This window comes from Suncus etruscus, chromosome 9, assembly GCF_024139225.1.
Source record: "Suncus etruscus isolate mSunEtr1 chromosome 9, mSunEtr1.pri.cur, whole genome shotgun sequence".
In the NCBI taxonomy this organism is placed as follows: domain Eukaryota; kingdom Metazoa; phylum Chordata; class Mammalia; order Eulipotyphla; family Soricidae; genus Suncus; species Suncus etruscus.
This window is the reverse complement of record NC_064856.1, coordinates 57,245,086-57,317,174: the sequence shown is the minus strand read 5'-3', so window position 1 is coordinate 57,317,174 and position 72,089 is coordinate 57,245,086. Positions and strand designations below refer to the sequence as shown.

At 35.9% G+C, this 72,089-nt stretch overlaps 6 protein-coding genes and 1 pseudogene across 6 annotated transcripts; 4 read left to right on the top strand and 3 right to left on the bottom strand.

The window, feature by feature from the left end:
• The first annotated feature begins 7,383 nt into the window (after window positions 1-7,383).
• Window positions 7,384-8,331, top strand: LOC126018528 (olfactory receptor 508-like). Its single transcript, XM_049780656.1, has one exon. It carries the CDS (start codon window positions 7,384-7,386, stop codon window positions 8,329-8,331), a length of 948 nt encoding a protein of 315 aa, XP_049636613.1.
• An 18,091-nt stretch (window positions 8,332-26,422) lies between these two features.
• Window positions 26,423-26,955, top strand: LOC126018527 (olfactory receptor 5P3-like; annotated as a pseudogene).
• Window position 26,956: 1 nt separating this feature from the next.
• On the top strand, window positions 26,957-27,633 carry LOC126018995 (olfactory receptor 502-like). Its single transcript, XM_049781115.1, is given in 2 exon segments — window positions 26,957-27,176; window positions 27,179-27,633. Coding segments are annotated over 2 exon segments (666 nt in total). The 5' UTR covers window positions 26,957-26,965.
• An 8,684-nt stretch (window positions 27,634-36,317) lies between these two features.
• On the top strand, window positions 36,318-37,262 carry LOC126018945 (olfactory receptor 502). The gene has a single exon (XM_049781065.1). The coding sequence runs from the start codon at window positions 36,318-36,320 to the stop codon at window positions 37,260-37,262; it is 945 nt and encodes a 314-aa protein (XP_049637022.1).
• Window positions 37,263-39,430: 2,168 nt separating this feature from the next.
• Window positions 39,431-40,396, bottom strand: LOC126018526 (olfactory receptor 10Z1-like). Its single transcript, XM_049780655.1, has one exon. It carries the CDS (start codon window positions 40,394-40,396, stop codon window positions 39,431-39,433), a length of 966 nt encoding a protein of 321 aa, XP_049636612.1.
• A 16,412-nt stretch (window positions 40,397-56,808) lies between these two features.
• On the bottom strand, window positions 56,809-57,750 carry LOC126018951 (olfactory receptor 491-like). The gene has a single exon (XM_049781072.1). The coding sequence runs from the start codon at window positions 57,748-57,750 to the stop codon at window positions 56,809-56,811; it is 942 nt and encodes a 313-aa protein (XP_049637029.1).
• A 12,709-nt stretch (window positions 57,751-70,459) lies between these two features.
• LOC126018524 (olfactory receptor 491-like) lies at window positions 70,460-71,392 on the bottom strand. The gene has a single exon (XM_049780654.1). The coding sequence runs from the start codon at window positions 71,390-71,392 to the stop codon at window positions 70,460-70,462; it is 933 nt and encodes a 310-aa protein (XP_049636611.1).
• Window positions 71,393-72,089: the final 697 nt, after the last annotated feature.

Genomic DNA, 72,089 nt, shown 5'->3' with positions numbered 1-72,089 from the left:
ACCTTCCCTGGAGCATACCCTGGAGGTGAGCTTACACGCCCAGAAAGGGGAAGCCACTGAACTCTGCTGGAACTCAGATGCCAGCACCCCTATCTGACTGTCTTCTGTACTGTGCTCCATTTTCGGCCTGATGTCATCCTATGTGTGGCTCATCTGAGGACGGCTCACCTTCCCTGGAGCCTTCCCTGGAGGTGAGTTTACAAGCCCAGAAAGGGTGGAGACAGAGGAGCATGGCCGCTCCGCTGCGCTTCCCGGCCGTGCAATCATTTAGCCAATGAACACAAACACAACACGTATAAAAACCCACAATACAAGTGTGACAATGGGGAAACAACACAGGCCAGCGCCAGACATAGAGAATGACAATGGCAACTCTGATGACTTGAACATGACCAACCAACTAATCAGTCTCTCAGATAAGGAGTTTAGAGTCGCAATATGAAAGATGTTAAAAAAACTCAAAGAAAGTATAGAAGAGAACACTAATAAGAATCAAGAGAATATAAAGATAGAAATCAGAAAACTCCAAATTAAAATTTCAGGTCAAATAACAGGTCTGAAAAACTCAGTAGATGAATTGAAGAAAAGCATGGTTGAGCTTTCCTATGGGTTAACAGCAGCTGAGGATAGAATTAGTACATTGGAAGATGAGATGAATAACAACCCATACAGCAGAAGAAATTGGAAAAAAGCCTTAAAGCAAATGATCAAACAATGGAAAAATTACTCAAAGAATGTGAACAGATGAAAATTACTCAAAGAATGTGAACAGATGAAAATAGAAGTCTATGATAAGTTCAACAGAAACAACTTAAGAATCATTGGAGTCCAGGAAGAAAATCTCCAGGAAGATCAACGGTCAATAACATCATTAAAGAGAAACTACCAGAGCTCATGTATGCATGTGATCAAATCCTGCATGCCCGAAGAGTACCAACTAAAAGAGACCCCAGAAAAAACACCCCAGGACACATCCTAGTCACAATGACGAATCCCACAGATAGAGACAGAATTCTGAAAGCAGCAAGATCAAAAAGAGAAATTACATTCAAGGGAACATCCTTGAGATTTACTGCAGACCTGTCACTGGAAACACTCAAGGCCAGAAGGCAGTGGTGGGACATGGTGACAAAACTCAATGAAATAAATGCTTCGCCTAGAATACTGCACCCAGCAAAACTTACTTTCAGGATTGAAGGAACAATACATGGTTTCACAGACAAACAACAGCTCAGAAACTTTACAGACTCAAAACCATTCTTAAAAGAAAAGCTGAACAGCCTACTTTAAGACAAGACTGACCAACACACACACACCAAACTTCGATAGAAAGATGGCACTAAATCTCAGGACAATTCTTTCTCTCAATGTCAATGGACTAAATGCACCAGTTAAGAGACACAGAGTGGCTAAATGAATCAAAAAACCCAATCCAACCTTCTGCTGCCTACAAGAAACACACCTGAATAGTCAGAACAAACATATACTCAAAATAAAAGGATGGAGGAAAATCATCCAAGCAAATAACACCCATAAAAACCTGGAGTGCCCATACTAATATCAGATGATGCAAACTTTATACTTAGGAAAGTTGTAAGGGACAAAAATACACATTTTGTATTAATCAAGGATTACGTACAGCAGGAAGAAATCACTCTCCTAAACATATATGCACCGAATGAGGGGCCAGCAAAATATTTAATAAAATTGTTGACAAATCTGAAAAATAATATCAATAACAGCACAATAATTGTGGGAGACCTCAACACGGCATTGTCAACACATGACAGGTCAACCAGACTGAAATCTAACAAGAATATACTAGACCTAAAAATAGAAATGGAAGAAAGAGGCCTAGTAGATATATACAGGACACTCCACCCCCAGAAACCTTATACACATTCTTCTCTAATGTACATGGGACATTCTCCAGGATAGACTACATGCTAGCACTTAAAACATACCTCCATAATATCAAGAGGATAGAAATTTCTCAGGCTACCTTCGCTGACCACAAGGCCCTGAAATTATATGTGAAGTACAAAGGGACACAGAAGAAAAACTTTAATATCTGGAAGTTAAACAGCCTCATACTGAATAATCAGTGGGTCCGAGATGAAATCAAAGAGGAAATCAAAACCTTCCTAGAAACAAATGACAATGGAGACAGAAACTATCAGAAGCTATGGGACACAACAAAAGCGGTGCTGAGAGGAAAATTTATAGCTTTGCAAGTACATCAGGAAAGAAGAAGGGGCATACCTGAATAGCTTAATGACACAGCTCATAAAATTAGAAAGTACAAAATAAAAGGACCCAAAAATAGGGAGACAGAAGGAAATAACAAAGCTGAGAGCAAAAATCAATGAAGTGGAAACCTGAAAAACAATCCAAAAGATCAATGAAAGCAGAAGTTGGTTCTTTGAAAAAATAAACAATATTGATAGACCACTGGCAAAACTAACAAAGAAAGAGAGAGAAACTTGATAACTCATATTAGGAATGAAAAAGAAGAGATCACTACTGATATGTTAGAGATTCAAAGGGTAATCAGAAACTACTTTGAGAAACCCTATGCCACTAAAAATGAAAATCTGGAAGAAAAGGATAAATATTTGGACTCTGACAATCTTCCACGGTTGAATGAAGAGAATGTATCATATCTAAACACACCCATCACTACTGAGGAAATTAAGAAAGTGATCAAATATCTGCCCAAAAACAAAAGTCCAGGCCCAGATGAATTTACTAATGAATTCTTTTCAAACCTTTCAAGAGGAACTTCTACCAAACCTGGCAAGACTCTTTCATGTAATCGAAAAAACAGGAACACTTCCAAATAGCTTTTATGAAGCCAACATCACCTTGATACCTAAACCAGACAGAGATGCTACCAAAAAAGAAAATTACAGACTAATATCTCTGATGAATACAGATGCAAAGATACTCAACAAAATCCTGGCAAATAGGATTCAATGCCTCATTAAGAAGATCATCCACTATGATCAAGTAGGTTTCATCTCAGGAATGCAAGTTTGGTTGAACATCCGTAAATCTATCAACATAATACACAACATCAACAACAAGAAAAAGAGAAATCACATGATCATATCAATAGACGCAGAGAAAGCATTTGATAAGGTCCAACACCCATTCTTGATCAAAACTCTCAGCAAGATGGAAATGGAAGGAACCTTTCTCAATATAGTTAAGGCCATCTACCACAAGCAAGAGGCAAATATTGTCCTCAATGGGGAAAATCTGAAAGCCTTTCCTCTAAATTCTGTCACAAGACAAGGCTGTCCTCTCTCACCACTCCTATTCAACATAGCACTGGAAGTACTTGCTATAGTGATTAGGCAAGAAAAAGATATCAAGGGAATCCAGACAGGAAAGGAAGAAGTCAAACTCTCGCTGTTTGTAGGTGACATAATACTCTACCTAGAAAATCCTAAAGACTCTACCAAAAAGCTTCTAGAAACAATAGACTCATATAGCAAGGTGGCAGGCTACAAAATTAACACACAAAAATCAATGACCTTTCTATACACCAATAGTAATAAGGAAGAAATGGACATTTAGAAAACAACCCCATTCACAATAGTGCCACACAAACTCAAATATCTTGGAATCAACTTGACTAAAAATGTGAAGGACCTATACAAAAAGAAAACTTTAAAACTCTGCTCCAAGAAATAAGAGAGGACACGCGGAAATGGAAGCACATACCCTGCTCATGGATTGGCAGGATTAACATAATCAAAATGGCAATACTCCCCAAAGCATTGTACAGATTTATTATGATCCCTCTAAAGATAACTATGACATTCTTCAAAGAAGTGGATCAGGCACTTTTGAAATTCATTTGGAACAATAAACACCCTAGAATAGCTAAAGCAATCATTGGGGAAAAGAATATGGGAGGAATTACTTTCCCTAACTTTAAACTGTACTATAAAGCAATAGTTATCAAAACAGCATGGTATTGGAATAAATACAGGCCCTCAGATCAGTGGAATAGGCTTGAATACTCAGAGAATGTTCCCCAGACATACAATCACTTAATTTTTTTGGGGGGGGTTTGGTTTTTGGGCCACACCCTGTGACGCTCAGGGGTTACTCCTGGCTATGCGCTCAGAAGTTGTTCCTGGCTTCTTGGGGGACCATATGGGACGCCGGGGGATCGAACCGCGGTCCGTCCTAGGCTAGCACAGGCAAGGCAGGCACCTTACCTCCAGCGCCACCGCCCGGCCCCATAATCACTTAATTTTTGATAAAGGAGCAAGAAATCCTAAATGGAGCAAAGAAAGCCTCTTCAACAAGTGGTGTTGGCACAACTGGCTACCACTTGCAAAAAATTGAACTTAGAACCCTAGCTAACATCATGTACGAAGGATAAATCCAAATGGATGAAAGAGCTCGATATCAGACCTGAAACGATAAGATATATAGAACAACACGTAGGTAAAACACTCCAGGACACTGAGACTAAAGTTATCTTCAAAGAGGAAACTGCACTCTCCAAACAAGTGAAAGCAGAGATTAACAGATGGGAATATATTAAACTGAGAAGATTCTGCACCTCAAAAGAAATAGCGCCCAGGATACAAGAGCCCCCCCACTGAGTAGGAGAAACTATTCACCCAATACCCATCAAACAAGGGGCTAATCTCCAAAATATACAAAGTACTGACAGAAATTTACAAGAAAAAAACATCTAATCCCATCCAAAAATGAGGAGAAGAAATGGACAGACTCTTTGACAAAGAAGAAATACAAATGGCCAAAAGACACATGAAAAAATGCTCCACATCACTAATCATCAAGGAGATGCAAATCAAAACAACTATGAGGTACCACCACACACCCCAGAGATTGGCACACATCACAAAGAGTGAGAACAACCAGTGTTGGCGGGGATTTGAGAGAAAGGAACTATTATCCACTGCTGGTGGGAATGCCGTCTAATTCAACCTTTATGGAAAGAAATATGGAGATTCCTCCAAAAACTGGGAATACGACCCAGCTATAACACTCCTCGGAATATACCCTAGGAACACAAAATTACAATACAAAAATCCCTTCCTTACACCTATATTCATTGCAGCACTATTTACCATAGCAAGACTCTGGAAACAGCCAAATTACCCTTCAACAGATGAATGGCTAAATAAACTGTGGTACATATACACAATGGAATATTATGCAGCTGTCAGGAGAGATGAAGTCATGAAATTTTCCTACACATGGATCTACATGGAATCTATTATGCTGAGTGAAATAAGTCCGAGAGAGAGAGAAAGACGCAGAATGGTCTCACTCATCTGTGTGTTTTAAGAAAAATGAAAGACATTCTTGCAATAATAACTTTCAGACACAATAGAGAAAAGAGCTGGAAGTTACAGCTCACCTCATAAAGCTCACCACAAACAGGGATGAGTTTAGTTAGAGAAATAACTACGTTTTGAACTATCCTAATAATGAGAATGTATGAGGGAAATAGAAAGCCTGTCTAGAGTACAGGCGGGGGTTGGGTGGGGAGGAGGGAGATTTTGAACATTGGTGATGGGAATGTTGCACTGGTGATGGGTGGTGTTCTTTACATGACTGAAACCCAAACACAATCATGTATGTAATAATGTTGTTTAAATAAAAATATTAATAAAATAAAGAATAATCTTTGTGCTAAAGTACTGTCTGATGTCATGAGTTCTGGTGTATCTTTTCTAAAAACTCTTGAAATGATAGAACTAAAATAATAAATATAAGATTAGTGATGCTAAAAAAGAAAAGTGTAGAAGTTATTATGACTATACCAAGTGTGATAAGGGCTTTGTATGTTGACTGCATCCCTATAGATATCCTGGTTGTGTGAATTGTGTTTGTCAATTGTAATTGGAGAATCTCTGTAAATGTACAGGGGATCTTATATTGTTAATTTCAGCTAAATGTGAATCTACAATTATCTCAATATAAAATTCTGAATATAAATATGAATATATATTAAAAACATAAGTACTTTCCCAGTAGGTTTTCTATTTTAAAATAAGTTTTTGACTGGCACAGTTTATTATTGTAAATCAATACAAATTTAATTTCAACAATCCATTAAGTCTTCATTAAAAATCAACCTATTGTACTCTCAAAAACTGTACACAAGTAATTACCTTGTACATAGTTACATGATCACATATACCTATGATTTTGCCTTGAGTATTTTCACAAACAAGGAGAATACTCCAGGGTTTTCATCCCCAAAGGCACCAAACCTCATAAATGCAGACTTTCATTACAGTGATGATTCTTTGGCATCATTATTGAGATATAAACATCTGAAGGTAATAATTTTCTTTGATATTTATATGAACTACCTATAAAGAAATGTTTATTTTTATTTTTGCATTAGAAATTCAAGTTTTATTATTATAAGTAAATTATCATTTGCTGGGTATCTACTTACTTCTTAAACCCTGTTGAGTGTTAGGTACATCGTCATCAAATTCAAACATGGAGTATAATTAAGCTTATTTTTAAAAAAGGATAACAAAGAGTTGAAAAGTGTCTACAGTTGTCTAAAATTTCATAGTCTATAGAAAAGCTGAAAAATAGAACCCAGGAGCTATGGATCTAAAGCATATAGCATTTTTGTCCTATACTTAGCTTCCACATGGTAGTGGAATTATAACACACTAAATTTGCAAATATATGTTTAAACATTTTAAGTTTGGGAGTATGGAAAAATTTCATTGATAGAATGCATTTGTACATGTGTTATATTCCTGCCAGTTCCCAAGCAAACAAAAATACAGTAACCCTCTCTTATCCTCTAATAAACATATATATGAGATTTCATTCAGTCTTTAACTTATACCTTGTCAAAGTTTAAAAAGACAGTTAAATAAAAGATAAAGAAGCTAGGACTTCAGGGTTCATATGTATAATCACATGTAATTATATAACCTGGTTGCTTAGTTAGTTAACATAGAATACTATCCAAAAATTAATGTAAAAAATAAGAATGTAAATGGTGTGATTCTGAGTTATTGAGATTACACATTTGAAAGAAAACGTAGTATTATAAAATTTTGTTGACTTGCACAATTTAAAGAATTACAAAATAAACTACATAGTGCAAATCTGAGTTAAGTTTATTAGATAAATAATTTTCTCAGTATTCCTACTATGACATCAATGGTCATTATACTATCAATTTTTTGTGACGTTTTGTATGAAAGATAGTTTGACTAAACTCTCATTCATTTTTTGTGACATTTATTATATAGACATTGTAAAACTAAGTACACAAGTTCTTATATTTTTTGTACTATAACATTAAATTTTATTTTTTGCTTTCAGGGAGCAGTAAAGATTTTTTCCACGTAGATGGAGACCAAAAATTACACGACTGTGACAGAATTCATTATTCTGGGGTTAACAGAAGACACTACAGTTAGTACCATTTTGTTTATTTTTTTTCTAGGAATTTATGGGGTAACTTTGGTAGGCAATGTAAGCATAATTATGTTAATCAGAAACAGCCCTCAGTTGCATACCCCTATGTACCTTTTCCTCTGCCATTTGGCTTTTGTAGACATTGGATACTCCTCTTCAGTCACCCCTGTCATGCTCATGGGTTTCCTCAGGGAAAAAACTACTGTTCCTGTTGCTGGTTGTGTATCTCAACTCTGTTCTGTTGTTACTTTTGGGACAGCTGAGTGCTTCTTCCTTGCTGCCATGGCCTATGATCGCTATGTGGCCATCTGCTCACCTCTTCTCTATTCTACTCACATGTCCCCCAGAATATGCATTCTTTTAGTGGGAACATCTTACCTAGGTGGATGTGCAAATGCTTGGACATTTACTGCTTGTTTACTAAGACTGTCTTTCTGTGGACCAAATAAAGTCAATCACTTTTTCTGTGACTATTCTCCCCTTTTGAAGCTTTCTTGTTTTCATGATTTTGCTTCTGAAATCATTCCAGCCATCACTTCTGGTTCCATCATTGTGGTCACAGTGCTCATTATTGCTCTCTCTTATGTCTACATCCTTATCTCCATCCTGAAGATGCGCTCTACTGAGGGGCGGCACAAAGCCTTCTCCACCTGCTCCTCCCACCTCACAGCAGTCACTCTGTTCTATGGAACCATCACATTCATTTATGTAATGCCCAAGTCCAGCTACTCAACTGAACAAAACAAGGTGGTGTCTGTGTTCTATACAGTTGTGATCCCCATGTTGAATCCCCTTATCTATAGTTTAAGGAACAAGGAAGTTAAAGAGGCTATGAGAAAATTGATGGCTAGACATATTGGTGATTCTAAAATTATCTGATTTTAATGATAAATTCTATAACAACCTCTCCTAGAGATGAACAAATAATGTACTAGTAAATTTCAGTATATACTGAGAAAATTCTAGGCTCATGTATTTCATTATATTGTTAAGACATTTTTAATTGAAAAATATTAATACAACAAAATTGTGAATTTCCAACAAAGATCTTGCTTACTCTTTTCAACACTTTATATTTATAAGTACAGTTTTCAATCTACAAGTACAAATGAAGTTTCATTCCTAGAACCATAGAAACCTAGTTTTGCTCTTTGGAATTAACAATTTTACACACTAGAAATTTCTTGAGTAGAAAACAAACAATAATATATCCTTCCAAGATCTTGTCATCTGAAAGAGGGTTCTGTACAAATAATCTAAGTATAGAATTCAGTGATATTGATAGTTACTGTCAACCTTTTATTGATTTGTGATTTGAACCTGACCCACAGGATTCTCTTCACTTTTCTGCAGGTGAGCATTGTTCAAAATAACTCAGAAGTTGTCTCAAAGTCACATTTATAAGCTCTTCTCTTTCAGAAATGTATTTCAAATTTTATATTCAAGATCTTCCAATGGAGAGATTATTTGGGATTATTATTGGGATAATTAGATAAATCATTATTTGGGATAATTAGATAAATTGACTACTTTATAAATGAATTAAGTTTTTGATTTTCATTTTCAAATGTTTGTCTTGTCAAATGAATGCTGCAAAGTTCTTTATATACTTAAACAATATTTTTCTGCCCCACTCCTATTGTCTTTGGTACCAAAATTCTCAGATATTTTTGTATATAATGCTACTGGCACTGCTATATAAAAGCTCTGAAAATACTCCAGAAGAACGTTGGTTCAAATCCCAGCATCCCATATTGTCTCTGGAGCCTGCTGGAGGCAATTTCTGAGCGTAGAGCCAGAAGTAGCCCCTGAGCGCTGCTGGGTGTGACCCAAAAACCAAAAAATCAAACGATCAATAAAAAAATACTCTGTCTAAAACAAATGGTTTTCATTTATATAACGTATACTTATTGTTGTTGTTCCTGACATGTTTTAGTTTGCATCCCCAATTTTTAAATTGGGAATTTAAAAAATATGACATGAAATTAAACTTGGCTGCAATAATTCTACTTTTACTACATTTAGTCCATAGTAATGTTGGTTCTTAAAAGGTGAGGTATGTACCTTCCTTTGTCCTCTTTTCAACCAATTAAGTATCCACATATGAACCTCAGTGGGAATTTAGGATTCTGTAAAATACATAAAGGAATTCAGGAGCAGTTTTTCAACCTAGGCTTCTGCTAAAAGACAATATGCTCTATGACAGCCATAGACCAGCAGGAGTCAGTGACTTAGGCTCTTGTCCTGGCTTTTTTTTTTTCCTGGGTTGAAAAGAAAAGTGGCGAGTATGATTTAGGATTGAAAGTAACGTTAGGGGCTAAATGAACAGGTATCCTCTTCTTTCAGAAAAGGAAACAGTATGGGATGCTTGATTTTGCCAGAGGTATAGAAAAAAAATTTTTTAAAGAGTTACTGACGAAACTATGCCTGAGTCCTGTAGGCAGAAGAACGAGACAAAAATAGGTAGATAAGAAAAATAAAAAAGAAGAGGTTAAGGCTGATTGTGTTCAGTAGAAAATACATTCAGGAATCCTTGGGGGAATCTCATTTAAGAATCCCCCAGATTCCTTCTACAGCTGGTTGCTTGTGTTTGATTCTGAAATGGTGAGTAAATGCCAGTAAATGGAGCATTTTCGGGAAACTAGCGCAGAATTCGTGTAGGAGACAGACTCCACAAACTTGAGCGCCACCTTCTGGGAAAGAAAAGAGATTTAGATTTATTAGCAATTTAGCTGATAAATAGTAAGAACTAGAGAAAGGGAGCTTAAGAAATCTGTTACAAGAGTCTTTCATTATGGTTCTCGAGAAGTTCTGCTCAGTCGCAGTTGTCAGAGTCCGACCTCTGTAATTAGCGATCTTGATTTTTGCACAGATCAAAGGACGACGTGTCTTCTGATTTCATCTTACCGTTAGGTGATGAGATAGGACAACCCGCTCTTAGATCAAGTTGTTGCCGTTTCCTTGTTATCAGGATGTCATATCAAAACTGGTACAAGATGGTTCCAGAGCAGTATTAGGAATTTACCAGGGGGGGGGGGGGAGTTTAGTCCCCGGCACTGTTGCAGGGAGCTGTATCGGTTCTACTTCTGGGATCTGAGGTTCGGGTTGGACGGTCACTGTCGGATCACGTGGAGTCTAATTTGGGTCCACATGACACATGTTCAGGGTGGGAGGCGTCCATGTATTATCCAATGTATGAGTTCTTATCCCTAGTAGATAAGAGCTTGTTTTTGTGCATGAGATTTCATCTTTTTTTTTGAGTGTCTATGCAAAAGGGAATGGTGCCATATTATATTGCAGGTGCATTTGGCGATAAGAAAGATAGGCAATATCTGTGTCCTGTTTTTTTTTTTTTTTTTTTAAAAACAAGCCTGAGCTTTTATCCCAGACAAGATTTTTTTCTTCTAGGTTTTTGTACCAAGCAGAACCAAAACAGGTGAAGTTAAAGAAAGAAATATGTATATAAAAACAGAAGAAATATTGAAGTTGATGTCTCCAATTTTATTTTATTTTATTTTATTTTATTTTACTATCTTTCTCTTTCTTCTTGCACTCCGGCATGATTTTATTTCAAGACTGAGACTATTGTGTGGTGCTTGTCTTTATTGCTCTAGTGCTCACTGGATATTTTATTTGATATTTCTTCCTGTATTGTTGCGGTGTTTCAATTACCTGTTTCCTGTCCTCTCTCAAACTGAGGTTGAAAGCCTCTAGAAGAACGCTGCCCATTTTCAGCTTATTATATTTTTTTAATTTTTTTTTTTTGGTTTTTGGGCCACACCCGTTTGACGCTCAGGGGTTACTCCTGGCTATGCGCTCAGAAATCGCCCCTGGCTTGGGGGGAACCATATGGGACACCAGGGGATCGAACGGCAGTCCATCCTACGCTAGATGGAGGGGGAAACAAGGGAGGGTACCAGGATCAAACAGATATATGATCACTAGCAGTAAGCTAGACACAGAAGAGACCACTTATTCTAGCAGCCCGGGGGATGAGGGTGGGAGATATGGGTTGCAGGAAGGGAACAAGGGTGGAGGGAGGGCAAATTTGATGATGGGAATTCCCCTGATTCAATGTTAATATGTACCTAAAATACTACTGTTAAAGATATGTAAGCCAATATGGTCAAAATAAAAATTAAAAAAAAAACAAAAACAAACAACAGTTTAATGATTTTATCAAGCAAAAAAAAATAGAAGAACTAAATAAAAATGAATTTGAAAAAAAAAGTAATTACTAGCAGTCCAAGGGGCAAAGAGGGAGATATAGGATGCATGCTGGGAACAGGGGTGGAGGAAGGACAACTCTGGTGGTGGCCCTGATTCATTGCCACTATATACCATAAATTGTTGGGGACTGACTTGTTTGAGGCCATTTTGCTGTTCTTTCTGCCATATTCCAGCTTTTCACCTAAAAGCTATTTTGCAGTCTTGCTGTAAGTTTTTGAGCTATAGAGAAAGGAATGTGCAACTGTAGATATAATTAACTCTAGCCCGGAGGAGAGCAACACTGTCCGGTACCGTTATCAGAAACTAGGCCTCACTCCTTAAGACCACATTTCGGAGTGAACTAGGCTATTATCAATAAATGTATGCTACATTGTCTGTTCAAGATCACTGAGGCAAGCACATCTTGCACCAGCTCCTGATGGTCAAGCAATTAGGAATGCAGCTAGAAGGACACTAGAAATTTCCATGGAAACAGCACGTTCATCATAGCTTGAAGGTCATCCAGCCCCCCTAGCCCGCTGCCCACTTCCTTATTTAGAGAATGCCTAACTTTCTTTGTTCCTTGAAACCTGAAATATATTCTTGCCTTGTATGGGCCTTCGCGCCAAAAGTATGACTGACATCACCTTTGTACTGCCCCCTTCTCCTTCATTATATAAGAAGGAGCTGTAGCCCAATAAAGGTACCCTTGAACAGTGAGACGCTGCCTTGGGTCTTTATTATTAACCTCTTTCAGATTTTTTACAGGTGTGGTTGCTCTTCTACTCAGCAAAATAGGAGTGCGGTTGTCTGAGAAGCCTTTCCAGCTAATTCCTGCTGGCCGGGTCCCCCCTGGGGGGGCTTCAGGACACCGCAATAAATATTACTGTGAATGATTCGTAATTCACTTTGGTCACAATAAAAACTATTTTAAAAAATATAAGGCAATACATGTTCAAGCATCAAATATTAAAAAAAAGAAATCTGTTACTAGAATAATAAAAAATTAGGGTACAGGTTTATCTCTCCAAGAGCAATGAAAATACCATATACCACACAATTATGGAATACAATCATCTCACTTGAGACAAGTAAAGACATGAGGACATGTCTACCATTGCAAATGTGAAAGAAGTTAATGTAGAACCAGAAGAAACATAAAGAATAAACAAAATAATTCATCAACAAATTATAACAATATTCTCCATAGCCAAGTTTAATTCCATGGTATATTGTGATCTGTCAAAGAATTCAAAATTGCTAATTTTGTGAATACAAGCAACAACAGAAATTCTGGGATTGAATTTAATGAATGTAATGAAAAGTTCAATAGACAGTATATTATATAATAGATAAAATAATAATAATAATAATAGATAAAATGTATTTTAGATACAGTGAATCCTCAGCTGAAGGAAGAGGTGACAGCAAAGAGTGGTTTGAATTGGTTTTTGGGAAAGACTATACCCACATCAAGACACCTAGTATTTTTTCACTACGAGAACTGTGGATTCAGGCACACATTTTGCTTTGAAAAGAACAACTGTCTTTTTGCAGAACCAATAATGATTTATTATGTCAATGTAATGCATAATAATTTATTCAATAAAATCAAAATATGTGAGAAAATGCAATAAAAAGCACATGCATCTGAGTAGAACATGTGAAAAATAGAATTAGTGACTGATTAAGACATTTTGAATCTTGCAATCAAAGAAGTATAAAGCTATTTAAAAGAGCAAAGAAAGCAAAGGAAAAAGAAAGATAATAAAATTCACAAAAATAAAAAGTCCCTATAATCTCAGTGCAAACAGGCCTTGTCCGAGACTCAGAAGAGTGAAACTATCAAAAACCAAGAAAAAAGAATTTTTTGATAATAAGTTTATTTAAACACCTTTATTACAAACATGATTGAGATTAGGTTTCAGTCATGTAAAGAACACCCCTCCTTCACCAGTACAACATTCCCACCACCAATGTCCCAAATCTCCCTCCACCCCACCCCATCCCCATCTGTCCTCCAGACAGGCTTTCCAGTTCCCTCGTTCATTCACATGATTATGGTAGTTCTCAATGTAGTAATTTCTCTAACTGCACTCACCACTCTTTGTGGTGAGCTTCATGAAGTGAGCTGGAAATTCCAGCCCTCCTCTCTTTGTCTCTGAGGATTGTTGCAAAAATGTCTTTCATTTCTCTTAAAAACCATATATGAGTGAGACTATTCTGCAACTATCTCTCTCCCTCTTACTTATTTCACTCAGCATGATATATTCCATGTACATTCATGTATAGGAAAATGTCATGACTTCATCTCTCCTGATGGCTGCATAATATTTCATTGTGTATATGTACCACAGTTTCTTTAGCCATTCATCTGTTGAAGGGCATCTTGGTTGTTTCCGGAGTCTGGCTATTGTGAATAGTGCTACAATAAATATATGTGAAAGAAAGGAATTTTTGTTTTGTATTATTGTGCTCCTACGGTATATCCCTAGCAGTTGTATAGCTGGATCGAATGGGAGCTCAATTTCCAGTTTTTGGAGGAATATCCATATCGCTTTCCATAAAGGTTGGATTAGACAGCATTCCCACCAGCAGTGAATAAGAGTTCCTTTCTCTCCACATCCTGCCAGGACTGATTGTTCTCATTCTTTGTGACGTGTGCCAATCTCTGTGGTGTGAGATGGTATCTCATCATTGTTTTGATTTGCATCTCCCTGATGATTAGTGATGTGGGGCATTTTTTCAAGTGCCTTTTGGCCATTTGTATTTATTTTTATCAAAGTGTCTGTCTATTTCTTCTTCCCATTTTTTGAATGGGATTAGATTTTTTTTCTTGTAAAATTCTGTCAATGCCTTGCATATTTTGGAAATTAGCCCCTTATCTGATGGGTATTGGGTGAATAGTTTCTCCCACACAGTGTGTGGCTCTTGTATCCTGGATACTATTTCCTTTGAGGTGCAGAAGACACTCAGCCTAATGTATTCCCATCTGTTTATCTCTGCTTCCACTTGTTGGAAAGTGCAGTTTCCTCCTGAGGATGCCTTTATTCTCAATGTCATGGAGTGTTTTACCTACCTGTTGTTTTATATACCTTATGGTATCAGGTCTGAAATCAAGGTCTTTTAATTCATTTGGATTTTACCTTTGTACATGATGTTACTGGGGGTCTATGTTCGCTTTTTTGCAAGTGGCTAACCAGTTCTGCCAACACCACTTGTTGAAGAGGCTTTCCCTGCTCCACTTAGGATTTCTTGCTCCTTTGTCAAAAATTAGGTGATTGTATGTCTGGGGAACATACTCTGAGTATTCAATCCTATTCCACTTATCTGAGGGTCTGGCTTTATTCCAATATCATGCTGTTTTGATAACTTTTGCTTTATAATAATATTAGTTTAAAGTTGGGGAAAGCAATGTCTCCCATATTCCTTTTCCCTAGGAGTGCTTTATCTATTTGAGTGTGTTTATTGTTTCAAATGAATTTCAAAATTGTTTGATATATTTCTTTGAAGAATGTCATGGATATCTTTAGAGGGATCACATTAAATCTGTATAATGCTTTGGGGAGTATTGCCATTTTAATTATGTTAATCCTGCCAACCCATGAGCAGGGTATGTGTTTCCATTTCCGTGTGTCCTCTCTTATTTCTTGAAGCAGGGCTTTATAGTTTTCTTTGTATAGGTCCTTCAGGTCTTTGGTCAAGTTAACTTCAAGATATTTGAGTTTGTGTGGCACTATTGTGAATGGGGTTGCCTCCTTAACGTCCCATGTCTTCCCTATCATTATTGGTGTATAAAAAGGCCATTGATTTCTGTGTGCTAATTTTGTAGCCTGCCACCTTGCTATATGAATATTTTGTTTCTAGAAGCTTTTTGATAGAGTCTTTGGGGTTTTCTAAGTAGAGTGTCATGTCATCTGCAAATAGTGAGAGCTTGACTTCCTCCTTTCCTATATGGATTGCTTTGATATTTTTTATTACCTAATTGCTATGGCAAGTACTTCCAGTGCTATGTTGAATAGGAGTGGTGAGAGAGGACAACCTTGTATTTTACCAGAATTTAGAAGAAAGGCTTTTAGTTTTTCCCCATTGAGAATATTATTTGCCATTGGCTTGTGGTAGATGGCCTTAACTATGTTGATAAAGATTCCTTTCATTCCCATCTTGTTGAGAGTTTTGATCAAGAATGGGTGTTGGACCTTATCAAATGCTTTCTCAGTATCTATTGATATGATCATGTGATTTTTATTTTTCTTGATGTTGATGTTGTGACTTATGTTGATAGATTTATGGATTTTAAACCATCCTTGCATTCCTGGGATGAAACCTACTTGATCATAGTGAATGATCTTCTTGATGAGGCATTGTATTCTATTTGCCAGGATTTTATTGAAGATCTTTGCATCTGCATTCATCAGGGATATTGTTCTGTAATTTTCTTTTTTGGCAGCATCTCTGTCTGGTTTTGGTATCAAGGTGATGTTGGCTTCATAAAAGCTGTTTGGGAGTGTTCCTGTTTTTTCAATTTCATGGAAGAGCCTGGCTAGGATTGGTAGTACTTCCTCTTGAAAGGTTGAAGGAATTCATTAGTGAATCCATATGGGCCGGGGCTTTTCTTTTTAGGCAGATATTTGATTACAGTTTCAATTTCCTCAATAGTGATGGGGGTGTATAGATGTGCTACATCCTCCTTACTTAACTAGGGGAGTGTCCAAGAATTTATCCATTTCTTCCAGGTTCCCTAGTTTAGTAGCACAGATTTTCTCAAAGTTGTCTTTAATTACCCTTTGAATCTTTGCAATATCTGTCGTGATCTTCCTCTTTTCATTTCTAATACAGGTTATCAGTTTTGTCTCTCTTTGTGAGTTTTGCCAATGGTCTATCAATCTTTTTTTTTTTTTTTTTTCAAGAAACCAACTTCTGCTGTTGATTTTTTGGATTGTTTTTTGGGTTTCCATTTCATTGATTTCTGCTCTCAGCTTTGTTATTTCCTTCTGTCTCTCTATTTTTCATTTTTTGTTGGTCATTTTCTAATTTTATGAGTTACGCCATTAAGCTATTCAGGTATGCCCCTTCTTCCTTTCTGATGTGTGCTTGCAAAGCTATAAATTTTCGTCTCAGGACCACTTTTCTATGTCCCATAGATTCCTGTAGTTTTTGTCTTCATTATCATTTGTTTTTAGGAAAGTTTTGATTTCCTCTTTGATCTCATCTCAGATCCACTGGTTGTTCAGTAGCAGGCTGTTTAATTTCCAATTGTTAAAGTTTTTCTTCTGTGTCCGTTTGTAGTTCACATCTAATTTCAGAGCCTTGTGGTCACAAAGGTAGCCTCCAAGATTTCTATCCTCTTGATTTTATGGAGGTATATTTTATGTGCCAGCATGTGGTCTATCCTGGAGAATGACCCATGTACATTGGAGAAGAATGTGTATCCACGTTTTTGGGGGTGGAGTGTCCTATATATTTCCACTAGGCCTCTTTCTTTTATTTCTCTTTTCAGGGCTAGTATATTTTTGTTGGGTTTCAGTCTGGTTGACCTATCAAGTGTTGACAGGGCCGTTTTGAGGTCTCCCACAATTATTGTGTTATTATTGATGTCTTCTTTCATATTTGTCAATAATTGTATTAGATAGTTTTCTGGTGTCTCATTTGGTGCATCTATGTTTAGTAGTGTGATTTCTTCCTGTTACACATATCCCTTGATTAGTACAAAATGTCCATCTTTGTCCCTTAAACTTTTCTGAGTCTAAAGTTGGTGTCATCATATGTGGCCACTCCCGCTTTTTTAAGGGTTTTGTTTTCTTGGATGATTTACCTTCAGCCTTTGATTTTGAGTCTATGTTTGTTCTGGCTATTAAGGTGGGTTTCTTTTAGGCAGCAGAAGATTGGGTTCATCTTTTTGACCCATTTAGCCACTCTGTGTTTTTTAATTGGTACATTTAATCCATTGACATTGAGGGAGATGATGTCATGGGATTTAATGTCATCTTTGTGGATAATATTACTATGTTTGTTGGTCTGTCTTGTCTTAAAGTAGACCTTTCAGTTTTTCCTTTAAGGCTGTGCTGCGGACCTTTATCCTAATGAGATAAAAAGTTCCTAAGCATAACCTTAGTGAGTTCATTTTCCCACTGGGAATCAAGTGGGAGCACGAAGAGGCGAATATGAAATATGAATTATGAAATATGAAATAAATGAGACCACACAGAATTACATGGTGAAAACAAGAGGTGAGGCCAGAGAGAGAGAGCTTTGTTTTTTGAGTTGGGCCTATATATAATTGGATATTTGGGGTGTTTTGCATCTGTGAAGTTTCTGAGCTGTTGCTTATCCATGAAGCTATGTATCCTTCCTTCAAACATGAACGTGAGTCAGGCTGGGTGCAGTATTCTCGGTGAGGCATCCATATCTTTTTTTTTAATTATATATATTTTTTATTTAAGTAACATGATCATATTTGGGTTACAGTCATAACCAGAACACCCCCCTTCACCAGTACATTACCCCCTCCCCCCCTACCCATCCCCTGCCTGTTTTCGAGACAGGCATTCTACTACAGTAATTTGCTTTTAAGTTCAGTGAGTTGTATTTTTTTTCCTTAAAGGATAAGAGTAAAAAATATAGTAAAGGTGTGATAGTGGCAATCGCCAATGTTTGCATAGGTCCAGAAAAATGGAGAAAATGGGAAAAAAAGTCCTTGACCTGATTACAGAAAGGCCTCACCCCAGAAGTTTATTGGCGTAAGACAGACTCTGGGTTCCAAGCATACCAGTCTATCCAACTCCAGTCATTCTCAAGGTCCCAGTGAAACTTTTTCACACTTTAGCTATAGTTGGTATCAGACTTTTATATTTAAAGACTCTGGATTCTGTGCATTTCTTTCGTTGATGTCAGGCTGATGTGGAGCAACCTCTAGTTTCAGCATATCATTAAATGTAGAGCAATCTGCTCTGCATGCAGACTGTTGCTGAGTCACCTGGGTGTTGGGAGTACTCTTTGGAGTCAGTCAATGCCAAAGCAGTGGTAGGTCTTCTCTGGTAGAGGCTTGGATCCTGGGAATGTTAAAGACAATTGTGGTTGTTTCCATAGTTCAGGTGTGTGTGGGCGATGCCCATTCTTCTGAGGCCTGAGCCAAATCATTATGCGCTCTGCTGGGTCCAATTGCAAGCTCCCTCTCCAGTTTGAAAATTGAAAAGGAGGAGTTTCCCTCCTCCACCCGCCCCCCAGGGCCCGAGTTGCCAGGGCCGGCCATGAAGACCTGCCTGGCATGGGGGGTCCCAGTCTCCTGGACCAGGTGTTCAGCCCAGGATTTCTGTGGCCCGCTGTCCGACCAGCGACCCTAACATACCAGAAAAACAGAGGGACGGCTTTCCTGGCATGTGCACTCTGCTGGGTCCAATTGCGAGCTCCCTCTCCAGTTTGAAAATTGAAAAGGAGGAGTTTCCCTCCTCCACCTGCCCCCCAGGGCCTGAGTTGCCAGGGCCAGCCATGAAGACCCGCCTGGCGTGGGGGGTCCCAGTCTCCTGGACCAAGTGTTCAGCCCAGGAGATCTGTGGCCCGCTGTCCGACCAGCGACCCTAACATACCAGAAAAACAGAGGGACGGCTTTCCTGGCATGTGCGCTCTGCTGGGTCCAATTGCGAGCTCCCTCTCCAGTTTGAAAATCGAAAAGGAGGAGTTTCGCTCCTCCACCCGCCCCCCTGGTGTCCAGATAGGAATATTTTGAGATAGTGAATCAGCATAACACGGCTGGAGATATAATAAAGCTAACCCTGTTTTATATTCTTGTCTTCTGTGCACCACTCTGAATAAATCCTAAACACAAAACTAGAAGTAAGTCCTGAGAACTGAGAGGTACATGGTGTGGCTAAGATATAAACAAAAAAAGGTCAACATATCAAGAACATCACTACATATTTCACTAATGAAATAAGTCAGAAGGAGAAAGACGCAGAATAGTTTCACTCATCTATGGGTTTTAAGAAAAATGAAAGACATTTTTAGAGTGAGACCATTCTGCGTCTTTCTCTCTCCCTCTGACTTATTTCACTCAGCATAATAGATTCCATGTACATAAAAATTTTATGACTTCATCTCTCCTGGCAGCTGCTTAATATTTCATTGTGTATATGTACCACAATTTCTTTAGCCATTTATCTGTTGAAGGGCATCTTGGTTGTTTCTAGAGTCTAGCTATTGTAAATTGTGCGGCAATAAATATAGGTATGAGGAAGAGATTTTTGCATTGTATTTTTGTGTTCCTAGGGTTTATTCCTAGGAGTGGTATACCTGGACTGTATAGGATTTCTTGCTCCTTTATCAAAAAAATTAGGTGATTGTATGTCAGGGGATCATTCTCTGAGTACTCAAGTCTATTCCATTGATCTGAGGGTCTGTCTTTATTCCAATAACATACTGTTTTGATAACTATTACTATGTAATACAGTTTAAAGTTGGAAAAAGTAATGCCTCCCATATTCCTTTTCCCAAGAATTGCTTTAGCTATTGTTCCAAATTATTATTGTTCCAAATAAATTTCAGAATTTTTGATCCACTTTTTGAAGAATGTCATGAGTATCTTTAGAGGAATTGCATTAAATCTATACAGTGCTTTGGGGAGTATTGCCATTTTAATGATGTTAATCCTGCCAACCCATTAGCAAGATACGTGTTTCCATTTCCATGTCCTGTGTTATTTCTTGGAGTAGGGTTTTATAGTTTTCTTTGTATAGGTCCTTCACATCTTTGGTCAAGTTGACTCCAAGATATTTGAGTTTGGTTGGCACAAATGTGAATGGGGTTGTTTTCTTAATATCCATTTCTTCTCTATCATTATTGGTGTATAAAAAAGCTATTGATTGTTTTCTATTAATTTTGTAGCCTGCCACATTACTAGATGAATTTATTGTTTCTAGAAGCTTTTTGGTAGAGTCTTTAGAATTTTCTAAATATAGTATCATGTCATCTGCAAACAGTGAGAGCTTGACTTCTTCCTTTTCTAACTGGATTCCCTTGATATTTTTTTCTTGCCTAATCGCTATAGCAAGTACTTCCAGTACTATGTTGAATAGCAGTTGTAAAAGAGGACAGCACTGTCTTGTACCACGATTTAGAGGAAAGGCTTTTAGTTTTTCTCCATTTGCCATTGGCTTGTGGTAGATGGCCTTCACTATATTGAGAAAGGTTCCTTTCATTCCCATCTTGCTAAGAGTTTTGATGAAGAATGCTTTCTCTGCATCTATTGATATGATCATGGGATTTTTATTTTTCTTGTTGTTAATGTTGTGTATTATGTTGATATATTTACAGATGTTAAACCGTGCATTCCTGGGATAAAACCTGTTTGATTGTAGTGAATGATCTTCTTGATGAGGCATTGGATCCTCTTTGCCAGAATTTTGTTGAGAATATTTTCATCTGTGTTCATCAGAGATATTGATCTGTAATTTTCCTTTTTGGCAGTATCTCTGTCTGGTTTTGGTATCAAGGTGATGTTGGCTTCTTAAAATCTATTTGGAAGTGTTCCCGTTTTTTTCCATTTCATGGAAGAGCCTGGCCAGAATTGGTAGTAGTCCCTCTTGAAAGGTTTGAAAGAATTCATTAGTAAATCCATGTAGGCCTGGGCTTTAGTTTTGGGGCAGATATTTGGTTACCATTTTAATTATCTCAATGGTGATGGGATGTTTAGATATGGTACATCTTCCTCATTCAACTGTGAAAGGTTATGAGTCCAAGAATTTATCCATTTCTTCCAGGTTCTCATATTTGGTGGCATAGAGTTTCTTAGAGTAGTCTTTTTTTACCCTTTGAATCTCTTCAGTATATGTTGTGATCTCCGCTTTTTATTTCTCATACGGGTTATCAACTTTCTCTCTTTCTTTTTGAGTTTTGCTAATGGTCTATTAATCTTGTTTATTTTTTTCAAAGAATCAACTTCTGCTTTCGTTGATCTTTTGAAAAGTTTCTTTTTGGTTTCCACTTCATTGATTTCTTCTCTAAGCTTTGTTATTTCTTTCTGTTTCTCTATTTTTGGTTCTTTTTGTTGATCATTTTCTAATTTTATGAGCTACATCATTAGGTTATTAAAATATGCCCTTTCTTCCTTCCTGATTTGTGCTTGCTAAGCTATAAATTTCCCTCTCAGTACTGCTTCTGCTGTGTCCCATAGAGTCCGATAGTTTGTGTCTTCATTGTCATTTGTTACCAGAAAAGTTTTGATTTCCTTTTTGATTTCATCTCAGACCCACTGGTTGTTCAGTAGCAGGCTATTTAATTTTCAGTTGTTAACGTTTGTCCCTTTATAGTTCACATCTAATATCAGAGCCTTGTGTTCAGCGAAGGTAGTCTGCAAAATTTCTTTCCACTTTATTTTATGGAGTTATGTTTTATGTGCCAGAATGTGGTCTATCCTGAAGAATGATCTATGTACATTGGAGAAGAATGTGTATCCAGATTTCTGGGGATGTAGTGTCCTATATGAACCTACTAGGCCTCTTTCTTCCATTTCTCTTTTCAGGGCTAGAATATTTTTGTTGGGGTTCAGTCTGGTTGCCCTATCAAGTGGTGACAGGGCTGTATTGATGCCCTTTTTCAAATTTGTCAAAAATTGCATTAGATATTTTGCTGGTCTCTCATTGGGTGTGTATATGTTTATTAGTGTGATTTCTTCCTGTTGCACATATCCATTGATTGCATGAAGTGTTTATCTTTGTCCCTTACAACTTTTCTGACTCTACAGTTTGTGTTGTCTGATATTAATATGACCACCCTGCTTTTTTAAGGGTGTTGGATGATTTTTCTCCAGCCTTTAATTTTGAGTATATGTTTGTTCTGATTATTCAAGTGTGTTTCTTGTAGGCAGCAGAAGGTTGGATTCATCTTTTTGATCCATTTAGCCACTCTATGTCTCTTAATTGGTGCATTTAGTTCATTGATATTGAGGAAGGTGATTGTCATGGGATTTAATGTCATCTTTGTGTATAAGTTTGGCGTTTCTGTTAATCTGTCTTGTCTTAAAATAGACCTTTCAATTTTTCCTTTAAGTCTGGTTTGCATTTGTGAAGTTTCTGAGTTGTTGCTTATCTATGAAGCTATGTATCCTTCCTTCAAACATGAACTTGGTCGGGCTGGGTGCACTATTCTAGGTGAAGTTTTCATTTCATTCAGTCTTGTCACAATTTCCCACCACTGTCTTCTGACCTTGAGAATTTCTTGTGACATGCCTTTTTTAAATCTTATGGATGCTCATTGAAGGTAATTTCCCTTTTTGATCTTGCTGCTTTCAGTATTCTATCTATCTGTGGGATTCGCCATTGTGGCTAGGATGTGTTTTAGGGTATTTTTCTTAGGGTCTCTTTTAGCTAGTACTCCTCAGGCGTGCAGGATTTTATTGCAATGCAGTCTTTAACTCTGGGAGTTTCTCTGTGATGATGTCTTTGACTGTTGATTCTTCTTGGGGATCCCCTTCCTGGGCCTTGGGACCCCAGTTGTTCTTATGTTGTTTCTGTTGAGTTTATCAAAGACTTCTATTTTCATCTGTTCACATTCTTTGAGTACTTTTTACATTGTTTTGTTTTTTTGTTTGTTTGTTTTGGTTTTTGGGCCACACCTGGTGACGCTCAGGAGTTACTCCTGGCTATGCGCTCAGAAGTTGCTCCTGGCTTGGGGGACCATATGGGATGCTGGGGGATCGAAACACCCTCCTAAGCTAGCACAGGCAAGGCAGGTACCTTACCTCTAGCGCCACCATGCCGGCCCAGTACTTTTTACATTGTATGATCATTTGCCTTGAGGTTCTTTCTCAATCTCTTCTGCTGTATGGAGAGGTTTAGGATACAGGAGTAGAGAAACATGCACAGGTGACACCCCCCTCAGTCTCTCCCTATTGGTAATCTTCACAGACAAAGGATCTGTCTTTCTGCCAGAGTGGTGCTGATAGCCGGTTTTCACTCACTGACTCAGTCGTTCTTGGCTTTTTGGCCTGGGAACCTCTAGGAGAGTGATTTTTCTGGGCCCTTCTAATCTCACTCAGGAGAGATTTAGGATACAGAATAGTAGAGAAACACACACAGGCAACACCTTCCTCAGTTTCTCCCAATTGGCAATCTCACAGCTTGGGCATATTTATCCCACCTGACTTCACAGACAAAGAATCTGTCTTTCTGCCAGGGCACCACTGATAGCCGGTTTTCACTCACTGACTCAGTCTGTCTTGGATTTTTGGCCTGGGCAGCTCTATAGAGCGATTTTGCTGGGCCCTTCTCACCCACTTAGGAGAAGTTCAGTATACAGATTATTTTTTATTGTTTTAATGATTATAAAGTAATACATAGAATAAACATGTTATAATTATTTTAACCATTCATTTAGTGATGCACACTCTACCCTTTGCAATATCTCTAGCTTTACAACCATATAATGATATATTTATATGTATATTTTACATTTCTCAGGCCATTACTATATCTTGAATAGAATTAGTAAAGTGTGAGAGCATAACACTAAAAATTTAACCAAATTTGTTACATTATTTTCTTCAAGTTTCTAGTGAATCCAACAGTTTGCCGTAATAAATGAGACTACATATTTCTACTTACTTGTATCATGCACATATATACTTAACTTTATCCTAGACTCAGGAATCACTTTTATATATTTTGAATTATTATCAAGAAGGGAAGAGAGCAAAGGCTACTTGAAAACCTCTTAACCCCCAAATTAATTTGATTTGTTCACACATTTATTCAGTTATTTGATTTATTATCTGCCTTTCAATGTTAGAATACTGGAATGTATGTTTTATGAGATCATGAACTGCAGTTGTTTGGTATGTTGAAAGGAATGTTTTCAATCTTGGGCAATTTTCAAATTTGACAAAACAAACCCACTAGATTTCATGACCTAGGAATAATCTTTGTGCTAAAGTGCTGTCTGGTGCCCTGAGTTCTGGTGAGTATATACTCAAAACTCTTGAAATAATAAAACTAAAGAAATAAAGATAAGATTAGTGATGCTAAAAGTTAAGAAGGTAATGAGAAGATAGAAATTATTATGACTATACCAATTGTGATAAGGGCTTTGTACATTGATTGCATCATTATAAATATTTTGGTTGTGCTAATTGTGTTTTGTCAAATACTGTAATTGGAGAAACTCAGTAAATGTACAGTGGATCTTATATTGTTAATTAGAGCTAAATGTGAAGCTACAATTATCTCAAAATAAAATGCTGAACATGAATATATTTTAAAAGCACAAGTACTTTCCCATAAAATTTCTATTTTAAAATAAGTTCTTGACTGGCACATTTTATTATTGTGAATCAATAAAAATTTAATTTCAACAATCCATCAAGTCTTTATTAAAAATCAACCTACTGTACTCTCAAAAACTGTGCAAAATAATTACCTAATATATGGTCACATAATCATAATACCTATGATTTTTGCCTGGAGTATTTTTGCAAACAAGGAGTATACTCTAGGGCTTACATACCCAAAGACATCAAACCTCATAAATGCAGATTTACATTACAGTGTTAAATCTTTGGAATTTATTATTGAGATATAAGCATCTGAAGGTAATAATTTTCTTATATTTATGTGAACTACCTATGAAGAAATGTTCATTTTCATTTTTACAGTAGAAATTTAAGTTTTATTATTATGAGTAAATTATCATTTGTTGGGTATCCACTTACTTCTTGAACCCTGTTCAGTGTTATGTACATTGTCATCAGATTTAAACATAAAGTATAATTAAGCTTATTTTAAAACAAAAAGGATAATGAAGAGTTGAAAAGTATCTACAGTTGTCTAAAGTTTCACAGTCTACAGAAAAGCTGAAAAATAGAACCCAAGTGCTATAGATCTAAAGCATATAGCATTTTGTCCTATACTTTGCTTCAACATTATGGTGGTATATAATAGACACTAAATTTGTAAATGTATGTTTAAACATTTTAAGTTTGGGAGCATGGAAACATCTCATTGATAGAATGCATTTGTACATGTATTAGATTCCTGCCAGTTCCCAAGCAAACAAAAAATACAATAACCCTCTCTTATCCTCTAATAAACAAATATATAAGCTTTAATTCACTATTTAAGTCATACCTTGTCAAAGTTTGATAAGATAGTTAAATAAAAGATAAGAAATCTAGAACTTCAGAGTTCAGATGTATAATTACATGTAATTATATAACAAGGCATTCTGTTGCTTAGTTAGTTAACATAGAATAGTATCCAGACATTATGTTAAAAATAAGATTGTAAAATAGTGTGATTCTGAATAAATTCAGTGTTATTGACATTAAACATTTGAAGGAAAAATAGTATTATAAAATTTTGTTGACCTGCACAATTCAAAGAATAACAAAATAAACTATATGGTGCATATCTGACATCAATGGTATTATACTATCAATTTTTATATGAAGTTTGTCTGAAAGATAGTTTGACTAGCATTCATTTTTGTTTTAGTGACATTTATTATATAGATATTGCAAAAATAAGTATGCAAGTTATTATATACTTTTATATTATAACATTTAATTTTATTTATTGCTTTCAGTGAGGAGTAAAGATTTTTCCCATACAGATGGGAATTATACAACTGTGACAGAATTAATCATTCTGGGGTTAACAGAAGACACTACAGTTTGTACCACTTTATTTTTTTCCTAGGAATTTATGGGGTAACTTTAGTAGGCAATGTAAGCATAATTATGCTAATCAGAAACAGCCCTCAGTTGCATACCCCTATGTACCTTTTCCTCTGCCATTTGGCTTTTGTAGACATTGGGTACTCCTCTTCAGTCACCCCTGTCATGCTCATGGGTTTCCTCAGGGAAAAAACTACTGTTCCTGTTGCTGGTTGTGTTTCCCAACTTTGCGGTCACTTTTGGGACAGCTGAGTGCTTCTTTCTTGCTGCTATGGTCTATGATCACTATGTGGCCATCCGCTCACCTCTTCTCTATTCCACTCACATGTCTCCCAGAATCTGCATTTTTTTTTTAGTGGGAGCATCTTACCTAGGTGGATGTGCAAATGCTTGGACATTTACTGCTTGTTTACTAAGACTGTCTTTCTGTGGACCAAATAAAGTCAATCACTTTTTCTGTGACTATTCTCCCCTTTTGAAGCTTTCTTGTTTTCATGATTTTGCTTCTGATATCATTCCAGCCATCACTTCTGGCTCCATCATTGTGGTCTCAGTGCTCATCATTGCTCTCCTACATCCTTATCTCCATCCTGAAGATGTGCTCTACTGAGGAGTGGCACAAAGCCTTCAGTCACACCCAATATGCTTGTGAATTTCTTGGTGGAGAAAAATACTATCTCTTATCTTGGATGTGGCATCCAGCTTGGTTCAGCTGTTTTCTTTGGGTCAGCTGAGTGTCTCCTTCTGGCTGCCATGGCCTATGATCGCTTTGTGGCAATCTGCAACCCACTGCTGTATTCCAACAAAATGTCTACACAAGTCTGTGTGCAGTTAATAGTAGTAGCTTACATTGGGGAGTATATTTGATGCTTCTTCCTTCACTATTTCATTCTTTATTCTTCTGTGGACCAAATCAAGTGAATCATTTCTTCTGTGATTTTGCTCCTTTAATTGAACTCTCATGTTCTGATGCCAGTATTCCTGCAGTGATCACTTCATTTACTGCTGGTTCTATCAGTGTGGTTACAGGATTTATCATAGCTATCTCTTATATCTACATCCTTATTACCATCCTTAAGATGAACTCCACTGAGGGGCGCCAGAAAGTCTTTTCCACCTGCACCTCCCACCTCACAGCAGTCACTCTATTCTATGGGACCATTACATTCATTTATGTGATGCCGAAGTCCAGTTACTCAATTGACCAGAATAAGGTGGCTTCTGTGTTCTACATGGTGGTGATTCCCATGCTGAACCCCCTCATCTACAGCCTCAGGAACAATGAGATTAAAGGGGCTCTGAAGAGATAGCTTGCTAGAAAGTTACTTTCTTAGGAAAGCATGTTATTTGATATCTTAATATAATCTTATTTATCTCATAGCATATGACAGATAAACAACTTAGTTGTGGGTCCAGTTTACTCCTTTATTTGTTATTTGTGTATCCTCAAAGAGCTCCTAGAATGAGAAATTGATTCCCATCCCCTTCTCCTCATTTGGGGAGAGATCTTGGTAATATTTATCCGCAGCAAATAATCCACATAGACAGGAGGTTAAAGGGGTAAAAGGTTGGGCGCAGAGAGTTCTTTGTCTGCCTACTGCCGGCTCCAAAAAACACCTGGAGCCAGCCAGCAAACTGCCAAAAGACTCCGAACACCTCGCTCCCGAACTATTTATTCCACTCTCAACAGCGCCCCCACCTGGAAGGTCAAAGAGGGACAACAGGCAAAGAATAATCTTATGGAAATGTTTTCATATACAACACTTAGTGATTCAAACAATTGCAATTATTTAGTGCCTTGGAGAATGGAACAGAGCTAACTAAGGGAGAATAACAAAACAGGTGAAAGAATAGCAATGTAAACTTCACCTGGAGAGTATATTCAAGCAAGAATGCAGGCAGCGTGCTCACTTCCTGGTAGCTCTGAGTTGGAAACAATCTGCAAGTCTAATCTTTCTGCTTGTAATTTATCTTTGAGGTTTCCCTCCGATGAATGGCAGACTTGCTGTCTTATTCAGCCCTACATGAGCAAAATAAAGCACATGATTGGATGTTTAATGTCTCAAATTTTATGCTTCAACTTATAAAACAAAGAATTGCCTCACAGGAACTGAGAACTTAAAGAATTGAGGCTATTATAAAGGTACTTCTTTTCTGTGAGAACTAAGAGGCAGAACTAAGGGTTATCAAGAGAGATTCAGTTCTGATGGTGTTTTGGGTTGAGAGAATGCATGTATCAGTACCCAAGGCATATTAAGTTCATAGTTTCGTTGTAGCTAATCTATTTTGGGGACAGGGGAATGTGGTTAAGTTTTGCCTGAGACTCTAGTTTTTCAAACTACTAAAAAGTAGACTCTAGCTTGAAGAACTAGAGTCTCAACCTTGAGATAAAATAAGATGACAAACACATGTAGTGACTCGGGGAAAACAGAATAAGCAACAAAACAAAGCATCTCACATACATTAAATTCTTAAAAACAATTAATTGACTATTATACACCAAAAATAAGTGAAAAATTATAACCAGGGCAAAAGAAAGGTGCTTAACATGAAAGCCAGTGGAAATAATTGATCACAGAAACAAAATAATTAATATTAAGTTAAGGAGATACCAGAGTGATACTACAACGGGTAAGGATTTTGACTTACACACAGCTGAGCCTGTTTAGATTGCCAGCATCTCTTATGGTGCCCTAAGCATCACCAGGAGTAATTTTTGAGTGTAGAGCCAGGAGTAAGCTTTGAGCATCATTGGGTGTGACCCTCCCAAAATCAAGCAAACAAAAATAAGGAAATTAAAAGATATTTATTTAAAAAGATAAAAGACAACTTGGAAAAAATAAACCATTATAAAAATTAATGCAAAGAATAATAAAACTTTATAACTGAGCATTTTTACTGGTAATAGTTATACCAATACTTTTCCTTTGGCAAGCATAATTCTCAAAGGTTTCATACCTGATCTCAAGAGACAACAGAAGCAGGAAAGCAATCCTATCTTAGAAATATAATTACAATGGTGAGAAATATAGGTAATAATATTTAAAAATATATTGTGAGGTCATGGCAAATGTTTATTCTTAAAAGTATAATTGCCCTCAGTAAAGCATATTCCTAAAACAATATTGCACTCACAGTCCAGAAACATTTTACAGTTAAAGAATAATTTTTGTCATTGGCCATGTTGTATAGATGACATTTCTTTATTTATATAGAGAGAAATTTAGAGGAAATAGAACATTTCATGCATGTCAATTTTGTCCTTAGAGATATAAAAATATATCTATAAAACTTTACCTAAAGAAGATATTTGTAATCTTTCATCTTAAATGTCATGTAGTTTATATATACAAATGTTACTGATTTTGTAATGTATCTCAAGAGAATCTTAAAGAAATGGATCATCTACTCTATATATCACAGTCAGGCTTTTCATAGAAATTATGGAATACCTTGGGCATTGTGTAAAATAATTACTACAAAAAATTTGCAAGCTCTTTTCTCTTTTTTCTCCTATTCTTTCTGTTCTTTCTTCTACTCCCTTCATCCTCTGCCTTCTTAATTTTTTGCAGTTATATTTTTGGCAATAAATTCTTGCTTACTATTAGCACCTAATGATAATATAGTTTTAGTAAAATTCTGTTTTCTAGTAGATATTACTAGACTTAATAGCAATTGTTTGTTAGATCTACATTGATGTTATTGATGGATATTAACCCTCTTACTTAAAAATAAAATGTAATAGCTATAAAAAAGTCTAAAACTAATTCTTGTCTATCCCAAGTAAAAATATAATTATTTGATGTTTTACAAACTAGTTTAATGACTCTTTATTAAATAGTATGATCAACAAAATCTGAACAATAAAATTGACAACATTGAACATATAATGAATATATATTGCACATGTTTAGAAAAAACTACAGGAAATATTTTATTTTAATAATAGCATATGTGACTCACATGTGTTGCCCAGGTATATGGTGCCTGAACATATTTTACCTGCATTACCCCTCTTGAGATGTGGACTTTTGTACATTCATTCAGGGTTGGGTACCAACCAGAGTCTCTGTTTGCCTTTGGAGAAGCCTGTGCTGTTTTGAGTGAGTTACTCTTCTATTTCTCTTTCTTTCTTATCCTCTTCCTTTCCTCCCTCAGTATATCTCCTCCAAATAAAATCTGTTTTTACATATGTTTAAATTTTCTGTGTGTATTATAAAATAGTTTAAATTATTTTAATAACTTTTAATTACTTAAACTGTCTAAAATACTTAAAATCAATAATTAATATATGAGTAGAAAACACACACAGAAATGAATTTATAGCTCATGAATCAAATAAAAATTAAATGAAGCTTATAAAAAACTTAATTATAAGAAAAAATGCTTAAGGAACCAAAAAAATTTAAGTGAAATGAATAACATTTGCATGAATTTCAATCAGAGAAAGGGTAATAAAAATAAGTTCCAGGATTGTAGTAGGACAATATTTACAAAATTAATAGCAGAAATAAGGCATATATTAAAATAAGAGGCAAAATAATTCAGATTTTTGAGATATTATTTGTGACTTTTATGAATATATCAAGAGAAATTTAAAAAGTGAAAGAAGAAAGAACTTGTAGAAAGTATACAGAAATTGTAATAGGTCAGGGCCAGAGTGGTGGCACAGGGCATTAGGTGTCTGCCTTGCATGCACTATGGTCCCCCAAGCCACGTGTGATTTCTGAGCACATAGCCAGGAGTAACCTCTGAGCGTCACCGGATGTGGCCCAAAAACAGAAAGAAAGAAAGAAAGAAAGAAAGAAAGAAAGAAAGTAAGGAAGGAAGTAAGTAAGGAAGTAAGGAAGGAAGGAAGGAAGGAAGGAAGGAAGGAAGGAAGGAAGGAAGGAAGGAAGGAAGGAAGGAAGGAAGGAAGGAAGGAAGGAAGGAAGGAAGGAAGGAAGGAAGGAAGGAAGGAAGGAAGGAAGGAAAAGAAAGAAAGGAAGGAAGAAAAAGAAAGAAAGAAAGAAAGAAAGAAAGAAGAAAGAAAGAAAGAAAGAAAGAAAGAGAAAGAAAGAAAGAAGAAAGAAGAAGAAAGAAAGAAAGTAAAGAAAGAAAGAAAGAGAGAGGAGAGAGAGAGAGAGAAAGAAAGAAAGAAAGAAAGAAAGAAAGAAAGAAAGAAAGAAAGAAAGAAAGAAAGTAGAAAGAAAGAAAAGAAAGAAAGAAAGAAAGAAAGAAAGAAAGAAAGAAAGAAAGAAAGAAAGAAAGAAAGAAAGAAAGAAAGAAAGAAAGAAAGAAAGAAAGAAAAGAAAGAAAGAAAAGAAAGAATAAAGAAAGAAGAAAGAAAGAAAGAAAGAAAAGAAAGAGAAGAAAGAGAAGAGAAGAAAGAAAAGAAGAAAGAAAAAGAAAGAAAGGAAGAAGAAAGAAAGAAAGAAAGAAAGAAAGAAAGAAAGAAAGAAAGAAAGAAAGAAAGAAAGAAAGAAAGAAAAAGAAATTGTGGAAGCATGAAACTGCTTTTAGATATTTGGTCAGTAAATGTCTGACCAGCCAAGGCCCAGTGGTTCATTCCCAAAAGAGTATTACTCCACAGTTGGCTGATTTGCTGAAATTAATTCTTCTGTGTCTGATTGATCCATGGTAATATATAATAAAAGTTATCTAGTAAAATCAAGTTAAAAATAAATTCAAATTAAAAATCCTAAATTATCATACAATCATTAACAATGGGATTAGCATTAAAAAACTTTTTCACAAAGTGAAAGGACAAATTTCTCACTTCATACATTTACCAAATATTAAGAATTTCAAATTTTGAAATAATTGGGCTGCTATAAAAATTTATTAATACAACAAATAGGTATACTTCAAATCAATGAGGTGAAGAATAGCCCTGATTTTAAACTTTGTATCTATATTTGTTCTAAATAACAATAAATTGAACTCTCTTATCAAAAGGCATAGAGTGACTGGATGGATGGATCAACATACTGACCCCATTTGATCACTAGCACTACAATTGGTCCCCTGAGATACTTCAGACATGACCCCTGAGCACAGAGCTAGGAGAAAGCCCTAAGTACTTCTGTGATTCAAATATCTCAAAATACTTCCAAATACCCATCTGAAAGAAGGGCAAAGCATGTTAATGCACGGAATTCTAGCCTCCATTAGTTGTTGTTGCTTCTGAGGGCTTTATGTGCTTGCATCTGTGAGATATATTTACCAGTGAAATGAGAAGGATGAACAGGTTATTAAAGACTTCCCAGAAGGTCTGAAGTTTCAGAAAAGAAATGAAAGAAGGAATGGAACAGAGTGGATAAACTGTGCACTTGAAGCGGAAAAATGACATTGAGGGTCAGAAATACCTAAATGGTTGGAACTCTTTAGTTTCAATTCTCCCATTTAACAATGAGGAATTATTTTTGTAATAAAATAATTTGCATTATAATACCATAATTTAAATATGTGAATTTTTAGCATAATTCATAGGAAAATATTCTGGAATATATTTGTTTTGCTTGCTTTTTAGTGTAAACACCAATTTCTCAATAGTGTCAATATATATTGATAGAGGAGGCCCTAAAATTAGCAAGACAATTACATAAGATTGAATTTTAGAGCTAAAATGTTAAGTATTTTATTACCATACTATCCTACTATATGCGAGGTCAATATTAAGGTTTATATACTAATAAGGAATTAATTTATATTTATTATAGGCTTTAACTATTTATAATTTAATTTTATAGTTTGAAGTGTAAGTATAAGCAGTGAGGCTTCTTTGCATGTGGCCCTCCCAGGTTTGAGTCTCAGCACAGCATATTGTCCCTTGACTATTTTACTGGGTTCACTGTGGACAGCCAGGAAATATTGAGCTACCAACCCAGAAAATAAAAAAAAAAATTCAACTTTATACCATTATTTTTAATGAGTTCTACCTCATTATTCTTTCACAAAATAATTATAAGTTATCTTACATAAATAAGAGTAAAGTATTTATAAATGCCTATTGACTTAATCAAACCCTGATTTTTGTAACTGAACTTTAAAAATGGGACTTTATTAAAAACAAATCAAAGCTTTTGAATAGATATTTATCAATAATTTATTAAATAATCCTTCCCAATAATTGTGAATATTATTGAAATATATGTAGATACCAAAATAGGAGCAAAATTTCATATCTTGAGAATTGAGACTCCTGAAAATTAGTTTTGAAGTATTTGTAAAAACTGAAAATTTCCATTTCCAGTGCAGAACTTAATTATCCTCCATAGTGCTTTTGAATTCACCTTTTAATCACTAGAATCTTCAGAGAGTCATCCCCAAAGGCAAAAGCAAATAAATAAAAGAGAGTTATATAACATAGGGATTTTGATCTGTTACCAAAAAATGAGTGAAATTTTATTTCATGAGGTAAGACTGTCTTCTGCTAAATAGTTGGATTAATTTTCATTTATCATCTAAAAGTGCTTTCTCCCTAATATTATCTTTTCTCACAAGTATAGTGGAAAAATGGCAGATGCAATTAAACAATTTGTAACTTCTGTCTGGGATCAGCCCCAGGCGAACAGGTCTGAAACAGGGGTGTCTAGAGACAGGCATAAGGGAGACAGGCATAAGGTCACAGCCCTGATTCTCCATCACATTTCATTGTCTTAAACCAACAACCACAGGAAGAGCAAGAGCAAACATTACAGATATTTGCCTATTTATAGTAATCTGGCCAGGTTAAGCTTTTACATATTAAAAGTAACTAGGGCAGATGATGCAAAAGTCTCTGAAGTGAAGAATATTCAAAGGAATCTTTGTCTTTGAGAGGTTGCAGATATAATAGCATTTATAGGACCTCATCAAGAGCCTTTCTCAAAGTAAAGGTCCCATTAACTCTCTCTCCAGCTTCTCAGTCTATCTAATCTTTTAAACTAATATCTATTTCATAAATGTAGACATATATGACAAACTCTGGCTATATTTATGATCATTACTTATGAATAAGTATATGTTATATATTTTTGTTTATTTCACCAGAATGCCTTCTTTATCTTGCTGAAAGATGGAAACTCAGGATCTTTAATGCAATTCAAACTTTGAACAGCACTTACCAGTCATGCTACTATATTCACTTTAGATCGTTTATCTTTAAATATCTTTAAATACATTTGGATATTGGGACATTTATTTCTAAGTAAACATGTAAATTAAAGATTTTAAACATATATCAAATATATTTACAGAAAGACTTAGTTTACGGGTGAAGTGCTTTAGTTTCAAGACAGCAATACAAAAGGCAAAGCTCAAAGTTTGTTTAAAAATACAGAGGTTTGGGGGGCTGGAGCTATTGGCACTGCGGTAAGGCATGCATACATCTGAACTAGGACAGATCGAGGTTCCACTTCCCTGGCATCCGATATGGTCCCATGCCTGCCAGGAGCGATTTCTGAGCACATAACCAGGTGACTCCTGAGCATCACCACAAAACAAAACAAAACACACACACACACACACACACACACGTTTGGGGCTAGAGCGATAGCATAGTGGTAGGGTGTTTTTGCCTTGCAGGTGGCCAACCAGGGATGAAAATGGGAACAACTCGGGTAAGATCCTCAGCATTCTATATGGTCACCCAGCCTGCCAGGAGCGATTTCTGAGTGCAGAGCCAGGAGTAATTCATGAGACCCACCGGTGTGACACAAAAACTCAAAAAGCAAAATAAAACAAAACAAAATAGAGGTTTACTTCATTCTGGCATTGTACTTTTTATTATATATACTTATTATTTTCTAACTCAGGATATACTTCCTTTAGCAACAGATTATTTTTGAAATGAATATTAGTTCCTTTTCTAAAATGAATTAGAATTGTTAAGTAGAAGTGATTAAAATCTTAAATTGTTTTATTATTAATCATATATTCTGATTAGATTTAATTAAAATAGTGTAATACCAGATATACTGTTTTCAATGAGATATTACTGTTTCTCAATAAGATATCAATTTTTAACTACAAAGTTTTAGAAGTACAATAAATTTACAGAATGACTTCATTCATTTCATTTAATGAAATACCTTCCTGGATTAGCATAAAGAACCATTTTAATTCTACTTCTTAAAAAATCATCTTATTTAGGAGATATTGTGGAGTATGTATAAACATTTTTATGCTTCCTTATGCATTCTTGTGATACTTAAAGGTTACTCTGCATCTACTCATTGTTAATACAGTAATATTTACCTTTATCTTCCAGTAATAGTATTTGATTTAATATGCTTAATACGTAGTAAAGTACTATAGAATCAGACTTTCTGGAGCTTTATAAATCTGAATTCTACAACTTGTTATGTACCTTTGTATGAGTTAAATATCCTCTTTGATGCTGTTTCTTTACCATAAAATAATGATAATATATCATATAGTAGGGTATGATGCATAGAAATGTATGCATATGTATATATTCATATTTTAATTATTTACCATTTAGTAAGAATTTGATAAATACTATGCGATGCATTACAAAAACTATTTCTATAAACAAATATATCTAATTATATGTGTCATTATATTTTGGTATTGTTTTAGTTTTTATATTATTTGCTGTGATCTCAGTCACATTTGTGCATATGGGAAATTGCATAATATTTAAAGAAAAAGAGATGATAATTAAAGATGTTTTGGGGGAGGTTGTGTTTAAATATATTTAAAAATAAGACCAGATGAATAGGCAAGTCATTTGCTTTGTACATGCCTGATCTTGGTATAATCCCTAGCACCACATATGGACCCCAAGCACTTCCCAGGAATAAACTCTGAGCACAGAGACAAGAGTATCCCTGAGCACAGTGGGTGTCACCAAAACATAAATATAGACTCATTTTAGCATAAATGTATGCTTGAATATCATTATCTGTGACTAAGTTCCCTATTTGTTAATGAAAATAAGGGCATTGAATTTACAACTTATTGTAAGGTTCTGTTATAGGCTCACTTAGTCACTGCTCTGCATGGTCTCATGGATTCCTTGAGAAATGGAAACTACACTGAAGTAACTGGTTTTATTTTGTTGGGATTAACTGATGACCCCATTCTTCGAATCATCCTCTTCATGATCATCCTTTGTATCTACCTAGTGACCATCTCTGGCAATCTCAGCACCATCACTCTAATTAAAGTGTCTTCTCAGCTCCATCATCCTATGTACATTTTTCTGAGCCATTTGGCTTTTGCTGATATTGGGTATTCATCTTCAGTCACACCCAATATGCTTGTGAATTTCTTGGTGGAGAAAAATACTATCTCTTATCTTGGATGTGGCATCCAGCTTGGTTCAGCTGTTTTCTTTGGAACTGCTGAATGTTTCCTTCTGGCTGCCATGGCCTATGATCGCTTTGTGGCAATCTGCAACCCACTGCTGTATTCCAACAAAATGTCTACACAAGTCTGTGTGCAGTTAATAGTAGTAGCTTACATAGGTGGTATTTTCAATGCATCTTCCTTCTCTTTGTCATTCTTTTCTTTATTCTTCTGTGGACCGAATCAAGTGAATCATTTCTTCTGTGATTTTGCTCCTTTAATTGAACTCTCATGTTCTGATGCCAGTATCCCTGCCGTAGTTCCCTCATTTACTGCTGGTTCTATTATTGTGGTTACAGTGTTTATCATATCTCTATCATACATTTACATTCTCATCACCATCCTGAAGATGAACTCCACTGAGGGGCGCCAGAAAGCCTTTTCCACCTGCACCTCCCACCTCACAGCAGTCACTCTATTCTATGGGACCATTACATTCATTTATGTGATGCCGAAGTCCAGTTACTCAACTGACCAGAACAAGGTGGTGTCTGTGTTCTACATGGTGGTGATTCCCATGCTGAACCCCCTCATCTACAGCCTCAGGAACAATGAGATTAAAGGGGCTCTGAAGAGACAGCTTGCTAAAAAGTTACTCTCTTAGAAAGCATGTTTTTGGTATGTTTTTGTAAAAAAAAATCATGGATAAATACAGCAATAAAAAGGAATTGTGTGCCTATGATTTAAATATATCAGGTATATGCCCTAAGGTAGAATTTTACTAAATGTAAACTGTTGTGTATGAAAACATTTCAATGGGATTAATATGTTATTGACCCTATCCTGATTGATGATTGTGCCCTACCCTAGGATGTGACCTGGCATTCTGCTCCCACCCTAGGGTGGTACCTGATTCTGCTCCCACCATTGGGTGGTACCTGATCCCACCATTGGGTGGTACCTGATTCTGGGGCATAAAAGCAAGGGTCTGTGGAAGGCGAGGAGCTTTTTGGCTGGAACTGATGCTGAGGCTTTTGGCTTCAATCTTGTCCTCCGAATAAAGCTGATATTTTCACAAGCCTGACTGTCTGCTAGCCTTTTACCCGCCGCTTCACCTCAGAACCGCCGGCTGAACAGAGTGGCAGATGCGTGCTCCGAGCTGGAGGGGAAATATCTCATCCTCCATCCCTCCATCAGTCAACCCCATCAAGGGCTGACTTGCAACAGTAAATGATAAATTTTTATATCAACTTGGAAATTAGAAATGTAATCACTTTAAAGATGCTAAATTATAATTAGAAACATTGTTTCAAATGATAAAATAGTTACTCATATACATATACATGTATTTTTAAAAAGAGATATCTGCTAAAGAATAAAGTTTTAGATCTCTAATTGCTTATATCTGTGCCCATTTTCAATGTAGTTTATATAAAAACAATGTGATGGCTAGAGTGATAGTATGAGGCAAGATGCTTGCATGGTCTCCTGAGCCTTGATCCTAGAGCCAAGAGTAAGTTCTGATCACTATTGTGTATAGACCCAAACAAAAATTAATTGATTAATTAAAAATAATTATTAAAAGATAACTATATTTAAGTCTTAATATGTATTCAGAGAAATTGAGAAAGTTGAACCAGAAAGAAAATTGAAGCAAAATTTTTCTTCTTGGGTCAAACCTGTGGTATTCAGGGATTACTCCTGGAGGTTTCTGTGATAGAACCCAGGTCTACTGCATGTAAAGTAAACACCTGTCTACTACACTATTACTCTAGCCCTTGATTCCTACCGATGATTATTTTATGCCTGTATTTTATGTCTTTGGCTCCAGTCACCATATAGAGAATCCTAAGAGGAGGATAAAGCAAGTCTCTAACTGGTCTGTGATCTCTGTCAATTTAAAATTATTCAATTATAGTGGCTGGGTTCAGAGCAGTGTTGCAAGCGGTTGGGCGTTTGCCTTGCACGTGGTTCACCTATGACAGATCATGGTTCGATCCTCCAAGCCAGGAGCAATTTCTGAGCACATAGCCAGGATTAACCCCTGAGCATCATCGAGTGTGCCCCCCAGAACCCCCTCAAAAAGACAATTAGAGTGGCTTGGGAGATAGTATAATGGGTAGGATGTTTGCCTTGATGTGTCTGAGTAGACTAAGGGAGAAGAATGGCAATATAGATTTCACTGAGAAGTTGCATCTAAAGCAAGTATGCAGGTGCTGAGGTTGAGAATGGGGTTGCCTTGAATTTAGCTGCTGGGTAAAAGTATGCTTGTGCAAATTTAGTCCTTTTACTCATGCATACAATTTATTTTTTTCAGGCTCCTCCCTAGTAAATGGAAGGGTTTCAGATTCATTTAGTATGATTCAAAGTGAGCAAAATTAAGGTCATGGTAGAATTTTAAGTATTTCAAAGTTATGCTACAGCTTAGTCAATCTGGAATTGCCTCACTAGGAAATATGAGAATCAGCGAATTAAATATTTTTTTGGGAAGTGGGGTATACCTGATGGTACTCGTGGCTCTGCATTCAGGGATCACTTTTAGATGGGAGACCATCTGGGGTGCTGAAAATAAAATCTGGGTCAGTTGCAACTGAACAGTTTCAATCTCATCACTTCAGAGGGTCCCTCCCCTAAACTCCTCCATGAGTGACCACTGAATTCAAAACCAGGAGTGATCCCTAGCCAACACCAGATGTGGTACCCCCCCACCAAAAAAAAACAAACAAAATCTTTGAAACTACCCTTTCAGTACTAATTAAATGGTGATCTAATACATCAACTATTTTTAAGTACTCATTTTATTCACTTTCTCTATCAACAATCTTTAAATGTTTAAGTGTTTTCAGTTCTTTTATTTACTCTGTGAAGAAGAAACCTATTAGCATTGCTAACTATCTTCCTTAAGGCTACCTGCATTTCTTTATTCCTTAGACTGTAAACAATGGGATTGAGAAGAGGAGTCAGTACAGTGTAAGTCACAGCCATCAGCATATCTTCACTAAATGAGTCCTCATATTTTGGCCTCAAATATACAAACCCAGCAAATCCATAGTGTATGGACACCACAGTGAGGTGGGAAGAACAAGTTGAGAAGGCCTTATACCTTCCCTTAGTAGAGGGCATCTTCATAATTACAGACCCAATGAAGATATAGGAGATCATGATTAAAATAAAGCTGCCCACCAACACAAAGGCAGAGAGAAAAGAAATAAGCATTTCATGATAGGAAGTATAGTTACAAGCAAGGGAAACAACAGGTAAGAAATCACAGAAGAAGTGCTGGATGATGTTGGAATCACAGAAAGACAAGTTGAAGACAATGTTGACAATGCTCAGAGAAATCAGGAATCCAACCATCCAAGAGGCCACCATGAGCTGAGCACAGATTTTATGGCTCATCCGGATGGCATAGTGCAGTGGGTTGTGAATGGCAGTGTAACGGTCATAAGACATGGCAGCCATAGTGAAGCAGTTATTGCCTCCCAAGCCAAAGAAAAAAAACATCTGTGTGGCACATTCAGGAAGAGAAATGGTCTTGCTGACTGAAAGCAAGTCCACCAACATGCGGGGGATGATGACCATAGTGGTACATGTCTCTGAAAAAGATAGGCCACAGAGGAAAAAGTACATGGGGTTGTGAAGGTTGTGGTTGAGTTTTATGGCCACCATGATTGACACATTTGCAGCTAGGATGGTCAGATGGGAGAAGAAAATCAACACAAAGAGAAGAGCCTGCAGGTCTGGGAAACTAGAAAATCCCCACAAAAGGAATGTGCTGACTGTGGTTTGATTGCTCATCTTTATATGCAGTGATTTCTCTCAAAGTTGCAGAGGTTCTTGAAGCTAAGTCTTTGAGAGATTCCTAATATATTCAAATGACTATATCTCAATTACTTGCACCTAGGAAAATTTAAGATAGTTACTCATGGAAGAGTTTGGGATGTTAACTGCACATGTTTAAAGTCAAATTCAGGAATCAGGGTGATGAGAATAATTCTAGCATGATAATCCATAGAAATTGCATGAAGTGGGCTAAAGTATCTTCTTGGAGCCTCCTTACAAAATCACTTGCATCTGTCAATAAGGATCTGCATGTAAGAGGAAAAATATAAATATAATTGCTTTATTTTTCAAATGTTTTGTGATCTCAAGGTATATTTTACTCATGAATACTCATGATAAAAATAAATTAAAATGTTAACTGTTTGAATAATTGAAATACTTTTTAATTTAGGAGAGTCCGTGAATTTTTCAAAAGAACTTTGACTTTTCTTTTAAAGCAAATTTTATGTTCATTATTGCACCACAAGGAATAGCTCCAAATATAGTGATTTGCCAATGACTCAACCACTTACATGAGTTTAACATGTTGTCACATTTTTAAGATTCTATTCATAGCATTCTTTAACCTTGTAATGCATAATATCATTAATTCTTTTTTCTGGGGCACATCCAGCAGCACTCAGTGGTTACTCCTAGCTCTGTGCTCAAAAATCACTCCTGGCTTGGGGGACCATATGGGATACTGGGAATCGAACCAGCGTCCATCCTGGGTCAGCCTCATGTAAGGCAAATGCCCTACCATTGTGCTACCACTCGGGTCCCATGTCATTAATTCTTAATACATCTCAGCAATTTAAGTTTTTTTTTAGATACCTAATGTTACATATTATCTTGGAGTCAAAATGATTTTGAAAGCAATTGCATCATTCTCATGTTTTACATCAACATTAGATTTCAATAGAACCTTTGAAATGTTTTCTACCAAGTACAGTAAGATGTACTTTCCTTTAAAGTACAGATTTATTGAAGTCAATATACTTTCCTTAGATCAAGATCCACTTGAGTAAACTTTGAGACCACTTTCCACTTCCCTTGGTATACTTGCATATTTGGTTTTAGAAGAAACATTTGAGCTAAGGGTTCCTGGTAGAATGAACTTTATTTTAATTTTCCTCCACCTCACCACTGTTCCAAGAGTCAGGTGTACCCTAATAACAAACTGTTCAGATCCTGGAAACACCACTTTAACCCCAGTTGTTATTTTGTAACTGTAAAAACAGTTCACTGTTAACTATCTTATTTTGCTTCTGTAACTTGCCTTGCTGATCACAGCTCCTTTCCATTGTATTCATTGTTTAACTAGGATGTGTTTTTGCCTTTATAAAGTCAACAAGACTGTACTTGCATTCATTGGAATGCTAGTCAGCATGTAGTAGTCAACTTCTGTAATAAAGGCTCCTAATTTAGGCTCTCTGAATATGAAGCTTATCTGTTTCTCAGGAAAACTACCTTCTAACACATTCTCCTGTTTTCATTACTTCTCCTACCTCTTAGTGTATGTGACTCCCCAGATCTTAGCTTTTGTCACTCACTCCATTTTCTTTGTCAAAGTTCCAATTTGGAATGATCTGAAAATGTTGAGTGCAATATTTTCAAAGCAGAATTGAATACATTTCCCACACAACTCAGTTTCTTCATTATAGAGTTGAATACTAAAATAAGACTGGACTGTATTCATTTTCTTGAATTTCCAATCCTTATATGAGTAATTCACTTCCAATTTGCCAACTATCTTTTTAAACATACTCTTCCTCAAAGAATATTCCTGTTATCTAGTAACTATCCCAAAGGATACATTTGATGCCTCTATAGATATAAACTGGTCAAACATTAATTGCATTTTAATTTATCACAAAATGACTATGTATTTCTAGCATGTTGGTTAATGCTTATCACAGATTGATCTATGTGTCTGCTGGTAAATGTTTCCACTACATCTCTCTACCTGAATTACACTGAAACCAGATAACAGTACTCTGTATTTTCCAACTATCAGACTTCTTATGCTATTATATGTTTTCAAATGTTGTTTTCCCCTGCCTCAATTTCTCCTTATTGATTTATAGATTGTACAACATCTCATTATATAAATTTTCTAACTTCCAAGATGCCATGTTTTATTCCATCACTCAAACTTTTGCAAGAACCACATCTTTTACTAGAAAAATTTTAATTTCCAACATTTCCAATTCCCAGATTATGTATTAGCATGATTTTAATATAATATGACAGGCTATTAATGACTATTGCCACTTCGTTATTAGGATTTATTAGATTATATAACATTATCTTCGTTGACAGAAAATAGCCTAAAAATTCCCATTGTCAAAAGGAATTGAGGTAGGCAGAAAGGAAAGAACTCTGAGAATAAATTTTAGAAACAAGACATGATCTGAAAAGAATTATTCTGCCATGCCCCAGCCCTATCCACAAGACCCACAAATAGGGCCTGAGATTACTAAGAATTGGGGGGAGACAGTGCAAACCAGAAGTTTCATAGGCCATGGTGGATATTATTTAGCACTTTGGTGGTAGAGAAACATTAAGTATCATTGCTTACTAAAAGCATAAAAATTAGCATTTTATAAATAGCGTTACCCCAACTAAAAAATATACTTACAGATAATGTATACCAGAATTAAAATGATCTTGAATCTCCCAATTTAAGATGACCCAGATCATCTGAGGCTCCAATTTAAAAGCAATCCATTTTCTGAACTCGTTCTTTTGGCAATTCAGCTTGAGCAAAGTCCCTGGTGAAACTTGAAAAACAACACTGCTACATATATTTTCTATATATTTTCTGTTTGGCAATACCCTATTTTTGTTTGTTTGTTCTGAACACCCAGAGGTATTCAGGGCTTATTCCTTGCTCTGCTCTTAGGAATCACTGCTGACATGTTTCTAGGGATTACATAATGTGCTGTAGATAGGACTGAACCTAGTTTTGCTGAGTGCAAGCCTGTACTCACTGTATTCTCTCTCAAGGTTCCTGGAAAGGTCCTATTAAAAAAGGACTACTGCACAGAGATCACTAAGTCAAATTAGTTTGGAAAAGTTTTCAGAAGCCTGAGGCTCTTCAGAGAACTTCATTCTGAAGTTTCTTGCCTCCATTAGGACATGAATTTCATTTTTCTTCGACTTTCTTCATTCTTTCTCTCTCCCTGCTGACCTTTCCCTTAGAATTCAGATACAAAAAAAAATTTTTACTTCACTATTTTCTGGAAACTTTTTTTTCTTCTTCAGTGAAAAACAAAAGAAACATAAATCAAGGTAGAAATTGGGACTGATTTCATTTTCTGAGAAGAATATAACCTCAATCCAGCATGAGAACTATGGATTCCCTCAAACAAAGATGGTAGAAACCAGCTTACATGCCAGGCAGATCAAGATCAGGTTAAGCTTGGTAGTCTCTGTGATGGAGGTGAAAAGACTTTGATTTCTAATTTTCAGTCTCCTGACAGACACAGCATCACCAATAGGATATTCATTGTTATTATCTTAAAATCAAGAGATATCAAGTCAGAGAATAAACTTGGTCTCATAACTTGGGTATTGCTTTTTTTCATTATTCCTGTGATTTAATGTATCTCATAGTTAGAAGTAAGTTTTAAGTCAATTTCCTCTGTGAAGACTTACATTAATCCCCTTTGATATTCTTCTATAATATCTTCTTCATTCCTTAAGAATAGAGCTTAGTACCTGAAGATTTTAATGAGTCACTGGGGATCCTTCTCCTGAGACTTTATACTGGAATTTTATACTCTGTGGATCTATTGCCCATTGTGATGTCCATAAACATTCTTTTAATTATAACTACAAAGGACTTTTTTTATACTGGGATTTTATACTCTGTGGATCTATTACCCATTTTGATGTTACACTCTGTGGATCTATTGCCCATTGTGATGTCCATAAACATCCTTTTAATCATAACTACAAAGAACTTTTCACTTACATATTATACTTATTTGAATAACAATTATAGCTGTTAATGAGCTGTGAATTCTATTTGTCACACTGCACAATATTATTTATTTAAGAATTCTGAAAACTTGCTAATTCCTTCAGATTTTTTTTACCCTTAGCACAGGGCAAGGAGTATATACTATATAAGAAAAAATTAGAAAAGGCTTAATGAGAATAATGTAGGCAAGGGGTCCTTAATAGTTTGAAGAAGTAATAAATCAAAATAAGATCTTAAAAAATGTTAACACTCTGTTACCAGACCAGACCTTTGCCACTACAAAAGTGTGAAGGGTGAAACCCCCTTTGATTATTAATGACATCGGATTAGAAAGTGATGCCAGCTCCAGCCCTGAGATCAGACCCCCTCGAGAAAGGAGAAACTTCAGCAGGAATAATTCAGAATAAGAATATTTAACTTTGGGGCTGGAGTGATAGTACAGTGGATAATGCTTTTGCCTTGTACAAAGTTGAACAGAGTTCCACCCCCAGCATCCCAGCATGGTTCAAAGAGCCACCAACAGTAATTCCTGAGTGCAGAGCCAGAAAAAAACCTTGAGCATCGGGGTTGAAGTGGAGTGGGGTGGGTGTGAGGGTGTGGGGGAGAAGAAAAAGAACTTTGACCTCTGACAACCAAAGTTCAAAGTCCCCTGAACTTGCCAGGAGTGATTTGTGAGTGCAGAGCCAGGGGTAACCCCTAAGTTTCTCCAGGTGTGATCCAAGAACCAAATAAATAAATATTTTTATCAGCTTTTCTCTATGGTTTATAGTACTTGTGATATTTTCATGCTTAATAGTTTACACCATTCAGCTTCATCCCCTCCTGGTTAAACTATTTCCATTATCATAGTAATTACCTTCTCCAAGTTCTATCCTCCAGCCCCCTCAGGTTTCCTACTGACTATCAGTTCTTCTGTTCTTTTTTCCTACTGTAATGGGTGGCACATGAATTGGCACAGGACAACCATCTTGTTCCCAACCCAACTTTGCCTTTTTTTTTTTTTTTGGTCACAACCAGCTGTGCTCAGGTGTTACTCCTGGCTCTGCTCTCAGAAATCGCTCCTAACAGGCTCGGGAACCATATGGGATGCGGGGAATAGAACTCAGGTCTGTCCTGGGTCAGCCACATGCAAGGCAAACACCTACTACTGTGCTACCTCTTTAGCACCTGCCTTTTTTTTTTTAAGTAGAAATAAGCACCATAGAAGTAAACAGTCAACATGAAAAAATGCTCCACATCACTAATCATCAGGGAGTTGCAAATTAAAACAACTATGAGGTACCACCTCACACCCCAGAGATTGGCACACATCACAAAGAATGAGAACAAGCAGTGTTGGCGGGGATGTGGAAAGAAAGGAACTCTTATCCACTGCTGGTGGGAATGCCGTCTAGTTTAACCTTTATGGAAAGCAATATGGAGATTCCTCCAAAAACTGGAAATCAAGCTCCCATACGACCCAGCTATACCACTCCTAGGAAAATACTCTAGGAACACAAAAATACAATACAAAAATCCCTTCCTTACATTCATTGCTGCACTATTTACCATAGCAAGACTCTGGAAACAGCCAAGATACCCTTCAACAGATGAATGGCTAAAGAAACTGTGGTACATATACACAATGGAATATTATGCAGCTGTCAGGAGAGATGAAGTCATGAAATTTTCCTATACATGGATGTACATGGAATCAATTATGCTGACTAAAATAAGTCAGAGAGAGAGAGAAAAATGCAGAATGGTCTCACTCATCTATGGGTTTTAAGAAAAATGAAAGACATTCTTGCAATAATAACTTTCAGACACAAAAGAGAAAAGAGCTGGAAGTTACAGCTCACCTCATGAAGCTCACCACAAACAGGGATGAGTTTAGTTAGAGAAATAACTAAGTTTCGAACTATCCTAATAATGAGAATGTACGAGGGAAATAGAAAGCCTGTCTAGAGTACAGGCGGGGGTTGGGTGGGGAGGCAGGAGATTTGGGACATTGGTGATGGGAATGTTGCACTGGTGATGGGTGGTGTTCTTTACATGACTGAAACCCAAACACAATCATGTATGTAATAAAGTTGTTTAAATAAAAGAAAGTAGTAAACAGTCAAGTCCAGAGACCATGACCTCCTTCTGAAAATAATTTCTCACTCTTTTGAGAACTAGCTGCTAAAGTGGCCTTGCAACTTTATACTTTCCCCAGGTTTTTGTGAACCTGCTAATCTACTTGTGCATATCTGCTTTAAAAAATGTACTCTACTCTTTAAAATTTATGGAAAACTGTGATCTAGAGGCTGCACTTATCACCTCTCCCCCCCATGGTTTGAAGTGAAACATCACATAACTAGTAAAGAATTGCTGATTTAAGCTTTGCCTAGTGCTTCTATCCTTGTCAACATAGGGACATAATGCCTACTGTTTTGGGACATTCATTATTTCATAATTATAGTTTTTTTATATTTTGCACATGAGAAAGATCATTTTGTGTCAGTCTCCCTCTGTATAACTTCACTCAGTATGGGACTCGCCATCCAGATCCTTTCATATAGTAACAAATTTCATGACTTCATTATTTCTTATGACCAAGTAATATTCTATTGTATATTGTGGTTTTTGATCACATGTACCATAACTTTTTTATTCTGTTATCTATTATTGAACACTAGTTATTCCCAAATTTTGACTATTATGAGTAGTACTATCTGGAGCATAAATATTGGATTGTCTTCTATTTTTTGTGTTTTTGGGCTATATTTCATACTGGATCAAATGAAAGCTCAATTTCTAGATGTTTCATGAATGTCCATATTGGTGTTTTTGTTTTATAGGGGGGTTGGGCCATACCCAACAGTGCTCAGGGGTTACTCCTGGCTCTGTGTTCAGAAATTGCTCCTGGCAGGCACAGGGCACCATATGGGATGCCAGGATTTGAACCACTGTAGGTCCTGGGTCCGCCACTTACAAGGCAAAAGCTCTATCACTGTGCTATCTCTCCAGCCCCATATGTCCATATTATTTTCCAGAAAGAATGAACTCTCACTGGTTGTTCTTCTTTTTGATGCCTGTCAATCTCTGTAGTGTAAGGTGATATATTATTGTTTTTATTTGTATATCTTTGATAATTAGTGATACAGAGCATTTTATCATGTGCCTTTGGGTCATTGTTTCCTTTGAGTTGCAGAAACTAATTAATATAATGTGTACCATTTGCTTATATTTGCTTCCACTTGATTAATGGTGTTTTTGATGTATTTCTTTTAAACTGCATTGAATCTGTACAATGCTTGGGAGAGTATTGTTAGTTTTATGACATTAATACATCCAATCCACAAGCAGGACATTTGTTTCCATTTCCTCATGTCCTCTTTGTATATTTTGAAATAGTGTTTTATAGTTTTCTTTGTATAGGTTTTTCACCTCCATAGTTAAGATGATTTTTCAGTGGCACTTGATTTTCTGAGGCACAGTTGTGAATAAATTATTTTTAAATATCTTTTTTCTTCTCTATTTTATTTTATTATTTTTTAATTTTTTTGTTTTTTGTTTTTTTTTTTTTGGGCCACACCCGGCGGTGCTCAGGGGTACTCCTGACTATCTGCTCAGAAATAGCTCCTGGCAGGCACGGGGGACCATATGGGACACCGGGATTTGAACCAACCACCTTTGGTCCTGGATCGGCTGCTTGCAAGGCAAACGCCGCTGTGCTATCTCTCCGGGCCCCTCTATTTTATTTTGTATATAGAAAATCTATGTACTTTTGCATATTAATTTTGTAGCCTATTACACCATAATTGTAACCTGCTCATTTCTGGGAGAGGTCTTTGGTAGGTAACAAAACGTTTATCCTCAGGGGCAGGAAGGAGAGGATTGTGAGGAGGAGAAATAAATTGGGAAATGAGGAGAGATTCAGCAAGGAAGAGGCAGTGGGAGAGGAGATGGCTGAGAGGCTAGATGCAGAGCTGATGATATCCAGCATAAAATATTTGATAGGAGCCACACCTGTTGGCTAGGGCCTTGAATAAAGCTGATGTCTTCTGAAATTTGCCTGTGAGTTTTCTCCCTGCCACTATCATGAACCTGCAGACTGAGCCGACTGAAGAGAGTTGCAGACATGTGGTCCAAGCTGGAGGAGAAAGGCCTCACCCTATATCTCCATCCTATCACCATCCAGCCCCATCAAAGGGCTATTATTCTACACATAATTATGTCCAACTTTATTATTTATAGAAGATTTTTTGTAGTTCATAAGATTTTCTAAGTACATGTCATCTGAAAATGTTATGTCATGAACATGACATGAACAAGTTCATATCATCTGAAAATGGTGAGAAGTTGACTTCTTCCTTTCCTATCTGGAGGCCCTTAATATATTTATCTTGCTTAATTGCTATGGAAAGTACTTCCAGTACTATATTGAATATATGGATAGAATGAGAAACTTTGTTTTATATATGATCTTAGAGATAAGTCTTTTAATTATTCCCCATTGAGTATCACATTTGCTGTGGGTTTGTGGTAAAAGGCTTTGACTATATTGAGAAATATTCCTCAATTTCCATTTTGTTTGGAGTATTTATCAAGAATCATAATCTTTTTTTTTTGTGGATTTTGGGTCACACCCGGCAGTGCTCAGGGGTTATTCCTGGCTCCAGGCTCAGAAATTGCTCCTGGCAGGCACGGGGGACCATATGGGATGCCGGGATTTGAACCGATGACCTTCTGCATGAAAGGCAAACACCTTACCTCCATGCTATCTCTCCGGTCCCAAGAATCATAATCTTTTGTCTCCTTCTGGGATCCAGAGCCATGACTGTTCATCTGCCCTTTGGAGACATCCAGGTTGGTGCTGGGGAGGAAATAGGGAACCTCACACTCAATCCCTTTCACCAAATGCAAATGGGGCTGTTTTTCTGGATCTTCCCCAGCATCCTTCTGGGTCCCAGCACCATTGCTGAATCTTTCTTCCATGGGGACAGTGTGATCTATGTCTGGGTAGCTACAGAGATGCTCCAGTCTTAATCCCCTTTACCAAGCTCAAACTGGGCCTCCTCTCCAGCTTTGTCTCAGTCTTTTTCTGGGTGCAGTGCCTTTACTGAAACCCCCTTCTCTCCTTTTTTCATACCGTGCTGATGCTAGTTTGTCCACACTAAGTCATTTCAATATATATCATAGACTTCCTGGCAGATTGGATCTAGCATTTCTATCAACACCCTGATACTCCAGCACTCCAAACCGCTAAATGCAAAGATCAATGAAAAAGCTAAAGAAGACATCTACTGTGGGGGATATGGAGAGAAATCCTGGCAAGTCTCCAAGTCCACTCAAATGCCTGATCGTTATAAATGAGGACCCAAAATAATCTACAAGTCCACCCAAACGCCTGGACCTTATAGATGAGGACCTAAAATCAAATTTCAAAGTCCATCCAAATGCCTGAACCTCATAGAAGAGGACCTAAAAATATACTTAATGGTTTAGCAATGGAAATCAAGGAGTCACTAGCCTTCAACATTATGAAATCTGTAGATGAACAATTCAACCAACTCAAAGAAAAATTCTTTCAGAAGATGAGAGAGTTCCATATAAATGAAACTCCAGGAACTAAAAAACATGTTAGAAGCCATACTAGTAGAATTACACAGGTGGAGAATCTCATAGAAGAACTTGAAGACAAATTACAAACCAGCAATGATAAAGAAGTCAAAAAGAAAGGATAAACAAAACCCTGAAAGAAAATGTAAAGTACTTAATTAACAAAGACAGGGAAACTATCTCTGAATTATAGGATTTGCAGAAGAAGAAACAGAAAAGGGGAAGAACAAGTATTGCTGGAGATAATAGCAGAGAACTTCACCACCCTTGGGAAAGAGTTTTCTCTACAAATTCAAGAGGCAAAAAGATTGCCAAACAAAATAGACCATAATAGAACAACACAAAGACATTTAGTAGTCCAAATGGCAAAATCAAAGAGAGATATCAACTCTTTAAAACAGTAAGGGAGAAAAAAAGTATAAAGGAAACAACATAAGTATCAAATCAGATCTTCCATGTGAAACAATCCAGGCAAGAAAAGAGTGAAATGACATATTCAAACTAATGAATGAAAGAAACTTTCAATCTAGACTCCACTATCCAGCAAAACTCTCATCTACATGGGAGGAAGGGTTAAAGACATTCTCCCAAATAGTCCTAACTATAAGTAGTTTCAATGTCTTAATTTTACTATGCCTATAATAACTCCTTGATCTTTTTGTCCACTGTAGTGCTTGGAGATATAGGTTGGTCACTCCAGTTCCACATCGCGATGCTATACTATATTAGACTCAAGACAGGGCTCATTATAATAATGTCCTGACAAAAATTCTAATCTATTCATTTCTACTTGATTATGCATGCTAATATAATCTTATATATAATATATATATAATGTTAATGTCCACAGATAGCAATGGAGTATATGTAACTGCATGCCATAAACTCCTGTTACATAGCTCATTCATTGAATATGTTATTGTAATCTGTTTTCAGACTAGATTGTAGGCAATTTACCATTGTAATTTGGTAGGCAGTTTACCATTTTACCATAATGATCATGATTTTAGATTGCTTTTAGGAAAAGAACCTGGATGATCAAGACCCTCTAGACAATATTTCATGATGTGAACTCCACTTACAGTTCTCATTACCATAATCACTTAGTTTTCTAGACTTAAAAATTATGTTTGGTTTTACGAATGCTCTATACACAATCTAAGCCATGAAGCTTTTATTCAGTAGAGTTTACCCTCACCAATTATGATTGGCCTAGGAAATGGAAAACATGGGTAGGGGAAAAAAAAGAAAATGGAAAACCTTTCTATCTGACTTGCCGGCTTTATATTTTTTAAGTGTTCTGTCCCATTTCACCTGGGCCAGCATTTCAACTGTAACACATAAATCAATCCTCAGTATCTGTCTATGTGTGTGCATGAATGTATGTGTTAGCCACCTCAATGTCTGTCTAATGTCTATCTGTATTATACATAATGTTTATGTTTTATAGTGCTCTTCCCCCTGTTATATATAACCCCTTCTTCCTCCCTTTGTTTACCACCTTAATTTTTTTCTAACCCTCCACTCTCTCACACCCCATCTGTATTTCCCTCCATTTAACCCTTTTTATCCTCAGTTTTTAACTCCTAAGAAAGCAAAACATTCCCCCCACCCCAGCAAGCTGCCAACCAACTCACAAACGGAAAAGATTGATTGTCAGCCCTAGAAGTAGCTGCCACTACTGTGCTGCTGGTTTGCTCTTGGCAGCCCTTTTTCCTCCCACCTCCCTTCACTGTGGACTGTTGCTCACTACCAGATTCGGTTTTTGAGAATTCCCCACCTCAAGGACATTTCATAATATGTGACTGCTAGGAGCCATTTTTTTAGACTTCACAAGACTAAATCACAGGCTGAGGCTGTGCTCCAGATTTTATTCCCCTCCCAGACTATTTCAAAAGACTCAAAGGGGACATGTATATCTCCTTTGAATATTTCTTTAGATGTATTTCCTTAATAGGTATAACCCTAATGTCTATCTTCTTATGTAGAAGCAATTTTCACCAATTTTTGAGATATATTTAGTAGGTAATTCTAGTAGATAAGTTTCTCTAGTGTTCTGAGTTCATGTTAGGTTGTTTAACTTGTTATTTTTACCTCATTATGCACCAGTAGTACATGTCACAGTGTTCCTTTTCGCATAGCACATTAAAGTGGGGAAATCTTATGTGTGCAAATAATAGAGATAGGAACACATAAATTTTATGTTGCAGCGGGGACTTATACTCTGAACACTTATCATAGTGACTTGGCTTAGGCTTCAGAAAATTAGACATTGACCATTTACCCCTGAACATTGGACCCCATTTATGGAAACAGCACGGTTTTCTACTCCAACACCAGGAATCAAACTTCTACCAGGGAAGACTTACTGCTTCCATGGCATCGACTTACTCCAGAGTGGGTTCACATGACACCTGATGACTTGGTAACAGCAACAACCTTCTTTCAGGGCAGGCTTCTCTGCATTGCCACCTAATGGTGAGATGAAACCAGAAGACACTCTGCATCACCCTGACTTAGACATAGGATCTGTACAGAAAACAGGATCTCTAACTACTGAAACCTGACAGCAACAACCGTGATCGTGAAGAGCTTTTATTGGGACCACAGAAAAGACTATGGTCTTAGACAACTTATCATCCCTGGAGCTTATAGTTAGACTTATGCCAGGATACTTTATGGATAAGGACTCCCTGATTTTAGACCAACAGTTTTTCCTTCCTATTTTCCCCCAAATTTTGCTGTGCCTATGCAAACAACAACAGCTATACATACACCCTTTTGTTGTATTTTTTCCTTTTGTCTTTAAGAAAATAAAGAAGCTTACTAAACCTTCAACAACAACAACAAAGAAAACCAACATTGAGCAGATATGATTCTAGGGAACATTAATATTATAAAGATTAAATACCAATTAAGGAGACTTGGATACAGCTCAAGTGGTTGAACACATACATGACATGTGCACTCTGAGTTTGATGTCCAGTACCATGTTGTCTCCCAAACATTGGATTGTATCTCAGTGACATCCTAAACACCACTGCCCCCAAGGAACAAACTATGTCGCCCTTACCATTGAGAAAAGAGTAGCCACAAGTAGGCCTGGATTCTCTGAGCACTGCTGGGTAGCTCCTATATATATATATATATATATATATATATATATATATATATATATATATATATATATATATCAAGTTAAATAAAATTGATAGGATAACTACCATATATAAGTGAATATAAGCCAACCTGAGTATAAGCCAACCCCTACCCCTAATTTTACCCTAAAAACTGGGAAACTTCATGACTCGAGTATAAGTCAAGGTGGAGAAAGCAGCAGCCACTGATAAATTTCAAAAATAAAAATATATACCCAAAATGATTACAATAATTGAGGAATCGGTAGGTGAAATGTTTGTCAATATTTATTGCTAAAGAAAAACTGTAAACTAGCACAATAACTTTAAAAGTTTAAATAAAGTGCAGAAAACCGTAGCTTAATAGGTAATCAAGCTAAACCACAAAGGTTAAAATCTTTTAAAACTGGGCCCGGAGAGATAGCACAGTGGTGTTTGCCATGCAAGCAGCCGATATAGGACCTTAGGTGGTTGGTTCGAATCCAGGTGTACCATATGGTCCCCCGTGCCTGCCAGGAGCTATTTCTGAGCAGACAGCCAGGAGTAACCCCTGAGCACCGCCAGGTGTGGCCCAAAAAAACAAAAAACAAAAAAAAACTTTTAAAACTGGATTCCTCATCATCATCATCTGTATGTCGAACAGAGCTTCAGCTGTGTCTGATGTGAGGGTATCAGCATAGACATTGTCATCATCACTGAGTTCGTAGATATTATCATTATTGCTGTCGGTCTCATACAAAGTGCAGAATATTATAGGTTAAATAGTTTATTGGCATACAGTTCAGTTCAGCCGCCTACCTCTTCAGCTCTGTAGGGACTTGTGGACTGAGCTGAAGCACCTCCCCCTTCAACAGATGGCAGAAGATGACTGGAGACAATGTGCATTTAATTTGGTGCACTTGTACCGAATCAAATAACCTGTATTATCCAAGTATAAGCAGAATTCGGGTTTTTTTGGTACAAATTTTGTGCCAGAAAAAAAATCGGCTTATACTCAAGTATATATTGGTACATTATGCATTCTTGTGATCATTAACCTGTTCAATTTTATTAGGAATATTCTAAATAAGTGGATAGCGTAGGTCTGGTCTTGTGATGTTTTAGACCAGGATACTCCAAAGGTCCACAACTGAATATTGTGCTAATGGGAAACCCTGGCAACAGATATGGTGCACAATTGTTAGGCAGGAGAGAATACAGAAAGAAAGCAAGTTAGATCAGGGTCACAGTCTGATAAATATTGAGAAATGCTGTTTTAAACTAAGAACTCCCTTTCTGTTAAGCACCTCTAAAATTTGGTCAAAAATTAAAGGCATGGAAAGTGGGTCCTTCAGAGTTCACTGGCTTGCCAGGATTCCTCTCCCTTGTATAAGTCTTGCAGGGGGTCTTCAAACTACGGCCCGTGGGCCACATACTGTATTTATTCCCATTTTGTTTCTTCACTTCTAAATAAGATATATGCAATGTGCATAGAAATTCGTTCATAATTTTTGTTTTTACTATAATCTGGCCCTCCAACAATCTGAAGGACAGTGAACTGGCCCCCTGTTTAAAAAGTTTGAGGACCCCTGCCAGTGAGCTTCTGTGTTTATAACTAACCTCCTTACTGCCTCTGCTGTTTTCCTTCATGGGCCTAGAATAAAATTTCTTTTATGTTTTTGTTTTTGGGCCACACCCGGTGATGCTCAGGGGTTACTACTGGCTCTGTGTTCAGATATCGCTTCTGGCTTTGGTGAACTATATTGGACGCTGGGAATTGAACCCAGGTCTGTCCTGCGTCAGCTGAGTGCAAAGCAAGTGCCCTACCGCTGCACTATAATTCAGGCTCTGTGGTCATTGTAATTAATTTACTTCATATAATATCATGCTGAGGTGGTTTCACATGTAGCATGCATTCAGCACTTTGTATTTTATAATCAAATGAAAGTATTCCCTTGTATGGATAAATTCTCCTTAATTTATCTACTCAAGATGATAGATGTTTGAGTTGTATCCCAAACGCATTGAGAATCATAAATACCGCTGGTATAAACAATGATATATACACTTAATTTAAGTACATTTATCTCTTCATTTCTTTGGGCTCTGAGTTAAGGAATAAAGTTGTTAAATTATGTTATTACTCTATGTTTTATATTTTTAGATAGTTGCTGATACTTTCCAAAGTGTTTTCTACATTCTAAACAGCAGTGTATTGGGCTCCACTTTATGTCCTCACCAATACATACTGTTATTTGATATTCGATTCAAGATATCCCTTTGAAATAAAGTGGCATCTCAAAGGAATTTTTATCTGCATTTTCTATGACTACATAACAGCTGTCTAAAAGTTTTTGAGAAAATTTGTCTGGATTGCAATTAAAGGAGATAGCACAAAATGAAGTCTGTGTCCTCCCAATCAATGAAGGGAAGAAAATAAAGCAAGAAAATTATTTTTATATTAAATATTATTACTTCTCAAACCCCATTACATTGAGATAAAAGTGTTTATAATTTGTCTTGCTTTCATATTCTTTAAACAGTTGTCTCGGTGTTTACTGAGTTGGGAAGTCCAATACTACAAAATTTTTCTTCTCACTTTTTGTTGTTTTTACATATTTAAATTTGGATCTACATCCAGTTAAACTATGCTTATGTTCTCATGACTTAATTTTCTACATGATAAAAATCAATCTTGTTTCTAAGCACATCATTAGTATATCTTCAGACATAACCTAGTCCATCGCTGAATTAGTTTGTTCAGAAATGCATGATCACAAAGCATTGCTTATGGGCCACATGCTTCTCAGACTTCCTGACCTGGAGACGAAATGGCTTTCCTGTGCCACAATAGCACTTCTATGCTGCTATGCTAATGGAGTAGTTTGTCCAGAAGAGGGCTGTCTGGAATAGTCTATTCAAAAGGATGAAAGAAATGAATAGCTCAAACTTGATTGCTTTTCATAAATTCTCAAATTTATAAGAGGAACTAAAATCAACAGATGAATAGAGATTAATTGCATGCAAATAGAAAAATGTGTTTATTTAGATACCAAGATCTTGAATCCACATCCCTCCAGACTAGCTGCTGGATCTCTCCAAAACGCAAATCTCTTCAAATCTCTCCACAATGAAAACATTGTTATATTTATATTGTGGTACATTTTAACAGCAGCATCAGAGGATTTTAGTGTAATTTAAATGGAGAAACATAGTGGTTTGAGATAAAACTTTTAGGAATTAAACATAGTGGTTTGAGATAAAACTTTTAGGAATTAAACATTGGCCCCACTTCCTAGCTGCATAATATTTCCTATATATTTAATGTCTCTGTACTAAATGATTTTTGGAAAATATAGTATCATCAATGTTTCATATAGTTTGTATGACTACAAATGAAGACTATACAAAATACATTTAAATATTGTTTGAAGAGGCCAGAGAAATACTACTGTGTGTAAGACATGCCTTGCATAGTCAACCAGAATTCAATTCCTAGTATCCCATATTGCCCCCCAATCCCCACTAGAAGTGACCTAGGTAACATTGAGCACTCTTGGGTGTAGCCTAAAATGTTATTTCATAAATAAATTGAAAAACTAAAAGTGCTTATAATTTAAGCATGTTTATTGATAATACCAGCTGTGATAATGCATAAGAAAACCTTTACAATACAATCAAAATACCACGAATAGAGATTAAGAAAATATTCCAATAGTTAATTTTCTCAGGGCTTCCTTCACATCTCTATTCCTCAGGCTATAAATAAGTGGATTCAACATGGGAATCACCACAGTATAGAACAGAGATATCACTTTGTTCTGCTCAGTTGAATAACTGGATTTAGGCATGACATAAATAAAGAATATAGTCCCATAGTAGAGAGTAACTGCAGTGAGGTGGGAGGTACAGGTGGAGAAAGCCTTGTTTTGCCCTTCCTTGGAGCGCATCTTCAGGACTGTGATGAGGATGAAGATGTAAGAGAGAGATATAACACAAACTGTAAACATAATAACCAATCCAGAAGAGACAGAAGGAATAATTCCTATAACAGAGACATCTGAGCAGGAAAGTTTCAACAAAGGGGCAAAATCACAGAAGAAGTGATCAACCTCATTTGGCCCACAGAAAGACACACTCAATATACAACTAGTAAATGTCCAAGCATTTACACATCCACCTATGTAAGAGGCTCCCAATAAGATGGCACAAACTCTAGGGGACATTTGGGTGGGGTAGAGCAGGGGGGAGCAAATGGCCACATAGCGGTCATAGGCCATGGCAGACAACAGAAAGCATTCGGTTGTTCCAAATGAGACCACAGAACACAGCTGGGCTTCACAGCCTGCAACAGGGAGGGTCATTCTATATTTAAGGAATCCTATAAGCATTATAGGTGTGACTGATGTGGAAAACCCAATATCCACAAAGGCCAAATGACTGAGGAAAAGATACATGGGGGTTTGCAGTTGGGAACAACTTCTTATCAAAGTAATTATGCTGATATTGCCTGTTAAAATAACAGCATATATACCTAGAAATATCACAAACAAGATGACACCAAGTGTAGGATCCTGTGTTAACCCCAAAAGGATAAGTTTCGTCACACTGGTGTGGTTTTCTGTCTCCATCTTCTCCATGCAATTTTCCTGTTGAAGAAATATAAATATTCCTTTTTCATTGTTTTTGTGCAATATTATTTATCTTCTTTAGTTAGTCCTCAGACAATCACAGTGATTTCTTCTGCTTTCCAGCCTATAAACAGTATCCAATGGCATTTATTAAATGAACATTTTTGCACAAAATGAGAATGATTCAAACTTACTTTGAATTTGTTATATTATTTAATTTCTCTAGTACTATTTTGACCCATCTTAGAACTCTTTCCATGTCAATATTTATGGTTTAAATATCCAAAAGTTCCAGTTAAAAATCCCAGAATATCTCAAATTAGTTTCCTTTTATTTCACCATTTTCCTCTTTATTGTACTTATATATTTTCCCCTTCCTTCATGGTACCTTATAGATAACAACATAATTTTCTAAATGATCTCTTGACATAGTAAAAGGTACATAATAAAAGAATTTTAAAGTCTTTTGATTTTTCTCTCAAGCCTTCATGTTGAAAGCAGGCCTTTTGGGCACAAACTGTATACTTGACGTATACTCAATATATGATTCTACTTGCATAGTTTCATTCAACACTTACATATGCCAACCTTCCTGAACAAGTTACATCCCTTTTGATGTATTCTATTCCCTTTTACCTTTGCTTTATTTTCTTCAGTTAATATGTCCCCTACCTTACCCTATTACCATCCTGGATAATATCTACTTACCCTACAAGATTCCTTCCTATCCAAAATTTCCCTCATTTCAAGGAATTAATCAAAATAGTTTTTTGTGTGTTAACTTCACCCTTTGAATATTTTAGTATTACTATTTTTTATATTGGGTTATGGGTTATTTGGTTTTTTGTCTATGTTTCAATCTCTCCAATTCAGTATATACATATTCTCAAATTATGTGTTATACTTTTGTAGGACAAATACCCAGGTAAAATTTTCTGAAGAACAACTTATTACAAATAAGTAAAAAGACTTGGGAGATGATTCAAATAGCTTCAGATTATTTGCAAATCTAGGCACTTAGAATAATTACCAGGTCAATATTGAGTATACCTGGGTATAATCCTGGGAGCCCCAAACAATGTTATGGTGTCCCTGGTAGTACCAAGAATTTCAGGGCTTGAGTAGCACTGCATATATGGATCTAGTCATTGAACTCTCAGGTCATCACTGACTTGCAGAGTAGAGCCAGAAGTGAGCACTATTTAGGAAGCCCCACACTAAAGAAAAGTAAAATTAATGAGTGAGTAGTGTGATAAAAAAATGTAAGTAGAGTTCCCAAGTTTAGTCGGTCCTCCTTTACAGAATGAAAAGGCAAAAATATCATTTAGAGCTCTTTAAGTAAGGGAAAATGAAAGGGTTCTTCAAATTGTACCTTAAGCTAGTACAGTCTCACTGAATTGGGGATGCTACTTCTACTTTGAGAAATAATGATCAAGAGAAACCAAGATATATATTGAAGAAATACAGTATTATATTAGTTATATGGAAAAAGACATTTAACATATGAATCTATTCAGATAATGAACTAGATGAGACTAAGAAGTCTTTGAAACTATGTAGTACCATATAATGGTTACCAGAACTGAAGGTGGGAGAAGGTTGAGAAATTCAGTTAAGATGGGTTATTAGGTAAAGGATTCCATTAATTGGACTTTTAGTATTTAATATAATGTACTATATACATGTGTTTATACACTATGATACACTCCTAAAACTTATAAGAGGCTATAATGCCATGTTTTTATTTTACTCAACAAAAATATTAAGTATATAAAGGTAACATAAATAATGAATTATTTTGTTTTTAAAGTAAGTATTACATAGCTATGATAAGCATTAATAAAATAATAAAAAGAAAAATTTTACTCAAATATACCTGATACATTATCCAGCTATAATAAATTTGGTAACATATTCAAGTATTTTTTCTTTGCATGTATTTTACATATTAGCTTTAATAACATTGGATAAAATTTCAGTATTGTCATTTTGTTCTATAAGACAAATATAAATATATAACTTTTATAGCATTTAAATTCTTAAAAAATATATTTTGTTTGATCTGTGAATAATTACCATAATTTTCGTACCATAAGTCACACTTTTTTTCCCAAAAAGATGGGGGGAAATGTCTGTGTGTCTTATGGAGAGAATGTATTCTGGAGCTGAAGCCTGAGTGCAGGGGAGGAGAGCATATACTAACTACTTGACATCTGCAACCTTATGCCCCTTTATTGTACAGACATACCACATATTGTAAGCAATCAGCTTAATGCACTTTCACCTTCACGTATAGAGCTTTTGTTTAACACTATATGATAGCTGCTGTGGCTTTTAATTTTTTATATTAAAGAAAAAATATTTTAAAATGTTCTTTTATTTTCTGAAGTAAAGAAAAGAGTTAGGTAAATGTATTTAACCAGCTGTGGACCAGTGTATTGTAAATATACTTTGGCCTCACAGGCTGAATTTTCCTAGCCACTGTCTCCTGATGGCGTCTTATATTACACCATTTACTTAGAATATTTTTTTCTTGTATTCCTTGTCTAAAAACTATGTGTGTCTTATGTTTAGGTGTGTCTTATAGAGTGAAAAATACAGTAATTGAGTTTATAGTCCTTAATTCAGTTAATTGTTCACTGCTTTTATAAACTTTTGTGTTCACAATTTTATACTGTCAATAAAATGTGATCATATTACTTGGAAGGCTACACAACAAACGGATGGATTTATAGTTAGTCTATACCTAGGTTTTTTCTGTTTTTGTTTTATTTTTAAATAAATTATTTAATTTTATCACCCTGAGTAGTTACAAAGTTGTTCATGCTTGAGTTTCAGTCTCAGAATGACCACTATCCATTACTTCATCAGTGCACATTTCCCACCACCAATGTCCCTAGTTTCCTTTTCATTGTACTCTCTGTTCTCCCCCAAACTGCCTCTGGCAGACAGTTTTCTTCTCTCTTTCTCTCCCTAGGTATTATTTTCAGACAAAATTCAAAAGAAGCAAACTGTGTTCTAAAATATATTTTCAATAATCATACTTAATAAATACCCGAATGTTCATTGTTTCTCATTCTTTTAGCAAATGAGTGAATAAAATTTCATCAGTGTTTAATACTTTCTCATAATAAGAAATCAGAACTTTGAAAATAATAATAAACTATATATTTCAAACATAAAAGTTAAAAATTGCTAGAGGCCAGAGAATTTTTTTAGTGTTTAAGGCATATGACTTTCACATATTCAACCATAGTTTGTTTTTTGGCATCAAATATAGATCCTAGGCACCATGTCCTGAACAGCAGTTTATGTACTTGAATTATACTAAAATTATGTATACTAAAATTATGTTCATATTTATTGGGTCTAACTTTTATGGAGAAAAATTTCTTTTTTGGGGGGTCACACCCAGAGAAGTTCAGGGGTTACTCCTGGCTCTGTGCTCAGAAATTGCCCTGGAAGGCTCAGGGGACCATATAGAATGCTGGAATCAAACCATTGGAGGCAAATGTCACACTGCTGTGCTACCTTTCTGGCCTCTTATGGAAAAAAAAATTTTTTTTTGTTTTGGGGTCACATACAGCAGCGCTCAGGGGTTACTCCTGGCTCTACCCTCAGAAATCGCTCTTGGCAGGCTCAAGAGCCCATGGGACGCCAGGATTTGAACCACCATCCTTCCGCATGCAAGGCAAAAGCCCTAACTCCATGCTATCTCTCCGCCCCCCTTATGGAAAATTTTTTAATTTAAAAATTTATCAGAAATATCATTAACAAATATCAGTGCATAAGACATTAAAATATCTTAATTTCTTTAAAATTCATATGTAACATAATTTTTTTTATTTTTTTTAATTATGAGAACAAAGATGCAAAGAAAGAGGACAAGGTAAAGTTACAGTGGAAGGACAATCACCCATAACATAATTCTCAGAAAAAATCCCCTTTCTGCTATCTTAACTTTGAACTTTCTGCCAAAGAACATTAAGATAAATAAAACAGAATCAATGTACAATTACTGTGTCTCTCAAGTCCCCAGATTGTAACACATTATAATATTTCTTAACAGCACACAAGGCAATCTAAAGCCATAAAACTTATGTAACTCCTTAAACATTAGAGGCATAGTATTTTTTACATGTCCATATACAAAAATTTAACCTGATTCATACTTTAAAGAAGAGAGGGAAAAAAGAAAATAATAATAATAATAATAATAATAATAATAATAATAATTAGAAGAAGATGGAGAAGAAAAAGGAGGAGACAATGGCGATGATAAGTTCTAATAATGTTAGAGCTCATCATTTTCATTTTCTTTTTTTTTTTTTTTTTTTTTTTTTTTTTTGGTTTTTGGGCCACACCCGGCGGTGCTCAAGGGTTACTCCTGGCTGTCTGCTCAGAAATAGCTCCTGGCAGGCACGGGGGACCATATGGGACACCGGGATTCCAACCAACCACCTTTGGTCCTGGATCGGCTGCTTGCAAGGCAAACGCCGCTGTGCTATCTCTCCGGGCCCATCATTTTCATTTTCCATCTTATTCACATTGCCTGTTATGTCAGGAACTCTAACTTTTCATCATTTTAATCTTTTCTTCAATCATGGTTTACTGAAGGTGATAAATAGAAGATTTAGGGATATGTTCATTAGCTAATATGCTATTAAGATAGTTTATAATTTTTTTTATAGCTCAAGTATAAAAGTTTAACCCTGACTTGGTCTACTGCAGACCATCTAAGCAATGTTGGGAATTTCTGGAAACTCTGCTTTGACTTCCTAAATGACTATCTATAGTATGTCTTACACCAAGACCTTAATTTTCATGGAGTCAAATATGAGACCTGAAATATATTCTTTGACATTTCTTATTAAATAAAACAAATAATCTAAAGTAAGTTTTATGGCATTTACTCACCATTCAAATCCAGAATTATTGGTGCTAAATTGTAAGCAAATATTTACAGAAAAAGATTTATTATTAAAATTTTATGTTAGTTTTAAGGGTCAATAACTATGGGATGCCTTAAATGATACCCTTGTTCAAAATATAATACATGTTCAAAGTCACATACATGCTATCAGGATAAGGTTGGTATCTTTGTTGTGAGATGGGAAGAAAAGGACAACTAATAGAACAGAACATATCCCCAGAGCTGTTACTGCTGAATCCTTTGAGAAAAATTTGTATAGTTTGTGGTAAAAAATAACTTGTGGAACCAGGTGACTCATTAAGACCAGTGACTGTCCTCCCCAAAGGAGCATCTATATGTCCTGGCATCCTCTGGAATTCAGACTATCTTTGTTAATAAAAGTTAAGAGAAAAGTTCTTAGTTTCTCAGAAAAGTTCAATCAGAGGACAAATAATCATGTGCTAAATTTTAATCAGTAGGATTATATCAGAGTACTTTTAAAATAAACCATAAATCAAATGAAAAGAAGCATTAGGGTAAAAAAAAGTTATGACAAACAAATTATAACTATGACAGAAAAAAAAAAGAAATAAGACTATTGTTTCTGGGACTCAATATTAATACAGGATTGTATTATGAGTCTTAGAAAGCTTTCATTTCATCTTTCAAAAGTACAACTCTGGAATATTTTTCTGAGGATCCTAAGAATTCATATGCCACTGAAGCAGTATGTAATAGCCTAGGATATAACCCCAGCTTCCTTCAGATTTGTCTGTATGGATTACTATTGAAACATACTATTACAATACAACTTTGACACATACTGATAAGCAGACAGATCAAGCGGTTCACTTTGCTACACTCAAGTTCTAGTAAGAGTTCATTTTTTGTTTGTTTATTTGTTTGTTTGGTTTTTTTGGGGGGGTCACACCCAGCAGCACTCAGGGGTTACTCCTGGTTCTAGGCTCAGAAATCGTTTCTGGAAGGCTCGGGAGACCAAATGGGATGCTGGGATTCGAACCTCCGTCTTTCTGCATGCAAGGCAAATGCCAACTTTCGATTTCTCCATATGTCTTCTAGAATAGCAAGTCATACGTATGGCTTTGCCTTCAAGATAAAATAATAATTTAAAAAAAAACATAAAATCATGAAACTTTAGGGCCGGAGAGATAGCATGGAGGCAAGGCGTTTGCCTTTCATGCAGAAGGTCGTTGGTTCAAATCCCGGCATCCCATATGGTCCTCTGAGCCTGCCAGGAGCGATTTCTGAGCTAGAGCCAGGAATAACCCGTGAGGGCTGCCAGGTGTAATCCCCTTCAAAAAACCAAACAAACAAACAAAAAAATTATGAAACTTCTATATATTTTCATTGTACTAGTGATAGTACTGTTTGTGATATTTTGAATTGAAATATATTTTGTTTGAAAAAGCAGACATTCAGTTTAGTCTAACTGATGAGTTGAATAAAGAAAATTATTTGACATTTTTTGAAAATGTTTTTAGACTGAGAGTCTAAAAATAATAATAAGCAAGGAAGAGTCACTGTCAACAGGACAAATTTCTATATAAAATAGTCCCTTTAACTGAGGATACTGGGTAGAGGTGAAAATATTACAGAGTAAAATAAGTCATAAAAACAAAGTCACTATTATTCAAAGTCTAGTTCAAGCTCTGGAGCTAGTTGGAAAACACTATTATACAATATAAACAGAATTTTTGTTTTTGTTTTTATTTTGGGGCCACACCCGGTGTACTCAGGGGTTACTCCAGGCTGTCTGCTCAGAAATAGCTCTTGGCAGGCACGGGGGACCATATGGGACACCGAGATTTGAACCAACCACCTTTGGTCCTGGATCGGCTGCTTGCAAGGCAAACGCCGCTGTGCTATCTCTCCAGGCCCTGCTTATCTCATTTTTGTTTTTTGTTTTTTTGCTTGTTTCTTTGTTTGGGGGCTACACCCAGTGATGCTCAGAGGTTACTCCTGGATATGCACTCAGAAATCGTTCCTGGCTTAGGGAATCTTTTTTGTTTGTTTTTTGTTTTTCAGGCCACATCCATTTTATGCTCAGGGGTTACTCCTGGCTAAGCACTCTGAAATTGCCTATATTCATTGCAGTGCTATTTACAATAGCCAGATTCTGGAAACAAGATGCCCTTCAACAGATGAATGGCTAAAGAAACTTGGTACATATACACAATGAAATATTATGCAGCCATCAGAGAGATGAAGCGATGAAATTTTCCTATACATGGCTGTACATGGAATCTATTACGCAGAGTGAAATAAGTCAGAGGGAGAGAGATAGACACAGAATAGTCTCACTTGTCTATGGATTTTAAGAAAAATCAAGGACATTATTGTAATATTGCCCAGAGACAATACAGATGAGGGCCAGAAGGACCAGCTCAAAATATGAAGCACACCACAAAGAGTGATGAATGCAGTTAGGGAAATTACTACACTAAGAACTATCAAGACAATCTTAATGAGTGAGAGAGGTAGACGAATACAGGCAGGTGTTGGGAAGGAGGTAGTGGGGGCATTGGTGTTGGGAATGTTGCACTGGTGAAGGGGGATGTTCTGTTTATGACTAAAATCCAACTACAATCATGCTTGTAATCATGGTGCTTAAATAAAGATTTTATAATAGAAAAAGAAAGAGAGAGAAAGAAGAAGAAAGAAAGAAAGAAAGAAAGAAAGAAAGAGAAAGAAAGAGAAAGAAAGAGAAAGAAAGAAAGAAAGAAAGAAAAGAAAGAAAGAAAGAAAGAAAGAAAGAAAGAAGAAGAAGGAAGGAAGGAAGGAAGGAAGGAAGGAAGGAAGGAAGGAAGGAAGAAGAAAGAGAGAGAGAGAGAGAGAGGAGAGAGAGAGAGAGAGAAAGAAAGAAAGAAAGAAAGAAGAAAGAAAGAAAGAAAGAAGAAAGAAAGAAAGAAAGAAAGAAAGAAAGAAAGAAAGAAAGAAAGAAAGAAAGAAAGAAAGAAAGAAAGAAAGAAAGAAAGAAAGAAAGAAAGAAAGAAAGAAAGAAAGAAAGAAAGAAAGAAAGAAAGAAAGAAAAAGAAAGAAAGAAAGAAAGAAAAATCTCATTTGGTCCACAAAAAGGCAAACTTAATAAAACATTAGCAAATGATCAAGAATTCACCTAACCACTCAGGTAGAAAGTGGCCTGTAAAAAAAAAAAAATACAGACTCAAGGAGACATGTGGGTGGAATAAAGCAGTGGGGAGCAGATGGCACACTGTGATCATAGGCCATGACAGCGACCAGAAAGCATTTGGTTGTTGCAAATATGACCCCAAAACAAAGCTGTGCTTCCCAGCTAGTAACAGGGAGGGCTATTCCATGTATAAGCATTATAGATGTGACTGAGATATAAAATCCAATGTCTACGAAGACTAAGTGACAGATGGAAAAGATACATGGTAATTTGCAGCTGTGAACAGCTTTTTATTAAAATCTTTATGATGATATTACCTGTTAAAATAACAACATAAATCCCCACCAAAAAAATGACACACATCAGTTTCTACATTAGTCCCAAAAATGAGCTCTGCCATAGTGGTGTGGTTTTCAATATCCGTGTCCTGTGACTTGTTCCTGTTGAGAAAATAGTTGAATACTAATTTTGTTTTACATTTAGTGCCACACATCGCGATCTTGATATGGTTATTATCTAGATTCTAGAAAGTTATTCTTTCTTCAGTATAACTTGTAAAATGTGCTCTATATGCTTTTAATTTATTTATTTCCTTCTTTACTCAAGAGATTCAATCTCAATACTTGTGATTTCAAGTATATTCAGCTACTATTGTATTTGGATAATTTTTTTTTTAACTAGGAACAGTTGTGTTGGGAAATTTGCACTGGTGAAGGGTATTGGACATTTTATGTCTGAAACCCAATAATGAACAACTTTGTAACTATATCTCATTGTGATTTAATTAGGCTTTATTGTTTTTTAAGAAAAGCCTAGTAGGGTTTAGAGTTATACTCTTTCTTTGCATCCTTGTTCTCATAATTAAAAATAAAAAAATTAAAAAAAATAGCACTCAGAATTTATTCCAATATGCCTAATTATTTTGATACGATTGCAAATGATGTTGTTTTTCTATTTTTTGCTACCTATTTCAGTTTAGAAGCATATAAAACTTTTGTGAATAAACTTCATAATGTATAACTTTACAGTGTTACTTCCAGTAGCTGTTATTTTTCTTTTTTGGCCTAGTTGTCTTTTTTTCTGTTGGTTTGTTTGTGTGCTACACAGCCTACGTTGCTCAAGGATTGTTAGCGTATAGTTGTGTATGAATTACTTCAAACAATTCCCTACCCTTAATAACTGGACATATTCCTTTACTAATATTAAGACCTTCTATATGTTATCAACTAGGTATATTAATAAATATTAATATAATAGGATATTGATTAAATATTTATTATTGATTTGTATCAGCATTTATAATCAAATTCTTCAATCCACAAATACCTCAAACTAGGCCTCTTCCATAAAAATCACTTTCCCCTTCTTGATCATTTCTCAATATTCTAAAACTGTATAATGAGACTATAACCTATCTAATCTCTCTAATGGGTATCAATATGACATTTTTCTTTTCATATCTAAGAAAGTCCTAGTGATTCCATCTCCATTTTAGCTCCCAATTTTGTTTCTTAATTTCCTTATTTTATTATGAGTTTCTTTAACTTTTTTTTATATTTTTTTAATTTTATTTAAACACCTTGCTTACATACATGATTGTGTTTGGGTTTCAGTCATGTAAAGAACACCACCCATCACCAGTGCAACATTTCCATCACCAATGTCCCAAATCTCCCTCCTCCCCACCCAACCCCCACCTGTACTCTAAACAGGCTTTCCATTTCCCTCATACATTCTCATTATTAGGACAGTTCAAAATGTAGTTATTTCTCTAACTAAGCTCATCACTCTTTGTGATGAGCTTCCTGAGGTGAGCTGGAACTTCAGCTCTTTTCTCTTTTGTGTCTGAAAATTATTATTGCAAGAATGTCTTTCATTTTTCTTAAAACCCATAGATGAGTGAGACCATTCTGCGTTTCTCTCTCTCTCTCTCTCTCTCTCTCTCTCTCTCTCTCTCTCTCTCTCTCTCTCTCTGACTTATTTCACTCAGCATAATAGATTCCGTGTACATCCATGTATAGGAAAATTTCATGACTTATGAGACATGCTGGTCATTTGTCCTGTTTTTTTTTCCACAGCAGGCTGTACACCCCTAGATATTCACTGAACTTAACTCTTTCCTTGCTTAGAGTATTTCCAGTCAGTACTTGTACAGATTCAATTTTAATAAAGAAACTTAAATAAATAATAGTATATATAAAAATATATAAATCTTAAAATAAAGACTCTTAAATAAAGAATATTATATATAGAATTTACTCCTTTTTTAAATTAAATAATATGATTATTTAAACCTCATGATTACAAACATGTTTAATTACATGGCTCCCACTGCCATCTCCCTGGGTGTGTTTTATTAATTCCATTAAATTCATTTATATTCAAAGATTTTCCTCACATTTTAGAATGAGTCTCATAAATTTCTTCTATGTTGAATTATCCTTAGAAGATATGTAAATTTGCATTGTTTATGATAGTTTATAGTTTAATGTGACTATTTTCTCCTGCCTAGAATTTTTTTTATCTTTGCCACTGCTTTTTATAACACTGTGAATAACTTTTTTGCATAGCTCCTTTTCTTGTTTTTGTTTTTTGGTTTTTGGGCCACACCCGGCAGTGCTCAGAGGTTACTCCTGGCTGTCTGCTCAGAAATAGCTCCTGCCAGGCACGGGGGACCATGTGGGACACCAGGGATTCGAACCAACCACCTTTGGTCCTGGATCGGCTGCTTGCAAGGCAAACGCCGCTGTGCTATCTCTCCGGGCCCTCCTTTTCTTTTTACTTAAATAATTTATTGGTTGTTTTGGGGAGCAGTGACTGTACTCCTGGGATTGTACCACAAATAACTCCTGGCAGGCTTGGGGTAACATCTGAGGTACCAGAGATCTAACCTGGGTCAGTGGGAAATGCAAGCACTCTAATCTCTGTATTATTACTTCAGCTTCTATTTAAAGTAATTTTATTTCATCATAATTCTTTACATATATAATTTTGAATATTCAAAACTAATGTATTAATATATACACTAATTTTCTAGTTTTGGAACCTATATCCTTACAAGTTTTGCACATTTGTGTCACTTTAACAAATATTGAAAATTTCTACATTAGTTTATATTTCTAATGTTCATAGAAATACAGAGCCTGCTGACAGTAATTTCTCAATTTTTCAAATGCTGCCATAAGTGGTAAATTTCAATAGCAAATGCTATAAATGATCTTAATTTTACAAATATTAAATACTTAACTCTAGAAATTGAAAACATGGAGAGTATTATAATGCATGAAGTTTTCAAAAGGGGAGTAACAGACAGATTATCTCTCTTGTAGATAGGATATAGACAACTACAGTAAAGTAATAATAAGAGGTCAGAGACCATAGAACATGATAACTTGTTTATAAAACTGAGTTTAATAAGCAGAGGGCAAGAGTGGGGTAGTGGGACACTGAAACAATGGTTGAGGTAAACAGAGTTGTGTTGGGATATTACATGCATAAAATTTTTTAGAAAGGAAAGTTCTGAGCAGTGTTTCAGGGGTTGTAGAGTACCTGGTTCTTCACCATGAACCTCAGATGTTTTTGAGGTTCCTCTTCTGTTCTGAATATACAGTCTCTTTTCTAGGAGTCAAATCTAACTTGCTCAACTCAAGAACAGATAGCTGGTTAGAGAAACTAACTACATGCCTGTAAGAAAAGAAGAAATCATAAATTTGCTGCTACATGGATGTAAAGAGTATCATGTTGAGTGAAGTTAGTCAGAAGAAAAGGTGAAAAAACAGAATATCTTTCCATTTGTGACATAAAAAGAGGCATTATAATTAAATAACAAGTAGTCAAAGGCAACAAAATTTGGAAACTGGCCTATATAGCTAAGCTTATCAGAAATCATGGAAAAAGTCGTTTGAAGGGTAGATGAGATACAACACTGAGACTATAATGGGGCAAAGTTGACATATTGGTGATGGCTATAGTTTGAAACAGCATATGCACTAAAGCCAATTATTAACAATATTGTAAGACATGATGTTCCAAATAACATTTAAAAACATTTTTCAAGGAGGCAATGAGTGCCTTATTGTATGTGACATCTTTAATATTATATTTTTATAATAATCAAGGTGATTCTTCAAATTCACTTTAGTTTTGTTTGAGTTGGTTTGATTCCATCTAATCTTCTATTCTTTTAATTATCTTTAATTTATTAATTTGCATAAATTATTCATAGTGGCATTGTAGTCATAACCATCTGGCTCTAGAACTGCCTATAATTTTTATCACTTCTTAATGCTTCTGCGCCTAGATGATTTATTTGTAAAATAGTCTGATTTATTTGCAAAAGAAACAGCACAATAATAATTCTTCCTTTCTTGTGAAAGATAAATAAGTTATGAAATGTTCTTAGATTTGAACCTAATATGCCAAAATAAAAGTCATTTTAATACATAAGGTTATTAAATTGTACTTAGTACTATAGGATTCAATAATAATTATTAATATTATAATAATTATAAGGTATCTCCTAGTTGTTAACATTTTACTAAAGTGATAAAATCATGGTTTTTATTTACTCTATCATTGAAGTAGTATTTAGTAGATCATAACTGTAAAGCTGGGAACAAACTTTTTTTGGACACCTGAGCTGCTAAGAATAAATTCTAAAAAAATATCCGGACAGTTGTCTTTCTGAAAGCCTCCTTCACATCCCTGTTCCTCAGACTATAAATGAGTGGGTTTAGCATGGGAATTACCACTGTATAGAACAAAGATATCACTCTATTCTGCTCAGTTGAGTAGATGGATTTGGGCAAGACATAAATGAAGAAAATAGTTCCATAGTACAGTGTGACTGCAGTAAGATGGGACGAGCATGTGGAGAAGGCTTTATGACGACTTTCTGTGGAGCGCATCTTCAGGACTGTGATGAGGATGTAGATATATGAGAGAGCTATGACAAACACTGTAACCACCATGATGGACCCAGATGAGATGGCAGGGATAATTTCAATAAGGGAGATATCTGAGCAAGATAGCTTCAATAGAGGAGAAAAATCACAGAAAAAGTGATTTATCTCATTTGGTCCACAAAAAGACAAACTCAACACACAACTAGCAAATGACCAAGAATTTACGCATCCACCCAAGTAAGAAGTTCCCAGTAATCCAATGCAGACTCTAGAAGACATGTGGGTGGAATAGAGCAGTGGGGAGCAGATGGCTACATAGCGATCATAGGCCATTGCAGCCAGCAGGAAACACTCAGCTGTTCCAAACATGACCACAGTACAGAGCTGTACTTCACAGCCAGTAACAGGGAGGACCAGTCTGTATTTCAGAAATCCTATAAGCATTATAGGTACAACTGATGTGGAATACCCAATGTCCACAAAGGCCAAATGACTAAGGAAGAGATACATGGGGGAGTGAAGCTGGGAACAGCTTTTTATTAAAATGATTATACTGATGTTACCAACTAATGTAAAAGCATAAATTCCTAAAAATATCACAAAGAAGATGATGCAAAGTGAAGGATTCTTTGTTAATCCCAAAAGGATGAATTCTGTCACACTGGTATAATTTTCAGATTGCATCTCTGCTGTAAATTGTTCCTGTTGAGGTAAATGTGAATATTTATTTGTTTTGTTTTCATTCCATACAATCTTAGTTTTCTTTGGTTATACTAAAAACTCAGTGTGTTTTTTTCTTCTGTCTTACCTGTAAATATGATATTCCACAAATTTTGCTATTATCTTCTTTTTACAACAATAGAATGATTCATACTTTTTTTGTTTGTTTGTTTTTTGGGCCACACCCGTTTGATGCTCAGGAGTTACTCCTGGCTAAGCGCTCGGAAATTGCACCTGGCTTGGGGGGACCAGATAGGATGCCGGGGGATCGAACCACAGTCCTTCCTAGGCTAGCGCTTGCAAGGCAGACACCTTACCTCTAGCGTCACCTCACCGGCCCCGATTCATACTTCTTTGAGTTTGTCTTGTATTACTTTATTTGTCCAATATAATTTTAAATAACCTCTTGATGATTTCTATAACATACTTTCTTCATATGTATGTCTATGGATTCCATTATTTTAAGTTTCCAGTAAAAAAATAAATCCCACAATCTCTCAAATTAGTGCCATATTTGATCGATTTCTTCTTTATATTTATATATTTTTTCTTCCTTTTATAAATCAAATATTGCTTTGAAAGTGGTATTTTGACAAAGTAAAAGACATATGATGTCAAAGAGAATTTGTAAAAGTTGTTCAGTTTATTCACAAACCTTTAA

Coding starts and splice junctions, on each gene's coding strand:
- LOC126018528 (XM_049780656.1), top strand. CDS start 7,384: ATGGAGACCAAAAATTACACGACTGTGACAGAATTCATTATTCTGGGG.
- LOC126018524 (XM_049780654.1), bottom strand. CDS start 71,392: ATGCAATCTGAAAATTATACCAGTGTGACAGAATTCATCCTTTTGGGA.
- LOC126018945 (XM_049781065.1), top strand. CDS start 36,318: ATGGATTCCTTGAGAAATGGAAACTACACTGAAGTAACTGGTTTTATT.
- LOC126018951 (XM_049781072.1), bottom strand. CDS start 57,750: ATGGAGAAGATGGAGACAGAAAACCACACCAGTGTGACGAAACTTATC.
- LOC126018526 (XM_049780655.1), bottom strand. CDS start 40,396: ATGAGCAATCAAACCACAGTCAGCACATTCCTTTTGTGGGGATTTTCT.